The 61,931-nt window shown below is 32.7% G+C and overlaps 2 protein-coding genes across 2 annotated transcripts; one reads left to right on the top strand and one right to left on the bottom strand.

The window, feature by feature from the left end:
- Positions 1–3,733: 3,733 nt before the first annotated feature.
- Positions 3,734–46,615, top strand: LOC132730024 (phospholipase DDHD1-like). The gene is given in 16 exon segments (XM_060715868.1): positions 3,734–4,308; positions 9,214–9,375; positions 11,959–12,087; positions 13,160–13,298; positions 14,140–14,258; positions 26,159–26,265; positions 26,762–26,873; positions 27,494–27,537; positions 27,539–27,571; positions 36,072–36,139; positions 36,982–37,057; positions 41,208–41,357; positions 42,138–42,266; positions 43,155–43,275; positions 44,897–45,079; positions 46,028–46,615. Coding segments are annotated over 16 exon segments (2,178 nt in total). The 5' UTR covers positions 3,734–3,857; the 3' UTR covers positions 46,183–46,615.
- Positions 46,616–59,203: 12,588 nt separating this feature from the next.
- LOC132730026 (L-sorbose 1-dehydrogenase-like) lies at positions 59,204–60,997 on the bottom strand. The gene has a single exon (XM_060715871.1). The coding sequence runs from the start codon at positions 60,995–60,997 to the stop codon at positions 59,204–59,206; it is 1,794 nt and encodes a 597-aa protein (XP_060571854.1).
- Between the last annotated feature and the right edge of the window lie 934 nt (positions 60,998–61,931).

Raw genomic sequence — 61,931 nt, 5'->3', positions numbered from 1 at the left:
GCATCAAATTGTATAAAATACAGCAAAATAAACTCCTACATGTAAATTATTATAGAAGTTATATCACAATTCTGATATGGTTGAACTTAAAGTATATTTCCTATAGTTATTTCTTTAGTTTATGAATGACAGATGATATGTGCATATCAAATGGCAAATCAAAAAAAATGGCATATATTGAAGACGTATACTCTGAAATCAATAGATTTTTTACAATTACAAATGTACATGTATTAAAATTAAGTTTGATGTATGTAAAATCACTTAATTGACAAATTTTGGAGCAAGAACAAAAAAAGTTTTGATTCTTGCTCCATCATTCTTTAATTCTGGGAACTATAAATTTTTCTGAACAACAAAAATGCCCATGTTATATATGTTAGGACACTGAATAATAATTAGAAGTCGAAGGTCAGCATTTTATTTTAAAATATTCATAAGAACTTAATTTTAAAGTGAGAGAGCACAAATTTCTTAGTGCAGTCTGTACTGGAGCATAAAACTGGGAAAAAAATTCAATAACTAACAATTAATTTCATTGTCAAAGAAAAGCATTGATAATAACAATTGCTATGTTAACCTGAAACCCCATTATGCTTAACACTTGAAAACTGACTTTAAAATCCCTTGATGCATGACAGAGTTACCGACAAGACAAGATTTTCTAACTGCTCACCTTTGACCTCTAGTGTGTCCTTGACCTATCAGATTGGTCAAGTGCATGACACACCATCAAATTATGCAAGACATTTGTGCCAAATTGTTTGATTTGATTTGATCCCTTGATGCATGACAGAATTATGGGCCAGACAATATTATCTAACTGCTGTCTTTGACTTCTAAGCGTGACCTTGACCTGGGAGCTAGGTCTTGTGCATGAAACATTGTCTCTTCATGCAAATTTTTTGGAAACCACTTGATGAATGACAGAATTGTGGGACTGACAAGATTTTCTCACTTAGTATTGTCTTTTGATCTTAGGTGTGACCTTGACCTTAGAGCTAGGGGACTAGATCTTGTGCATGACACACCATCTCATCATAATTCACATTTGTGCCAAGCTATTTCACTACACATTTGGGCCAAGTTTTTTTCAAAATTCCTTTGATGCATGACAAGATTTTCTAACTGCCGACCTTTGACCTTTAGGTGTGACATTGACTTTTGAGCTAGGGGGTTTAGGTCTTGTGCATGACATACCATCTATTTGTGCTTTAAATTTGTGCCAAGTTATTTCAAATCCCTTGATGCATGACAGAATTATGAGCCAGACAAAGTTTTACACGTTCACAGACAAACAGGGGTAATACTATATGCCTCCTTGCCATTACCAAAATTATGAAAATACTTATTTGCAGAAGTAATTTCTTTCTTAGTAAAATTTTGAATTTAAAACAGACTTAAAATAGATTTTGTAACAATAACAGACAGATAAAAACATTACAGATGATTATAATGAACTGAATTTTCTGTTTCAAATAAATAAGGTTACAATGGTTTACTTCTTCTGTTACAACTGCATAGCAGTTAATACATATTTTCAGATCAGCATGTCTGTACTTTTGCTGTAGACACAAATTTCAAGGTTGAAAAACTTAAAATTATTAGACCATTCATTTTCAGATTCAAAAGAAACCTGCCAGGCCTACCATTTATCAATTTCAATAAAGATCCTCTAAAAAGTACTTGTAAATACACAATAGAAATTAAGAATAGTGTCTTCTTCTTGGAGCTTGGCAATGACAACTTACTTCACTATAAACTTAACTGACATTTAAAATAATATAGATTGTATATCAGTGATCTGCCTTCACTGTTGAGTCTCTGGCTCCTTTTCTGAATTCATTTCTATCAAGAACTGTCTTTGGGAGGGTTTTACTATATCTAGTATCTCCATCATCAACATTCTCCCCCTCTAACTCCCTTAATATTCTTTCATCTCTCTCTTCAGCAACTGTCATTGTTCTGCTAGGGGTAGTTTTGTCTGAAAGCACTGATTCTGCATTATAACCAATAAATCCAAGTACCATTGCTATTGGTAAAGTAGCTACTGGAGCATAACGCCTCGCTACAGCCAATACTACATTCCACATTGTCTCATGAGAAGTTAAAAGACAAAAATTATAAGCCTCTGTTCAAGTCTGTTCTTTCAAGTCTGTTCTGAAATAAAGAAACATAACTCTTACAATTAGGAAATCTAAAGATAAGCATTATTATAGAGACATAAATAGATAAAATAGTGGAATGACCTAAATTTTGTTTTATATTCAATTATAAGACATATTACAAAGCTGCAAGCATTTGAATGAGTTAACAAATTCAACAAGAAGACCATGATTTCTAAAACTTTTTTAAGGTCCATATTAATGATAATACATGCCAAATATCTATCAAAACTCTGGGCATTGTAGTTTAACAGAAAAAACTGTAAACGTGTTTTCCAAGATTTCTTTACGTAAACTGACTCCCAGGGCGGGGTCAATTTTGACCCCAGTGGTTTGACCACAAAGAAATGTTTCATGCAAAATATATAAGTTTCAGTCCCTGTAGTTTCTGAAAAGAAGATTTCTTTAATTTCTAAATAAGTCTTTGTAAACTATGTGGCATATGAATGGAGGAAGCATGTATGACCCCCTAAAGCATGACAAATTTTACTGTTCATCTACATCATACTGCTTTAAAATTGTTTACGATTACACTAAGCAGGTATAGATTTTATACATTGAATTGAATTGAGAGACAGCTTTGAGATACAAATGAATCCGGGAACCAGTCCCTAGCTCTTATTAAATAGACCCCTTGGTTCTTTTACATGCCCAGTGTATAGCACTGATCACAGGAGATTGACATTCTATCAATAATTGAAAAATATATGCAAATAATTAAAAAAATAACAGTAAATATACCCCTCTATACTATAAATTTATTTATAGTATAGAGGGGTATATTTGTCATTATTTTTAATTATTTGCAAAGAGAATGTCAATTTCCTGTGCACTGATACATGCGAGGATTACCTGGATTTTCTTACCAGTACACCTCTAGGCACATGGGAAACACTGAAAGTATCTCTTAAAAATCCAAAGGGTGTTAACCATGATCGAACCCAGGACCTCTGGAGTAATAGTTAGTAGTCTAACCATCTCAGCTATCGTGCCACCTGTTGGGGCATGATATTCTATGTAAATTGTCAATGTTAATTAGACCCCATGGCAAGGTAATTTTTGAGCCCAGAAACATGATTTTTATAACTTTTGTAGGGGTTTCCTTGGAAATACTACATGTTAAGTATCTAAGATTGACTTAGGGGCTGTGTTGACATGTAACCTCTGGAATACTTTCGAAAAGTTTTGAGGACGAATCCCAATGTCATTTCATCAGAATTTTAAGTATATAGATTTATCATGTTTTGATGAAAGTAAGATAGCCAATGAAATAAAAATAAATATTTAAGGTATAACAATTCAGCCTCACCCTTTTCTAAACAATTTCACAGTATTTCGTAAAAACTATCGCTGATCGGTGTGCAAAGTTACAAACGCTTGCAATCCAAAAACGCTTGGAAAATGCCTATGCGTATATTCGTAAAAAGATATGATTAAATTATGCATGAATAAAGACAAATATTACAAAAGTCTTTTCAAAAACGAAAACGAAAATTCAATCTCTCATATATTATAGGATACCTATTATATTTTCTTATATCTTTTAAAAAAGAATTTTCGAAACTCGTGCTACTGATATTGAAAGTAGGGGCAAAGTTCAAATCGATAAACAAACAGCTGTCAACGGTATTATTCAGTGTCATACTACGTGACAGCTCGTTTTGGTGATGATTACCAATTTATTTTTAAAAAATGAACTTTTCTGCACCTGGAGACGGTATTAATTCTGAATTTAGCGGAGGGGATATTACAGAAACACGTATGTACCCTTCACTGGAATCACTTGCAATATCCGATTCATTTGAAGAAATTGACAGTGACAGGGAATCGGTAGCAGATTCAATTGTTAGTCAGGGAACACCTCCAAGATCTAGAAAATACCTTTATCCAAAGAAAGAGTATGTAGACCACCTCCAACCTGAAGAAGTAAGATGGTTTTATAAAAAGGAGGGAGACAAGAGATGGACTCCATTTATTGGATATGACTCGTTGCGAATTGAATGTCGTTTTAGGGTACAACAACAAAATGGAACAGAAGATCTGACAGAATCTGAAGTGGCAGACCTTGATCTTATTTTAGTACGGGGAGGTCTTTATGAGGTTGATGTCCCAAAACGGTCATGCAGTCCTGTGTATTGGTCAGGTATGATATCAAATGTTATACAGTTTTATAAATGCTTTAAATTTTGTTGACAAGATGACTTATTTTTACACATTGTATACCTAAAACTGAAAGATACTGAAATATACTTATTTAATTCTCATGAATAAATATAAAAAGGAATAAATTACTCATTTAATATTTATTATTTACATAACAGAAATGACATGAACCAAATTCATGTTAGGTGTATTTTGTCACATTTATTTTGGCTGTTGAAAAATATTTTCTTACAGGATTCGATGTTCATAATAATGAATTAGTAACGATTCACCACACTAACGATCCGCTACATAACGATTCTCCACAGAGTAATAACGATTCGCCACAGTTAAATAACAAATCGCCACAGTATGATTATAACAATGATTTTTTTTAGTTTGACTGGTCCTAGTTCAATTAAATCAACAAACTTTTTTTTTTTTTAAATAATTTGACAATGACAATAATTTAATCATGTTTCTTAATACAAGTAATATGAAGTTAAGACTCCCATCGCGGATTTTCAATTTATCAAGTTAACATTTTTACAGAAAGTAATTTTTACAAGAAAGTAATTATATGTTGAAATATATTGAATTCATCATAAACCTATATGTCAATTTATTATTTTATATTTATGTATATATATGTCAAATATATTTTATTTTAAAAATGGGTATTGCAAAAACATGTGTTCATTACAAAAATTGATTTTCGATAATTGATTAAAGAACGCTTATCTAAAACATTTGTCACACCTTAGGATTGTTGTAGAAATATTTAATTGACACCGAAATAATCCTTAAAGGACTTAATAAGAAAACTATAGTCTGTCCCATTAAAAATGGAAATGAACTTTTGCCTGGTGTGAATTAAAAAAACGAGGTTGAATAAAAATTAAACTATTTTTGTAAACTAAAAAAAAGTCACCCTCGAGATTTTTCAGGATTTTTCTCTAAAGTATCTACTTTTCTTGTTAAAGCAAATTTTGATTTCTCTATGGTAAATCTCTGTTGTTTATTTTCCGTAGCCATTGCCGAAGTACTCTTCATTTGAAGATGAACGGGAGAAAGCACGTGTCATGTTTCCAAAATATACATGAGGTTGTCGGGGTCGTTTCATGATTATTTTACAAAGCATGATCTACAAGATGTAACAGTTTAGTTGCAATGCGTGATGGAAAACTTTAAAAAATAAATAATAAGCAACTTGTCGAGTCACATGAAGTAAATCTAGAAATTGCACTTACTTTTAAGCTGAATAGAATCCCTATGAAATTGAATTTCGAAATAGATCTTTATAAACGTCACGACAAATTCGCATTCTGAAGATTCCTTCATTAGGTACCACATTCTATCCAGTTCCGTAGATCCCATTTTTTACTTTGAAACTCCTGAATGGCATGACTCCTACACTTATGTAAGTTATGATGATCCAGAATATTTTAAACTGTTAATCCGTCTCATTATTAAAACATTGTTCAATTTGTGGAGTTATCTGGGTTAGCAAATGAATTATGTATATGAAACACATCATAATTTCAGTATGTTCCAAATCCATAATTCAAGAACGGCCCATCAATTTTACATGTCAACATCACAATGTTTATAACTCTGAAAATGGATTCCTGACGAAAAAAAAAACTTTTATTACGTCAACAACAATTTACGAAATATATGACGTTAACAAAAATGCCTCGCGCTTTTTATGGATGATTCCAGTTGCGGCATTTGACAGAGGGCGGTTAGGCATATGTAACCTCATACAGATAATTTTAAGCGTTGAGATAAATTTGTCTTGATGGCATTAAAAATATTTTTTGTATACCCAGATTTCGCAACTTAACTGTTAAATTACACTTCAATTCATTATTAATTATAAAACTTTTGATAACATTTAATTAATTTTAAACACGCTTAATAACATGAATCTATAACAGTACCATAATTATAAAATATATTATGTAACACTTTAAGTCTACCAAAAACACACTTATTGCAGCTTATTGAACGCTCCAATTCAAACTTATTCTTAATAATATCAAATCACTGCCGGTATTTCTTGACATTTTGTTAAATTGTGAGGCTGAAAGTTAAATTTGTATTTACAAGCTTAAAGTGTTCAGGCCTACGTTTAGTTGCTCAAACTAGAAAGCATGATATTATATTCTTACAATTTACATTTTTCCTCGCAAGCGAGTCTGTGTTCTCTCATTAGCGAGGGAGCTAGTTTAAGTAGACACTGTGGTTACAAGCAAACCAATGCTTAACATATAGTGACTCAGTTCCCCTTTCTATATATTCTTGTTAGATTTGCAGCATGATAATGTAGTATTCGTTGGCGATTTTCTTGTGAAAGTTGAAACCTACGAAAAGTTTTTTAGCGCACTTACATCGCACCCGAAATAAGAAGGGTAACATATTTTTGTATCCCATCGAACCTGATCAATTTAATTATTTTTGAATAGACGTGATATATACTAATGCACAGAATTCAGACAACTACAGAATTAGTGTAAACCTACGACGCGTTGCGGTATTCAAGTTACGCGCTTGATTGAAAAGCTATCTACTTAAATCACTTCATTGCTCCTTTTCTCTTAAAAATAATATAAAATACGACAGTATATCATGGTAATTATATAATCTTTGTGTTTTAGAATTTATAAAGCGAATACTGGTATTTTTACTTCAAAAGGTTTTTTATCATTTTAAATAATGGTTTGCTAGTAAAATTTGCCTTTTTGACACCAACTTTGTTTCTCATTTTTCTTATTAATGATAACATTTAGCTTTTGACCAGTAAGTAAATAAGAATAATCAATTTTTATAATTACCAAGTACATTTCACGCTAATTGTGAGATGAACCCTAAATGACGTCTATATGGGCGCCGCCATTTTGAAATGGACGTCACGTCAGGTTACAACGTAAGTCAACGGGAAAAAATATAATTTCAACATTGTGACCATATTACTGACGTTATGAAAAAAATGAAAAACATGCCTAGAGATATAGACGTTAGGGTTAACATGATATTAATTTAAATGATTTTACAATTATATTAAATAAAAAATGGAATATTCAAATTGGATGGGACAGACTATAGGCTAGTTTAACATGTATTTTGATTACACTGCAGTGATTTTTTTACAAACTCATCAGTGTGGGTCCTAGGACTCGCTGGGCTTTAAATCTATGAGTCCCAAAATTTAGCCTAATAATCCAAGTTACAAGGCTTAATATTGCTTTAGTGATATAAAAGGTATATTAACAATCGAATGAAAAAAAAAATGAATTTGATTTCTACATCAATTGCAATGCTTCTGATACTGAAATTATTCAAAACTGTCAAATAAATTTAATCAGTTTATTTCAATTAATATAGTTTGAGATTTATCAAAACTTCCTTTTCCTTAATATTTTTATGCTTATCTATAGTAAAGCACATTACTATTTCTTATCTGTAGAAGATTTGCAGAACTAGAATATGATTGACATAATTTGAACACAATTTTGTATTTATTACCAAATTCCTGTCAGACAGGACTCCCTACTCAGAAAAAGTATGCATCCAAAAGATGCACATTAATTGAAACTTTGCATCCACAGCAAATTCAATGAGTCCTGGACTCAGGATGCAGAGGTAAAAAAATCACTGCACTGAAACCAAAATATTATAGAAATGAATGGAAAATGAATCAATAATTTGAACTTAGTTTTCATTGTTCTGACATGCAATTATAATACATATATGATACATGCATTAAATCAATTTATAATTCCAGAATAAATACCAAACAGAAATGTTTTCCCATTCCTGTCAGATTTTCTTAATGAATTCATTGTTGATATTTTTTGTTTTGCGTTAAAAAAAAACAAGTGCTACATGCATGAATTCGTTTATCATGAGAAGTTTATATGTATCCTAGATAACTTAGTAATAACATTCTAATGTCGAAATACTTGTCAGTGATAAAACTGTAAAGAACTTCAAAGTTTGCATTTAAATAGTAAAATACGTATCTGTCATCTGTAAAGGTTGGTATTGTTTTTAAATTCCAAACACCTGAATATATTAATTGGTATACCCCATCTTGTACGATATGATATATCTTCTAGTTTATAATAATAACGAAGTTTAACTACAATGTGTAATGTAATTTTGGTAATAAAATATTTGTTTTCATGTGTTTTTATTTAAAAGAAAAAGCTGTTTTTAGTATATATCAACAGTTTGAAAACAGGTGTGAAAAAGTTTGTATTTGATTTTGAACACATAGCGAATCGTTACATTACTGTGGCGAATCGTTAATACTCTGTGGCGTATCATTATGAGGCGAATCGTTAGTGTGGCGAATCGTTACATTACCATAATAATTATGAATAGAAAATCATTATCCTTATTTGTTGTTGTCACTTCCATGATGTGGTTAAACAATAGTCTGGTCTCCCAGATCAGATAAAATTTGTTTAAAGAAGATCTGATTGTTTGGTCAGATTTTCCTGTGTGGGCATGTCCAGTGTCACCTAGATGCTATAGTCACCTAAATAGCATCAACTAGATTTTCGTCATATTCATTCAATGTAAGCTCTACATGATGTATAAAATCAACAATAATATAGTTGCCACCCCTATAGAAGGTAAACACATGTAATTTGTGAGAGCCTCTTGACAAGCCCTTATAATGAGTTATCCCATACCAGACAGACTACTACAACTTCTCCCTATTCCCATTAATCAATTTTCCATTTTAGCAGCATACATGTACCTCCTAATATTGTCAAATTTCCAACACTTAACCAGTTTAATATGGGTGTTAGCTATATACAGCATATTTCACCATCAGGCATGTATGCCAGATTGTTTGTACTTTTGTGAAATTTTGGTTTTATATTCTATTAAGATGACAAAAGTAAAATTATGAGAGGTACTTGGTTTTATGACAATACATGGCAACCAGTTGAAGATGGCTATGCATCTCAAATAGAGACAGAATACCTTGGAACATTTCTGGGTCACAGGCTGGTAGAAGAACCTGTCACAGATAAAAAGGGACCGAAACCAGGTTTGTAAGATTGAATATATTTTATAGATTCTAAATCAGTTCTTGTGCTTGCCAATATCTTTAAGGAAGTGTTCTGAATTAAGGCTAGGTCCTACCAGTTTAATAGTGGGGATACTTTAGAATTGTGTTCATGCTATTTTCTTTTATATATTTATGTTTAAACAATAAGATATCATAAAATAAAAGGACATGTGATAACAATCCAGCGGAGATCAAATATGATCACTGAGTTGAAAGGCAGACATGTTAATTACCAGGTGGCAGGTGAACCACTATCTGTGAATTGCATGTTTGCTGCTTTGTCTTCCTTATAAAATTGTTTTAGTTTTTGTTCAAGAAATTGTGATATATAGTAAAAGTTTTGATTTTTATGCCCCCATTTCGAAGAAAAGGGGGTATATTGCTTTGCACTTGTCGGTCCGTCGGTCCGTAGACCAAATGGTTTCCGAGTGATAACTAAAGAACCCTTAGGCCTAAGAACTTCAAACTTGGTATGGTGATTGGTCATGACCAGTAGATGACCCCTATTGATTTTGGGGTCAAGGGGTCAAAGGTCAAGGTCACATTGACCTTGTAAGCAAAAACGGTTTCCGATCAATAACTAAAGAACCTTAAGGCCTAGGAACATCAAACTTGGTATGGTGATTGGTCATGATCAGTAGATGACCACTATTGATTTTGGGGTCAAGGGGTCAAAGGTCAAGGTCACATTGACCTTGTAAGCAAAAACGGTTTCCGATCAATAACTAAAGAACCTTAAGGCCTAGGAACTTCAAATTTGGTATGGTGATTGGTCATGATCAGTAGATGACCCCTATTGATTTTGGGGTCAAGGGGTCAAAGATCAAGGTCACATTGACCTTGTAAGCTAAAACGGTTTCTGATCAATAACTAAAGAACCTTAAGGCCTATGAACTTCAAACTTGGTATGGTGATTGGTCATGATCAGTAGATGACCCCTATAGATTTTGGGGTCAAGGGGTCAAAGGTCAAGGTCACATTGACCTTGTAAGCAAAAACGGTTTCCGATCAATAACTAAAGAACTTTAAGGCCTAGGAACTTCAAACTTGGTATGGTGATTGGTCATGATCAGTAGATGACCCTATTGACTTTGGGGTCAAGGGGTCAAAGGTCAAGGTCACATTGACCTTGAAAGCAAAAACGGTTTCCGATCAATAACTAAAGAACTTTAAGGCCTAGGAACTTCAAACTTGGTATGGTGATTGATCATGATCAGTAGATGACCCCTATTGATTTTGGGGTCAAGGGGTCAAAGGTCAAGGTCACATTGACCACTTGGGTAAAAACGGTTTCTGATCAATAACTAAAGAACCTTAAGGCCTAGGAACTTCAAACTTGGTATGGTGATTGGTCATGATCAGTAGATGACCCCTATTGATTTTGGGGTCAAGGGGTCAAAGGTCAAGGTTACATTGACCTTGTAAGCAAAAACGGTTTCCGATCAATAACTAAAGAACTTAAAGGCCTAGGAACTTCAAACTTGGTATGGTGATTGGTCATGATCAGTAGATGACCCTATTGACTTTGGGGTCAAGGGGTCAAAGGTCAAGGTCACATTGACCTTGAAAGCAAAAACGGTTTCCGATCAATAACTAAAGAACTTTAAGGCCTAGGAACTTCAAACTTGATATGGTGATTGGTCATGATCAGTAGATGACCCCTATTGATTTTGGGGACAAGGGGTCAAAGGTCAAGGTCACATTGACCTCTTGGGTAAAAACGGTTTCTGATCAATAACGAAAGAACCCTAAGGCATAGGAACTTCAAACTTGGTATGGTGATTGGTCATGACCAGCAGATGACCTCTATTGATTTTGGGGTTAAGGGGTCAAAGGTCAAGGTCACATTGATCTTGTAGGTAAAAATTGTTTCCGATAAATAACTAAAGAACCCTTAGGCCTAGGAACTTCAAACTTGGTATGGTGATTGGTCATGACCAGCAGATGACCCCTATTGATTTTGGGGTTAAGGGGTCAAAGGGCAAGGTCACATTGACCTTGTAGGTAAAAATGCTTTCCAATAAATAACTTAAGAACCCTAAGGCCTAGGAACTTCGTACTTGGTAAAGTGATAGGTCATGACCAGCAGATGACCTATTGATTTTGGGGTCAAGGGGTCAAAGGTCAAGGTCACATTGACCTTGTAGGTAAAAACGGTTTCCGATCAATTAACTAAAAAAGCTTAGGCCTAGGAACTTCAAACTTTGTATGATAATTGGTCATGACCAGCAGATGACCCCTATTGAGTTTTGGGTCAAGGGGTCAAAGGTCAAGGTCACATTGACCTTGAAGGTAAAAACGGTTTCCGATCATTTAATTAAAAACGCTTAGGCCTAGGAACTTCAAACTTTGTATGATGATTGGTCGTGACCAGCAGATGACCCCTATTGAGTTTTGTGTCAAGGGGTCAAAGGTTAAGGTCATGACCAGTAGATACTTGATAACCCTTATTAATTGTTTGATCACTGGGTCAGAAGTCATGCATAATAACCTTATCACATGACTAATTGGCTGCTGATAGGGGGCATACATGTTTTACAAACATATCTTGTTCTTTTCTAGTCATCCTCAACATTCGGTTTACAGACTTCTATCTGGAGTGGAATTCCCCAGTAGATGTGTTCATGTTTAGTGACACAACATCCTCTAGATTTTTGAGAGCTGTTGGAAATAAAATAGGTGTTCAAAAATGTAAGTTGTTTTGTAGTAAATACTTTATTAAGAAAAATGCTTATACCTTATATTTTTACATTATGCATTGGTATGCTAGAAAAAGGGTAGAGGATGGTTGGAATAAAGTGATTAAGTAAAATTACACATTACAGTAAAAACCTGTGTTAAAGACCACATCTGAATAATGATCAACCTGTAAATAGAGACCCCTTGTTGACAATCGGATTGGACAATCGTTGATTACTATAAAAAAAACAACACCAAAGCAGCCTCTAAATAAAGTCCACTTGTCTATAAAGGCCATGTTTGGTATCATCCTTGGATTTCCTTTGTTCACAATTTGACTGTATTTATATTTTAAGATCAAAATTGAATGGCCATTATATGAATATACAGTGCAACCTCTGCAGAACAGCCCTGTGTAGAATAACTACCTCTTTACAACAACTGTTTCAAGTTTTCCCAAACTCAGACTTCACAAAAGATTTAACCATTCTAGAGCAAAACTTCTCAATAACAACCAAATTTTGAACTGAGATGATTTTGAAAAAAGTAAAACACATAGATATAAGATATACAAGTTAGATAATCAATTTTCAGCACAATATGTGAAAATTCTGGAACTTTCTAATTGTTTTCACAAAAGATTGTGTTTAACTTATAATAACTGGTTATATTTATGACTGCAGATACATGCAGTACAAGAATATATGTAAAGTATGTGGTTTATGTAGTTTATAATTATCTTTATAATTTTAACAGAAAATACAATTTTAGGAAAACTGATTCTGTTATATTTAGGAAATCATTTGTTTAGATACTGGAATATTTGCATTTATGATAATAAACACTGAACCTCTATTATTTTATCAAAGGTTTTCATGTCATCTGTTGGCTAAATGTTTTATGATATTGTTGTATATTTTTGGAAAGTGTTTTTGTACAGTCAAAGTAAATATACAAATAAGTTTTGTAGAATCAATCTGTATTGAATCTCTAGATTTATGTGTGCAACACTCAATAGTAACCATAAACATATGGCGTAAATATTATGTATATATTTGTATAAAGCTATCTTGCGTATTTTCAGCTGGTGCTAGGCTTCATAGAGGTTATTGTATGGAAGCTATGATGGACGATAAACCTACAGACATCACTCATCTTGTCTTTGTTGTACATGGCATTGGTCAGAAAATGGACACTGGCCATATTGTCAGATGCTGCCTCGAGTAAGTTTATGAAAAAAGAGAAGAAGAAAGATTTAATTGTAAATTGTAACATAGCATCAGTATATTTGTAAAATCTTCATTCAGTATTTTGTTATTTCTAACATGGTATCATTATATGCATTTTGAAAGTTGCATGCAATGTATTTAATTACACACTAGAATAGCTAAGAAATTTGATATTTTCTTTTTTTATTGAAAACTTGTTCATCATAGGATGTTAATTTTAAAGGGTTAAACCGTTTGTTTTATTTGTTTTATTTTAAAGATTTAAAACGTTTGTTTTCTTTATAATGTAGAGAATTTTTTTTATATAGGCTACATTAACTTTTTGTTTATTTTTTTCTTGCAAAACTTCTATACCGGTTGATTTGTCAAACTGACATTTGTGCAAAAAAAACCCAGTAAGATCATATATTTCACAAATTAATTTTTTTAAAGTGCTCAGTTATCTTGATTAAAGACATTATTTTACATGTCCCAATATTCAACTGATGATAAATATTATTTAGGTCAGTTTCTTGATAAAAGGGCAATGAGTTGTACCTTTTTCTGGTTTGAATTTTTTTTTATCTAATATATTTATAAATTGCTCTTCCACTTTAACCGTTTATAGATATTATCATTATTTGGGCAAATGCTTTTTATTTGAGAGAAAGTGTGTCAATGGCTGTTTCTCCCCTCTCCCCCAACAGCCCTTCATTTTTCACCTTTAAACTTGAGGCTTTTAATATCAGCTATTTTGATAACAGCTGATTTGCCTATACGGTATATCTGAGAACTAATATGGTAATTTATTCTTATAGATAACTAACTGCATGTCACATATTTTTGCACATTTCAGCATGAGAGATAAACTAGAGCATGTGAAGGCTAAAGCGTTCCCAAATTTTGAGAATCAAGAAAACCAGAGAGCAGAGTTTCTTCCAGTAGAATGGAGATCTTCATTGAGGTTAGATGGAGGTAGGTTAAGTTGGAATAAAGTAGGTTATTAAAGCAGCTGATTGACTCTTAATATGTGAATAACAAGTCCTCTCTCTTAAAAAAATTTGACTAGACAAGTTTTAGTTCAACATGAACCTTTAACTTTGTTAATGATTTCTCATAAAATTAACAGGGAAGTCTCTCAAAAATATCAAAAGTTAAAGTAACCAATCAGGCATAAAATCTGAATTTGATGGCCACTATTCTAATACTGCCACCAACAAAGTCACAGTTTTTATCTCCTCTGTTTCGAAGAAAAAGTCAAGCTTTTATGATCTCTGTTGTTGTTGTTGTTGTGATCCTCGTTGTTGTGCAAAACTTTAATATAGCCTGTTTCTTAAACAATGTTGAAGGTATAAACACAAAACTTAGAGATAATGATGTAGTTTTTAGACAAGGGGCAAAATTCCAAAACCTTATAAGTTTTTAACTTGGAATTTTGGTCAAAATTGCCTTATAAGTAAAATGATTTCTTAACTATGAATGGTTTAAGCATAAAATACTTGTTTATCATGTCAAGCAACAGTTCTAGACAAAGGGGCATTACTGGGATCCTACATAATTACCGGACAATCAGTTTACCGGACAAAAACTATTACTGCTGAATAGTGCTTTATTTTTTGCTTCGATTAAAAAATCATACAGTCTGAATTGTACACACACTTTCTTTTTCTAAGTAAAAAACAACAAAACCACTCTCAGGTAAATATTGTTGATTCAGTTCTTTATCTACTAACATGCCCTTTTGTTTACTAGTTATTTCATGACCTGGTCATGCGGGGGAATAATCTGTTCTGTACAGTCCCAAATAAAGAGACCCTTAATGGGTTTTTTTAAATAGGTTTTACTTTTAATTCTTTTCAAAGTTACCTAAAGAGACAATCGTAACATATCTTAATGATAAAAAGTAATTTTGAATTTAATCTTAACAGTATCTCGTTGTTGTTTTTTTACAAAGAAGTGTAAATGAAAAAAACATATAAGGAAACGGGTTACGCCCATGGGAGGAAACTCTACATGAAATGTTAATAAAATAGATTTTATGGCTTTTGTAACATGCTACATGATGACCAAATGGAAACTGTATGACAAAGAACAGAATTAATTTAAATATTAAAATGTTTCATACGCTTAAGGATCATGAAGAATCAATACGTTAATTGAGTTAATAGTGTTTATTTCAATTACACCATATATTGGCCTTTTCATAACAGGCATGGCTGCAGTGTCTATTTCTAGTGACATACTAGGATTTTCAAATATCTTAACCTTGCCATTCAATAGTCGTAGTTTCCTTGCTGATTATTTAAAGATTAATTTTAATTCACGACTTCAAAATTGTTTGAAACACAATGTCCGGTAAATTGAGTTGTTTGCGCGATATTTTTCCTCTTATAAAGGCCTACTTTAAAGACACATTTCTACAGTCAAATGTTTAATTTCATATTTGATAAAAGAATTTTACGTCCATTAAGAACCCAAAATTATTTGGGTGAAATTCCATTCTTTTTTATTATTTTAAATAAAAGTTACAGATAAAAAACTTCATATTTTGTCCGGTAATATGTAGGATCCCAGTATACTAAAAGCAATGCTTTTCAGAGTTATGCCCCTTTTTCACTGGGATTTTTTTGTCAAAATTGCCTACTAAGTAGAATGATTTCAAAACTATGAACTGTATCAACATGAAACTTGGTAAAAATGTTTTTCATGAAAATGTAAAGTAGGAAGACAAGGAACATTATTATGAAAAAAACACTTATTTCTAGTTATGCCCATCTTTAACTTTTTGTCATAATTGCTCAAAACTAACAACATGGAACTTGGAAAACTTGATTATCACTAGGAATAGTTGTTAGCAAATGGGCATTTTCATAAAAGCATAATTTTTATAAGTAATACCCCTTTTAGAATGTAAGAATTTTTATAATAAAAACTATTAACAGATGAGTGTTAACTTTGCAAGTGATGCTCTTGTTTATTTCAGCAGTAAGACAGTAGAATACCATATTGCATTCTTATACAAACTTTTGAAAAGTGGGTAGTAATTCATTCATATTAACAACATTATAACAATTTCAATCAAATGATATTTTTGCCAAAAGTATGTGGTATTAGCTTGTCTATTGGAATAAAACAGGGCTATTATATTAACTCTGATACCTGCTTAACACTGGGTTATGATTTTGTATGCAACTTTGTATTTAATTAATCACAGAAGCTATTCACTTGAAACTTCATGTCTCAGGGTTCTTAATTGTAGTTCATTGCCACTAACTCATAATTCTATCATGGATTTTCATTGACTTGAATCCCCTTGTGAATTTAGAAATACCTGTTGAAGGTTCTTTCTGCACAACCAAAGTTATCAACTGCAACTTATTACCATGCAATTTCCTTTATAAATAAGAAAAATATTTAGGTTTTTGTGTTGCCTTAAAAAGGCGACATATAGGGGTTACTTTTGTTAGCTGTGTCGGCTGTCGTCAATGTCTGCATCTGCGTCCCGTTAAGCTTGTCCGGACTAAAATCAATTACTATAAGTTGGATTAACTCCAATCTTAGTATGCATGCTTCTTATAATGACCTGAAGTGCAGTGCACAAGAATCGTTACTCTGCACTTCTTAATTTTTGAGTTATTGCCCTTAGTTAATTTTCATACTTTATTTTTGTCTGAGCCATTTCTCATAAAGTATAAAAGCTATGGACTTGAAACTTCATAGGATGATAGATCTCATTTAGAAGAAATGCAGTGCACAAGAATCGTTACTCTGCACTTCTTAATTTTTCAGTTATTGCCCTTTGTTAATTTTCATACTTTATTTTTGTCGGGCCATTTCTCATAAATTAAAAAGCTATGGACTTCAAACTTCATAGGATGATAGATCTTATTGATAAGAAGTGCTGTGCTCAAAAACTGGTACTCTGCATTCCTTATTAGCTGCACTATATGAAGTATATGGAGAGCTGTCGTACTCGCCCCGGTGTCGGCGTCGGCGTCCGCATTAAAGTTTTGGTGCAGTAAAATATTTTTCACTATTACTTTGTCATTTCTTAAGGTATCAACTTAAAACTTCAAATATATGTTCCTTATCATCAACCACATCTTATGTGACAAGGTCCATAACTCTAGCACCAATATTTTCAGATTTATCTCCCCTTGAACTTAGAATTTTCCTTAAAAAATACTATTTTTTACTGTTACTTTTTTATTAGCTCACCTGTCACAAAGTGACAGGGTGAGCTTTTGTGATCGCTTTTCGTCCGGTGTCCGTCCGTCATCCGTCGTCCGTCCGTAAACTTTTACTTTAAATGACATCTCCTCATAAACCACTAAGCCAATTTCATCCAAACTTCACAGGAATGTTCCTTTGGTGGTCACCTTTAAAAATTGTTCAAAGAATTTAATTTCATGCAGAACTCTGGTTGCCATGGCAACCAAAAGAAAAAACTTTAAATATCTTCTTTTAAAAAACCATAAGAGCTAGAGCTTAGATATTTGGCATGAAACATCTTCTAGTGAGTGTCTACCAAGTTTGTTCAAATAAAAGCCCTGGGGTCAAAATTGGCCCCGCCCCAGGGGGTCATTGATTTTCCCTATATGCATATAGTAAAAACTTAAAAAATCTTCTTTTAAAGAACCCAAAGAGCTAGAGCTAAGATATTTAGCATCAAACATGTTCTAATGGGTGTCTACCAAGTTTGTTCAAATAAAAGCCCTGGGGTCAAAATTGGCCCCGCCCTTGGGGGTCATTGATTTTCCCTATATGCATATAGTAAAAACTTAAAAAATCTTCTTTTAAAGAACTCAAAGAGCTATGGCTAAGATATTGAGCATCAAACATGTTCTAATAGGTGTCTACCAAGTTTGTTCAAATAAAAGCCCTGGGGTCAAAATTGGCCCCGCCCCAGGGGGTCATTGATTTTCCCTATATGCATATAGTAAAAACTTAGAAAATCTTCTTTTAAAGAACCAAAAGAGTTAGAGCTAAGATATTTAGCATGAAACATGTTCTAATAAGTGTCTACCAAGTTTGTTCAAATAAAAGCCCTGGGGTCAAAATTGGCCCCGCCCCGGGGGGGTCATTGATTTTCCCTATATGCATATAGTAAAAACTTAAAAAATCTTCTTTTAAAGAACTCAAAGAGCTATGGCTAAGATATTTAGCATCAAACATGTTCTAATAGGTGTCTACAAAGTTTGTTTAAATAAAAGCCCTGGGGTTAAAATTGGCCCCGCCCCGGGGGGTCATTGATTTTCCCTATATGCATATAGTAAAAACTTAAAAAATCTTCTTTTAAAGAACCAAAAGAGTTAGAGCTAAGATATTTAGCATATAACATGTTCTAATAAGTGTCTACCAAGTTTGTTCAAATAAAAAGCCCTGGGGTCAAAATTGGCCCCGCCCCGGGGGTCATTGATTTTCCCTATATGCATATAGTAAAAACTTAAAAAATCTTCTTTTAAAGAACTCAAAGAGCTATGGCTAAGATATTTAGCATCAAACATGTTCTAATAGGTGTCTACCAAGTTTGTTCAAATAAAAGCCCTGGTGTCAAAATTGGCACCGTCCCGGGGGTCATTGATTTTCCTTATATGTGTATAGCAAAAACTTAAAAAATCTTCTTTGAAAAAACCCAAATAGCTAGAGTTAAGATATTAAGCATGAAACATCTTTTAGTGAGTGTCTACAAATTTTGTTCAAATAAAAGCCCTGGGGTCCAAATTGGCCCCGCCCCGGGGGTCATTGATTTTCTTTATATGTGTATAGCAAAAACTTAAAATCTTCTTTGAAAAAACCCAAATAGCTAGAGTTTAGATATTAAGCATGAAACATCTTCTAGTTAGTGTCTACAAAGTTTGTTTAAATAAAAGCCCTGGGGTCAAAACTGGCCCGGCCCCAGGGGTGTCATTGTTTTTAACTATATGTGTATAGTAAAAACTTTAAAAAAATCTTCTTTTAAAAAGCCCAATGAGCTAGAGCTTAGATGTTTAGCATGAAACATCTTCTTATTGGTGTCTACCAAGTTTGTGCAAATAAAAGCCCTTGGGTTAAATTGGCCCTGCAACGTTGGGGGTTGGGGGGGGGGGCCTTTATACAGGTGAGCGACCTCAGGGCCATCATGGCCCTCTTGTTTCTTAAGGGATCACTCTCATACTTCAAATATATGTACCTTATTATCATCCCCATCTTATGTGACAAGGTTCATAACTCTAGCACTAATATTTTTAGATTTATCTCCGCTTGAACTTATAATATTCCTTAAAAAATATTATTTTTTACTGTAACTTATTTATTTTTAAAGGGATCAACTTCATATTTCAAATATATGTAACTTATCATCATCCATATCTTATGTGACAAGGTTCATAACTCTAGCACCAATATTGCAAGAATTATCTTCCCATAAACTTAGGGTTGTTTACTAGAAAAATGTTATTTTTTACTATAACCTTTTTAGTTTTAAAGGTATCTACCTCAAACTTCAAATACTTATTCCTTATCATCAATTACATTTTATGTGACAATGTTCATAACTCTTGAAGCAATTTTCACAGATTTATCTCTCTTTGAACTTAGGATTTTTTCTTTAAGAAATATTATAACTTCTTTACTTTTTAAGGTATCTACTTCAAACTTCAAATATATATTTCTTATGATAACACACATGTTGTGTGACAAGGTTTATAACTCTAGCGTGACTATTTATAGAATTATTTCCCTTGATCTTGGAATTTATGTTAACAAATGATATTTTTTACTATAACTTAATACAAAATTATACATAATATGATAATTGATTTTTCTTTCATAGTTTTGTCCTCCTCACTGCGTCCAGTATTTTATTAGTCGAGCTTGGCTGCCTCCTGTGACAGCTCTTGTTTTTAGCTCACCTGAGCATATGCTCAGGGTGAGCTATTAGGATCACTCTTCGTCCGTCGTCTGTTGTCCGTCGTACGTCGTCCGTTGTCCGTTCACATTTTTCAAACAACATCTCCTCTGAAACCATAAGGCAGATCATAATGAAACTTCACAGGGATGTTCCTTGTGTGAAGCCTTAACAAAGTTGTTCAAAGAATTCCATTCCATGCAGAACTCTGGTTGCCATGGCAACCAAAAGAAAAAACTTTAAACATCTTCTTCTAAAAAACCCAAAGAGCTAGAGCTTAGATATTTGGCATGAAACATCTTCTAGTCAGTGTCTACCAAGATTGTTCAAATAAAATCCCTGGGGTCAAAATTGGCCCCGCCCCAGGGGGTCATTGATTTTCCCTATATGCATATAGTAAAAACTTTAAAAAATCTTCTTGTAAAGAACCCAAAGAGCTAGAGCAAAGATATTAAGCATGGAACATGTTCTAATGGATGTCTACCAAGATTGTTCAAATAAAAGCCCTGGGGTCAAAATTGGCCCCGCCCCAGGGGGTCATTGATTTTCCCTATATGCATATAGTAAAAACTTAAAAAAAAATTTCTTCTAAAAAACCCAAAGAGCTAGAGCTTAGATATTTGGCATGAAACATGTTCTAATGGATGTCTACCAAGTTTGTTCAAATAAAAGCCCTGGGGTCAAAATTGGCCCCGCCCCAGGGGGTCATTGATTTTCCCTATATGCATATAGTAAAAACTTTAAAAAAATCTTCTTTTAAAGAACCCAAAGAGCTAGAGCTAAGATAAAGCATGAAACATCTTCTAATGGTTGTCTACCAAGATTGTTCAGATAAAAGCCCTGGGGTCAAAATTGGCCCCGCCCCAGGGGGTCATTGATTTTCCCTATATGCATATAGTAAAAACTTAAAAAAATTTCTTTTAAAAAACCCAAAGAGCTAGAGCTTAGATATTTGGCATGAAACATGTTCTAATAGATGTCTACCAAGTTTGTTCAAATAAAAGCCCTGGGGTCAAAATTGGCCCGCCCCAGGGGGTCATTGATTTTCCCTATATGCATATAGTAAAAACTTTAAAAAAATCTTCTTTTAAAGAACCCAAAGAGCTAGAGTTAAGATATTAAGCATGAAACATCTTCTAATGGTTGTCTACCAAGATTGTTCAGATAAAAGCCCTGGGGTCAAAATTGGCCCCGCCCAAGGGGGTCATTGATTTTCCCTATATGCATATAGTAAAAACTTAAAAAATCTTCTTCTAAAAAACCCAAAGAGCTAGAGCTTAGATGTTTGGCATGAAACATGTTCTAATTGATGTCTACCAAGTTTGTTCAAATAAAAGCCCTGGGGTTAAAATTGGCCCCGCCCCAGGGGGTCATTGATTTTCCCTATATGCATATTGTTAAAACTTAAAACAAAATTCTTTTAAAGAACCCAAAGAGCTATGGCTAAGATATTTAGCAAGAAACATTTTCTAATGGGTGTCTACCAAATTTGTTCAAATAAAAGCCCTAGGGTCAAAATTGGCCCCACCCCAGGGGGTCATTGATTTTCCCTATATGCATATAGTAAAAACTTAAAATATTCTTCTTTTAAAGAACCCAAAGAGCTAGAGCTAAGATATTAAGCATGAAACATCTTCTAATGAGTGTCTACCAAGATTGTTCAAATAAAAGCCCTGCGGTCAAAATTGGCCCGCCCCAGGGGGTCATTGATTTTCCCTATATGCATATTGTAAAAACTTAAAAAAATCTTCTTCTAAAAAACCCAAAGAGCTAGAGCTTAGATATTTGGCATGAAACATGTTCTAATGGATGTCTACCAAGTTTGTTCAAATAAAAGCCCTGGGGGTCAAAATTGGCCCCGCCCGGGCTGACTTTGATTTTTCTTATATGTGTATAGCAAAAACTTAAAAGTCTTCTTTGAAAAAACCTGAATAGCTACAGTTTAGATATTAAGCATGAAACATTTTCTAGTAAGTGTCTACAAAGATTGTTCAAATAAAAGCCCTTGGGTCAAAACTGACCCTTCCCCAGGTGTGTCATTGTTTTTAACTATATGTGTAAAGAAAAAAACTTGATCCGCTAGACCTTAGATGTTAAGCATGAAATATCTTCTAATGGGTGTCTACCAAGTTTGTTCAAATAAAAGCCCTGGGGTTTAAACTGGCCCCGCTCCGGGGGCCTATATACAGGTGAGCGACTTCAGGGCCATCATGGCCCTCTTGTTTGAGTTATTGCCCATTGTTAATTTTCATGTTTCATTTTTGTCCGGGCCATTTCTCCTAAACCATAAAAACTATGGACATGAAACTTCATAGGATGATAGATATCATTGAGATGAAGTGTACTACACAAAAACTGTTACTCTGTACTTCATGATTTTTGAGTTATTGCCCTTTGTTAATTTTCTAACTTTATATTTGTCCCAGCCATTTCACCTAAACCATGAAAGCTATTGACTTGAAACTTCATAGGATGATAGATCTCATTGAGAAGAAGTACAATGCACAAGAACCGGTACTCTGAACTGAATGATTTTAGAGTTATTGCCCTTTGTTAATTTTAATACTTTATTTTTGTCCGGGCCAATTTTCCTACACTTGTTATTGTCTTGAACTTTCATAAAATGAAAGATCTTATTGAGAAGAACTTGTATTCTGCACTTCATAATTTTTTGAATTATTGGCCTTTGTTAATTTTCTTACTTAACCCAATACGTTATATAAACGCCTTTTAACGCCTTTTTCACCCCCCCCTTTTTGTTGTCTTAAATGGTGAAAAAATGCCTTATTTAGGCCCCCAACACTTGTTATTGTTTGAGAAATGTTGTTAAAAAAAGTGACCTCTTTTTCGGCGCGGCCCCCCAACCAAAAGATACATCAGGGGGGTGCCAGAAGGGGGATGCGCCCCCTTCTGTTTGAGGGGATTGAAGGGGTCCCCCTCATCGCCAAGAAAATTTTGGACTTGTGAGAGGCTATAAATGACCCCAGATTGATCATAAGGTAACGTGTAACCAAAGCTGAAAAGCATTTGACTCTATCTCAATCCATTGAGAAGTTGCAGCACTTTGAAATCAATTTTGATGGAAAAAATCAACGCAAAATAGTGATTTTTGGCAATTTTGAGATGTCCCCTTGTTGCCAGGGTAACAGAGAATTTAAGCCTGAGCATGCTGTTGCAAGGGCAATGGTCCAGTCAACATTTGTGCCAAGTTTGATTAGTGTTGAAGCATTTTTTATAGTATTATAGCAATTTGAACTTGTAACGGGAGACTTTTCAATGAAAACAGCCATTTTTCACAAAATGCTCATGAAGTAATGGGTTAATAGGCTTGTCCAGAGCATGACTTGATCACTATAAGTTTCATGGAATCCAATTTACAGGGGCGTACCTTGGCTTATCATGAGTGTACGTCGAGTGCCGGTTTTTTGGCGGAAGGATCGCCAGAGACTTAATTATATATCAAAAATAGCTATGAGCTTTAACTAAGGATTTTGGAAATATTTAAGCTAATTGTACTACTGTTGTCATTATCTATAGTTATGAAAATAACATCAAGTATATATATTGAATGTAAGAGAAATAGCACGAAGTCTAACGTGTACACTTTTACACTTTTAGAAAAACAAAACATAGCCAGGTGTCTCTTGTAAAAAAGATGGGTTTTATTTCCTTTTGTAACAATTAAGTTTAGTTTTTTTCTTTGTTATTTTTCTTTTGTATCACCATAACTTAACGTGAGATATAATCAAGGAAAATATGCTTTAAGATGATCTGTATGACTTTAATACAAACTCAACAGCTTAAATGTTTAGTGTAACGAAAGGTTATCATATTCACAGCTAAAATGTAGTATCGCATGATCATTTAGCTTCCTTAAAATATTTTTAATGCGTATTATGTCAATGTTGTAGACAATAAATATTGTCTTTAACATTTCTGTTCTCAACTCTAGTCTTTCAATTTCCATTCGAAATATTTAAGTTATTTCATTAAGTAGTTAAATGTATGTATTTACAAAATATATCACTACAGAAAATTGTTTCTACTGTATTATTTTATTGAGTAAAAAATGCACACTTCTGAAAACAATGATGTATATATATGAAAATTGTTTCAACTGTATTATTTTATTGAGATTGAGTAAAACAATTGCACACTTCTGAAAAAAAAAAATGTTTCTACTGTATTATTTTATTGAGTAAAAAAATTGCACACTTCTGAAAACAATGATGTATATATATATATAATTTTCTGTAGTGATATATTTTATAAATACTGGTATTCTTTTTTACAGTCAATAAACAAAAGTTGAATTTGGTTTGTGACGATGGGTGTTGGCAATAGTTAACTGCAAAGATCTGAATCACAGTGTCAAAACTATTCTACATAATTTGAAATGAATATAAGTTAAATGAATATTACTAACTTAAAAATAATATACTGATTTATAGTTACAAGGTAAAATATAAAAGACATTCCATACAGCTCACTGAGACTCCCTTCCAATCGTGACGAAACGTCAAATTGCAAACAAGATTTTTATTTTGCATATAGATCTATATATAAAAAAATAAAATGTTTACTTTTCAATGATTTGATTCTTCTGAAAAAGGTGATTGTAATATATTGGCCAATTTCTTATCCTTATTTGGATTTTGACGAGGTTTATTAGCATTATAACGCTTAACTCAAGCTGAAAAAAAAGAGAAAATTCCAAAGAAATTGTTCATATCATATTTTTACTCCCTTTTTTCATAATTGAAGTTTTGAATGTGCATAAAAAGGTAAGGCATATTCGAATAAGGTAACATCCTAAGCATACCTGTAGAATCAGTTAGCAGCTACGAATACAAATATGTTGATTGAGCTACGCCCAAATTAATGATTTCATTTTTGAAATTATATTTTTTTCGAAACTTTTTATTTTTATACGCCCTTGCGTATATGCGTATCGGTAGGTACGCCACTGAATTAAGTTTATTAGCTTTTTCCATTGACCTGAAGTGCAATGCTTAAGAATCCATCACAGAGTACTCCATTTGATCTGCAGTGTAAAACTTTTCCATGGTATTTTTATTTTTGATGATATAACAGTTTTATTAATCCTGATGTAAGCTATATTGTCCACAAGGCGACACATCCGACTTGCGGAGTTCTACTTTCATGTTTGTTAAATTTCCACAACCACTGATATTTTTATTACACACTTGTCTTAGGGTCATAATTGTAAGTCAATGACTAAGATCCATAACTCTCACATTATTTCTTTTTATTCAATTATTCCCCTTTATAAATTAAGATAATTCCCATATTGCTCTTGTTTGTCATTATGTACAAAGAATTGTCAAGCATGCTGTGTGTGAAAGCTTTTGTTTTTGATTAGTCTCTGTTTGGAGCATTTTGTGTTGCCTCTACGGAGTAGTGGCGACATATAGGGATCACTTCTCCGTCGTCTGTCTGTCTGTCCATCTGTCCGTCCGTCACAAAACTTGTCCGGACTACTCCTCATAAACTACTTGTGCAATTTCATCCAAACTTTACAGGAATGATCAGTACCAAGTTTAGTGTACCAAGTTTAGTTGTGCATATTGTCAGAATTTTCCGGTTCAATGATTTTGTCAGAGTTATGGCCCTTTACAGGATTGATCTGTAGCTCCAGTCCTTGCGCATATTGCACGGGTTTTCCGGTTGAATGATTTTTGGCCGAGTTATGGCCCTTTGATAAAAAGGTGTTTTTTCCTGTGTCTTGCCAGATACACAAAAGCTTGTCCGGACTACTCCTCATAAACTACTGGTGCAATTTTATCCAAACTTTACAGGAATTATTAGTACCAAGTCTAGTTGTGCACTGTCCGTCTGTCTGTCCGTCTGTCACAAAACTTGTCCCAACATGAAATTGGCCATCATGAGGCGACACATGTGATCACTGATCGCTCTTGTTACAATACATGTAAAAATACACCTGGTAAGATATTGTTTTTTACAGACACAGTTGAATCTTTGACACCTCAGCGTATGAGGGGAGTACGTGTTATGCTCAATGCAAGTGCTCTGGATGTATTGTATTACACTAGTCCATTATACAGGTCAGAGGTAAGTCTCGCCAAATATTTTATAATTTATCTTTATTCTTCAATAAACTATGTTTTCTTTAATTACAATTGACAAAGCATTGTGTCTGACATCATAAACAATATGTTTGCTGTATATTTATTGAAGACTGCATTATTGTTTGAGAAGGAAAAAACTGCTTTATGTTGTTGTCTTTTACTTTAATATATGAATGTGATGTTGTTTTTTTTACAAACTTTTAAGAGATATGAAAAGGAAATGAACATTTTCTAAATATTTCCTTGAGCAGAATTTAATTTCAAGTCATAATGTACATTATGTTAATGTATCCAGCAGCTTTCTTCTTCTTGCACAAAATAACAATGGTTATAGCCTTCATTTTATTATCTAAACTAAGTCACTTGACACATATCTTTAGGTCTTCATGGTCATACTTTTCATTGTTTAATCCATAAATTACTTACTTTAGTTAGTCTTCTTGGTATAAAACCTGTTTAATGACAATTACTATATTTAGATAACACACAGTTTAGAAAATGAGTTGAACAGATTGTATGATATGTTTTGTGAGAGACATCCTTACTTTGAACCCAATGGTGGAAAAGTCTCGGTTGTTGCTCATTCTCTTGGTATGTATATAAATGACACATTTATAAAGAATTTTTTCATTTGATTTGATTGTCAATGATGATTATTAAGTTTTTGTTTGAAATGCTGTTGAAGCTTTGATATGTTTATATAAGCTGTTGGTAAACTCTGTATTATTATGTATGTTAATTATATATCACATAGAAATACCACGCAATCCCTCTTGTAACTGAAAGAGAAAAAGATTTTTTAACCATTTTGATTTGATTGCCTTAAAATTCTATTAATCCTCATTATCATTTAAGATAATAAAAAGAAAGGATATGTTTTCACATGTTTACTGTTTACATATTTATTCATATTTCATTGAGAAAAAGCTGTTAGCTCATTTCCTCCACTCTCAGGTCTGCTTTCTGAGGAAACATGGTCATCACCATAAGTAGTGTTAAAACCTCATGACCATGATTAGGATTTTAACCTTGAATGTTACCCAAACCACATGTCCATTAATAGAGTTCTTACTTCATGACCTCATATCCACAATTCATAGGTTTAGAGAGAGACACCATAACACTTAGGCTTTCACTTTACTTATGATGAGATATTTTAAGGACACATTCTGTGTAAATAAGTTTTAGATTGATGTTTCCTGTATTATCAGGCTGTGTTATCACCTATGACATCATAACGGGCTGAAACCCAATCACATTTTTATGATCAATTTGTCTCATCAGTCATCGTAAGTAAAATTTTAATTTTTTTTCAATTTTTCCATCATGCTAATACTTTTTGAATTGAATAGCAACTTTACAACAGATACTAGTTATATACAGTAGATCTTAGATATGAAGAAAAGCTATTTTGCATAGTTGATGGGTTTTCTTCTTAACTTACCAGTACAGATATAAAATACACATAATGGAATAACTTTTTATGGATAACTTTTTATTGCAATGATATATTGAATAATCATTATGTTACAGGTTTACCATCTTATATGATTTGCTTTGTGTGATAACATGAAACTGTTTTTGGATAAGTTATACTTCTAAAAGCAAAATGTACATAAGAAATGCAAAGCAAACTTTAACAATTTATAAAATGAACAGGATGCAAATTAGTGTTCATTATATTTTTATTTTGGGTAGTGTTTCTGTTTTTAGCAAAGAGTTTTTGTGATATCATCGATGTCCGTCATCAGTCCTGTGTTGCACTTCATCTTTTGTTATCCACAAGTTCTTTAACCAACCTCTAGTCCTAATACCTAAACCACTTGGTTGATTTTGACATAACTTTACAGGAATGATCTTTAAAAAAACTGATGAATGAGCATGAACAATATGGTCTAGAGCTTAGATATTTGGCATGTAGCTCCACTTTTTAAAGAAATTTTTGTTCCTTCTATTTATTGCATTAATAGAGTTCTGAATTCATGACAGTGAATATAATAAAGATAATTTATTTATTCCAGAAAGAGGTAAAAATGGTAACTACAATATACATTAAAAAGCATGTTTGAATTTCTTTACAAAAATTTGTATTGCATATTAAGAGTCCAATAATATTTTTTGTCCCTATTGACATCCTTTAAATTACAAACAATAACTAGGTAACTATCATAGTAAAATTGATAAATTAAATTTGAAGAAGTTTGCCAGTCTTTAGAGTTGAATTTCATAAAAGGAAGCTGTCATCAATGTCATGAGAATGAGCTGTCATCGCTGTCATGAGAGAAAGATTTTTACTGTCATGAGAAATAAAAGTATTACTGTCATGAGAGAAAAGTTGTGTTTTTATACCCTTGAAATGAAGTTTTGGGGGTGTATATAGGAGTCACCCAGTGGTTGGTCGGTCGGTCGGACAGTCTGTCCAGACGTCCGTTGCATTTTCCTTGTCCGGAGCATAACTTGAAGACTAATGGTTGGAATTCAATACAACTTCATACAATGGTCAAGCACATTGGGAGGAAGTGCAGTGCACAAGAACCATAACTCTTTCTTCACTAATTACAGAGTCATTGCCCTTTGTTACTTTTCCTTGTCTGGAGCATAACTTGAAAACTACTAGTTGGAATTCAATACAACTTCATACAATCGTCAAGCACATTAAGAGGAAGTGCAGTGCACAAGAACCATAACTCTGTCTAGAGTAATTATTGAGTTACTGCCCTTTGTTACTTTTCCATTGCTTTTTCCTTGTCCAAAGCATAATTTGAAAAGTACTATTTGGAATTCAATACAATTTCATACAATGGTCAAGTATATTGAGAGGAAGCCCAGTTCACAGAAACCATAACTCTTTCTTGACTCATTTAAGAGTTTTTGCCCTTTGTTACTTTTTAATGTCCAGTGCATAACTTGAAAATTAATGTTTGGAATTCAATGAAACTTCATACAACGGTCAAGGGCTGTGAGATGAAGTGCAATGCAGAAGAAGCATAACTCTATTTTGGCTAATTACAGTTATTGCCCTTTGTTACTTTTTTGTCCAGTGCATAACTTGAAAACTAATAGTTGGAATTCAATACAACTTCATACAATGGTCAAGCGAAATGAGAGAAAGTGCAGTGTACAATAACCATAACTCCATCTTCAGTATTTGTAGAGTTATTGCCCTTTGTTCCTTTTCCTTGTCTGGTGCATAACTTAAAATTAATGTTTAGAATTCAATGCAACTTCATACAATGGTCAAGCACAATGAGAGGAAGTGCAGTGCTCAAGAAGCGTAACTCTTTCTGGATTAAATGTAATTCAATAAAACTTCATCAATGGTCAACCATATTGTAAGGAAATGCAACATACAAAAACCACAACTATCTTTAATTGCCCACAACCATAACTCTATTTCAATTCTTTTACAAGGTATTCTGTTAATTGTAACTTCCTCATTTCCGAAGCAGTCTTGCGGGGGTATTAATCACATTTAGTGATAGTTCTAGTTTTCATGAGAATAAATCATTCACTGTCATGAGCAAAAGGTTGACATTAATAAGAATGAGCTGTCAACACTGTCATGAGCAAAAGATTTTACTTTCATGAGAATTAAATGTATCACTGTCATGAGAAAAAGGTTATTTTTCTCATAAGAATGAGCTGTGTTCAATGTCATGAATGAAAGTTGTTTTGTTACATGAGAATAAAAATATTCACTGTCATGAATGAAAGATTGACATTAATGAGAATGAGCTGTCATCACTGTCATAGAGATAGATTTTACTTTCCTGAAAAACAAGATATGTTTGTAAAACATGTATGCCCCCTATCGGCAGCCAATTAGTCATGTGATCAGGTTATTATGCATGACTTCTGACCCAGTGAACAAAAAATTAATAAGGGTTATCTACTGGTCATGACTAGTCACAAGGTAATAATTATTGTGACCCCATAGGTTGTGTGCAGCAATTTAAGTTATTACAAATAATATAATTGTATAAATTTTATGAATCATGTAGGCCTCATTAATGACAGCCAAGTTGTTACATTACATAAGACCTTTTAGTTTAATATAAAAATATATCAACCAAGGCAATTTGAGTTATTGTTCAGAAACCGTCTTTAAGTACAAGGTCAATATGACACTGATCCCTTGACCCCAAAATCAATAGGGGTCATCTACTGGTCATGACCAATCATCATACCAAGTTTGAAGTTCCTAGGCCTAAGTGTTCTTTAGTTATTAATCGTAAACTGTTTTCACTTACAAGGTCAATGTGACCTTGACCTTTGACCCCTTGACCCCAAAATCAATAGGGTTCATCTATTGGTCATGAACAATCATCATACCAAATATGTAGTTCCTAGGCCTAAGCATCCTTTTGGTATTGAGTGGAAACCGTTTTTAACTTCAAGTCAATGTGACCTTAACCTCTTGACCCAAAAATCAATAGGGGTCATCTGCTGGTCATGACCAATCATCATACCAAGTTTGAAGTTCCTAGGCCTAAGCCTTCTTTAGTTATTGATCGGAAACCGTTTTCAACTACAAGGTCAATGTGACCTTGACCCCTTGACCCCAAAATCGATAGGGGTCATCTGCTGGTCATGACCAATTATCATACCAAGTTTGAAGTTCCTAGGCCTAAGTGTTCTTTAGTTATTGATCGGAAACTGTTTTCACTTACAAGGACATTGACCTTTGACCCCTTGACCCCAAAATCATTAGGGGTCATCTGCTGGTCATGACCAATCATCATACCAAGTTTGAAGTTCCTAGGCCTAAGCGTTCTTTAGTTATTGATCGGAAATCCTTTTTACTTACAAGGTCAATGTGACCTTCATCTTTGTGACCTGTCATCTGCTGTGACCTTGACCTTTGACACCAAAATCAATAGGGGTTATCTGCTGGTAATGACCGATCACCATACCAAGTTTAAAGTTCCTAGGCCTAAGCGTTCTTTAGTTATTGATCGGAAACCGTTTTTACTTACAAGGTCAATGTGACCTTGACCTTTGACCCAAAAATCAATAGGGGTCATCTGCTGGTCATGAGCGATCACCATACCAAGTTTGAAGTTCCTAGGCCTAAGCTTCCTTTAGTTATTGACCGGAAACTGTTTTTACTTACAAGGTCAATGTGACCTTGACCTTTGACCCCTTGACCCAAAAATCAATAGGGGTCATCTGCTGGTCATGACTGATCACCAAACCAAGTTTGAAGTTCCTAGGCCTAAGTGTTCTTTAGTTATTGAACGGAAACCGTTTTTACTAACAATGTCAATGTGACCTTGACCTTTGACTCCTTGACCCCAATATCAAAAGGGGTCATCTACTGGTCATGACGGATCACCATACCAAGTTTGAAGTTTCTAGGCCTAAGCGTTCTTTAGTTATTGATCGGAAACCGTTTTTACTTACAAGGTCAATATGACCTTGACCTTTGACCCCTTGACCCCAAAATCAATAGGGGCATACAAAGTTTGAAGTTCCTAGGCCTAAGGGTTCTTTAGTTATCACTCGGAAACCATTTCGTCTACGGACCGACAGACAGACAAATGCAAAGCAATATACCCCACCCCCTCTTCTTTGAAGTGGGGGAATAATAAAAGTATCACTGTCATGAGAGAAAAGTTGTTATTTTTTTCATGAGAATAAGTCCTTCACTGTCATGAGTGAAAGAGTTTTTTTGTATGACAATAAGAAGTATTCACTGTCATGAGAGAAAGGTTGGCATTAATAAGAATGAGCTGTCTTCACTGTCATGTGTAAAAGTTTTTTCTTGCATGAGAGTAAAAAGGTATTCATTGTCATGAGAGAAAGGTTGAAATTAATAAGAATGAGCTGTCTTCACTGTCATGTGTGAAAGGATTTACTTTCATGAGACTTAAAAGTATCACTGTCATGAGAGAAAGGCTATTTTATTTTATTTTATTGTCATGAGCACAGGCACGAGAATCGGACCTGGGAAGAAAATATGACCACATTGATAAAAAAACTCTATGTTTATCTTAAATATGTCAAGAACCAAAAAAAAAAAGAAAAAAAAAGTGGAACATGAGCTCCCTTAAAAATATACTATAAGTTAAGAGTATATCAGAGTTTATAAAATTATTCACTTTTTTTTTGGTATCTGATTTTTGTTTGGTTTTTGGGTTTTGAGATATAATATATTTTTTTATAAATGTGGTCATATTTTCTTCCCAAGTCAGATACCCGTGCCTGTGGTCATGAGGGAAAGGTTTTTCTTTAGGAGAATAAAAAGTATTCACTGTCATGAGCGAAAGTTTTTTTTTGTATGACAATAAGAAGTATTCACTGTTATGAGAGAAAGGTTGACATATATGAGGATAAGCAGTAAACATTGTAATGAGGGAAAATATTTGGTAATGAACTAGACTATGTAAAAACAAGAATATACCTGAAAATAAAGCAAATTCTTTTCTGTATTCAAGAGTAACCATTGACTGTCATGAGAGATTGTTCATGGAATCATACCTTACTTATGAGGTAAATTTGTAAGTATTGCAGATGTCATGAAATGCACTAAATATCCTGCTTAACTTTCATGAGGGTTTGGTCTATGTATCACAGTGCTGTCATGGGATCACAATTGCGCTCTTTATCACTATTGAATGTTTCGACAGTTCTAGGTATGCATAATTATGGCCTGAATGATAAGCTAGCTGTAGATACTTTACTGTCATGAGAGAAAACAAAGTTTCAATGAATTATAGTTAGATAAAAATGTTATGGTTTTACACAACACTGAGCTGTTTGCCTGAAAATACATGTATAATGATGGAAGTCCAGGGAGTGGCTTTACAAATAAACTAGTACACCAACCTTCTTTATTGTCATTACAGGAAACGTGAAGTGTCATACTTAAATACATCTATATAAGATATTTTAGTTACTGTAATTGATTATCATGAGGTATAGAACATATATGTTGCAGCTTAGGATATTATTGTTATATCCGTCAGTGTAAAAACAAACTTATATGTTATCATAATGTCATGATAAAACAATTAATATTTTTGTAAATCTGACTTAAGTTCAGATCTACTTTTTTCTTCCATGTAGATCTGATGATGACCATATATGTTTCACCTTCTTTATAATTCGGATTACCCAAGAAAGCTTGTGGGATGTGGGTCAACCCTTTTGCCAAATATGTCATGTCATTGTATTGTAACTGTTATCATGTATGTTTATGTCTGTTTTGGCAATAAAATATGTTTAAATCAACCCGAGAAAGCTTCATTTAGCCATGCAACCAAACTGGTTTTTACAGATAGGCATTAGAAGAAGTATCAAAATACTGTTATTCATGGAAGTTAAACAAATTGTTGATTTTGTTAGAAAGTAATATTTAACAAATTAACTTGAAAAAATATAGATAATTTTTAATGGGCAAGATTGTTTTTCAGTTTACCTGTGGGCTAAATGGACAGCATCATGTTTGTTCTCGAAATTTTGAAAATTACCTACTCAGTATTGGTTTTCCAAGGGTTAAATTAGAAACTGCATCGCTTTCAAAATAATGAAAGCTCTACAATGATTGGTTGTTTGAAAGACCACAAGAAGGTGACTGTCTATGGGTGAATGTTAGATCCTAATGCATAGCATATTTTAGGAGCTGATTTTAATTAGATTGTATTTTTTGTAAGTTTGTAAGAGAGTGTGATTGGATATGGAGTGGTTATTCAGGCATATGTAACTAATGAATTACAATGGTGACTACAAAAACTTAATGTATCAACTTTATATGACCATCCTTGGTTAATAAATAACACAATAATTGGGCTATTATTGGGCTTTCAAATGTTTTGTGTGGTTTGTTTCATTGACTTTCTATTTTTTGTGGTTATCATTAGTTTATATTAAAAAAAAACATTATGTTGATATTTGGAAATATGATGATTCCACAATCTCATTAAAGTCAAGTCTCAAATATTGCCATGCTTTAAAGTAAAAGAAAATCTTAACTTAAAACAGTCAGATTGAATGATATCAGTATAATATTTAAATATTCTCACATCACAAACACCACATACGATTGAATCAAATACTGACTACTGTAACATATAAAAGATTCACTTCTGTTGTGTGTGGTCTTTGTGGCATAGTGGTTATTATGATTTCTTGTCTGTCATCACAGTTTGTTCGATTCCTGTTAGGGACTTTGGGTTATTTTAAATGAAGAAACTATCCAGCACAGTAACATTAGGTCAAAATGTGCGCCTGAGATCTTCCTCCCCTGGTAAACCTAAAAAGTAACTATAACTATGATCTGTACAGTGTCAGTGTTACTTAAAACTCAACAAAATTTTCAGTGAATAAATACTGATACATTATCATTTTTAGCTCAACTATTCGCAGAAAAATGGAGCTAATGCAGTCACCCATTTGTTGGCGTTGACATCCCTGTGTTTAAGTTTTTGTGTGTAAGCAAGTATATTGATAAGTACTTAAGGGAATGAATTGAAACTTCACACACTAAAATTACTAATCAGTCTTTCGGATGAGACTTTAAATCGAGGTCCCGTGTATGGGTGCTTAAACACTTGGCACGCTAAAGAACCAGGAGAAGCTTCTGGAATTTGGGGCATCTTTCTGTATCTGTAATTGCACTATCCTCCAAAATCTAAAATGACTAATACTCTTCTGGAGGACTCGCCATATGGGCAACCGGTGGCGAGTATAAATAAACGCAAATACACACACACTTCACACACTTGTTCTCTGCTGATTATCTTACATGATTGGCAAAAAGTCCCATAACTCTGTTTGCTTTTTTGCATAATTATGCCTCTTTTTCAAACTTAGAAATTTTAGGTTAAGTTTTTTTGTTTGTAAGCAAGTATCTCCATAACTACTGAAGGAATTGGATTGAAACTTCACACACTTGTTCTCTGTGATTATCTACAATGATTAGCATAAGTCCCATAACTTTGATTTGCTTTTTTGCATAATTATGCCCCTTTTTCGACTTAGAAATTCTTGGTTAAGTTTTTGTGTGTAAGCAAGTATCTCCATAACTACTGAAGGGATTGGATTGAAACTTCAGACACTTGTTCTCTGTAATAATCTTACATGATTGGCACAAGTCCCGTAACTCTGTTTGCTTTTTTGCATAACTATGCCCCTTTTTTGACTTAAAAATTCTTGGTAAAGTTTTTGCTTGTAAGCTAGTATCTCCATAACTACTGAAGGGTTTGTGCCTTTTTTATGCATTCATAATAATAAAGCAGTGATTTACTCGATAAAACATCTTAATAACAAGTCTTTGTACCTTTTCGGACAATTTTATGTATTCATATAGGTAAGCATTATTATACTCTATGAAACACCCTTGTGACAACTTTTTCAAATAGTCGAGTGTCGCTGTCCTCCGACAGTTCTTGTTGATTATGCTTTTCCAAACCTCAGAATGATTAATACCACTGTCTCTTTGTTTTGATTTTTTATTCCTGGTAATAGTGTTGCATCTGCCATTCTGTCTTACTACAATTGATTATGTCACTTGCTTTTGTTAATTAACTCTTAAACTGGTGGAACCAAAACTGGTAAATATTTGCCACCAGGAAAGACTGCTTGGTCAGCCAGCATACTAGCAGTCTAAATAGGCTCTATAATGTTGGCTAACCTTCTTAAAATCTTAATATCCCAAAATATGATATCAGACATTTCTACAGCTCTACTGAAAGGTGGAGAAATAAGAAATTTAGGAGGTTATAGTACCATCATGGTAGTAATATATATACTTGTAGATTAGAATGAGAGTATATGTTATAATTACAGGAGGATGAGAGAGAACAAGCTGGCTCATCATCAGAGATGCTTAATGACCTTGATAAAGCTAAGAAAAGGTTTGTTAATTAATTCACATCTATAATAAAATGTATCGAAATTTATCTGATTTGTATGATGGGGCATACCCCTTGAGTATAAATCAGATTACCGAGTGTTTTGATATTCTTTCTCTTTTGTATCAAAGGCATATAATAAGAAAAACACATTCCCTGTTGTCACAATATGAAACCTCAGAAAAGGTAACCTGAATATGACTTTTCTATCATTATCTCTGTCCCTGTCATCACATTAAGTAAACCCCAGAAAAAAAATATGGCAATCAATGAGCATGCTCTAAGACAGACAGTGAGTGTGGGTAACTAATACCTACACTCCAGTTAACACACTGTATAGGATTTAACTCTGACACATTTTAATGGTAAAGTTTCCAAACTATGATACAAGTATTGGATAGAGCACAATTTTAAGGATAGTGTTCTTTTGATCCCTTTCTGTGGTTTATTTTGATACTGCTGTTAATAGGGAAAATCTTGCTGTAGTTAAAGAAGAATCTGAAAACGGAACTGTTAAAAAATATAGATACATACATTTTTAAATTGTTATTCTTTTTTAAAACATTAAGGTGTACATTGCAATTGTTTCATTGACTTACACTACAATAATGATTTCATACATATGCTGAAATATTGGGCTGGAATTAGACAAATAGACTAAAAAGTGAAACTGTCATTGTAGAGGTAACTTGGTTGTAAAAGTATTTATACATTGTGTACCTGTATAATATTATGTAATTACAAGAAAATATAAACAACAATAATAAGTATTTTTGCCTTATCATGTTTAAATGTTTCTTTTTATTCTGAGAAATCATAAATGACGGTAATATCTACTATTGCAGAGTTACAGAACTTGAGAAACTACTCTCAGATATTCATGATAAACAGCATTCAAGTGCCTCTCCCCTCAAATTCAAGGTTTGTTTCTTTCAAGATAAAGTTCTTTTAGTGTGTTCCTGGTTGAAAGCTTGCTGATTTTCTTTTATATTCATAGTGTTATTTTTATTACAAAATCAGTATAGATTCAGCTATATTGATATGTTAAAAAAGCGTAACATGTTTTAATATGCAGTTGTGAAAAAAAGAAAAGTATAAGTTAAGATAAAAGTGGTCATAATTATTGTTGTGCCATCTGGCAGTTAGCTTAATTTATTTATAATGACAGTTCAGTGTGTGCGGGTGCATAAGAGCTTGTCTACTGTTGTCCTCATTGTAACTTTACCATAGATCAATCAGAAACTTAGCTCATATGTTCTCAGGTGCCCATTTGTGCCACCAGTAAAGCTGGAAAGTCGCCATAAGACCTGTACTGTGTTGGTGTAACAAAAAAACAATATAAAAAAGCTGCAATGTTAGATAATGCCAAGGGCTCAAAGTTCTGAAATGATTGGCTTTTGCTTGTCTTGACTTTTGATTAAGGGATTCATAAATTACTTGGCACAAATGTCAAGTTTAATGAGATGATGTGTGCCCTTTAAGTACAAGAATAATATGTTAACTGTCAAGGTCACACTTTCGGGTCCACCAGTAAAGCTGGAACGTCGCGATATGACCTATACTGTGTCGATGTGACGTAAAACCCAAAAAAACAAAACAAACACACTTTCGGGTTAATGCTAAGTATTGTTATCAAAAAGTTTTAGTATAAAACATATACATAATAATTTATCTTATGGAAGGTTTTAAGGACGTTTTCGGGAGTTTTCATAATAGACATATAGGCAAAATTAAAACTATTCAATAGAATTTCTATAAACTTGGCATGTTGTTAGAATATGATAACAGAAACATTTTAAGCAGAAAAAAAATTGGGGTCACCATTCTTGTTTTTGAGTTATCTGCCCCTGAATCAGACTTTTCTACTTATTTGAGGTCATTTCAAGGGCAGATAACTTATACATACTTAAATGAATTCTTGTTTTTACTTCTGGATTATGCTTTTCTTTTCATTGTTGAGTACAATACATAATAACATGCAATTCCTTACATCGTTTCTGTTAATTTTTTTTAATGAAAATAAAGGTACTTTAAATTCTTAAAAAATAGGCCATTTTTTAAGAAAAAATGCACAGGTAAAATGAAGAAGTAGGAATAAAAACTACCCACTCTAAATTTTTTCTTGAAATTTTGCATATCAACTAAAACGAAGGTATGCTTCATGAAAATTAGGGAAAAAAAATGTATTGTTTCCATTCATTGTAAATTATCTGCACTTGAATTTAAAAAAAAAAGTCCAATTCAAGGGCAGATAACTCAAAAACGAGTGCGGTGACCCCAATTTTTTTTTCCGCTTAAAATGTTTCTGTTATCATATTCTAACAACATGCCAAGTTTAAAGAAATTCTATTGAATAGTTTTAATTTTGCCTATATGTCTATACGAAAACTCCCGAAAACATCTTTAAAATAACATAGCAAAATGTTCATCATGATGAGACAGTGTGTCATGCACATGAACAATTATGTGAAACTCAAAGGTCAAGGTCTAACTTAAGATTAAATTTCAAATATTGGTCTATAACAGATTGTCCAGACATTTACTCTTTTATTTGATGGATTATTTTGAAATATATTGTGTAAGGTGAGACAATGTTTTGTTATGGGTGTAACAGTTAGATCAACGTCACACACAGTTTTTGAGGTAATAAAGTCAAATATTGGTCTAAAACAATTTGTCAAGGTTTTAGAAGGTCATGGCCAAATTTAAGGTTAAATTTCAAATATTTGCTAAAACAGATTGTCCAGACTCCAAATTGTAGATAAGTGAGACAGTATGTTATGTGTGTAAAACCAAGATCAAGGTTAGTCCCCTTTGAGGTTATAATGTCAACTATTGGTCAAAACAATTTGTCCTCTGACATTTCATTTTGGATTTTGAAATAATTTATCAGAAATAGAAACCATAATGAAATGTCACAGCATGTTTAAGGACCATGACTATAGCTTAAAAGTCAAGGTAACAAAGGGAACTTCAGATAAATGGGGTTTTAAAACCAGTTTGTCAAACTTTTGACAAATGGGTTTAAGGCAAATGAATGGTGACGATGAGTAAAGGGGAAATTCACCAATTTTTTTTTTTGGGGGCCCTTGTGGAAAACTGGCCCAGGTGTGACATGGGGTTGTTTTTTGGGGGTATCTAAAATTATTTCAAAATAAGCACCCAAGTAATGAATTTTATTTTGGTAAATGTTGAAAAATTTTCAGTTTAAAACCCACCCTAGGTATTAGATTGGAATGTGGTGTTTAAGCATGCAGTGGATAAAAGTTTGTATCTTATTAGAAGCTAGATGTGATGTATAATATATAAATATCTGGAAGCTAGGTAGAATGGCTTAAGAGCCACATAGGTCAAGATAATTACATATATAATAGGGAAGGCAACATGTACCAATTTCAGTATTTGAGTAATTGGTCATCACCTGATTCAGTTGCTTGGATCATTTCTTACGTCTTTAAAAGTGTATACTATAACCATAATATATTTATATGTCTGCAATTTATGTCAAAGCTGTCACGAAATAAGGAGACAATAATTTATTTTATTTTATTATAATCACATTACGATGGAAAATGAAGTGATTCTTTTATTCTACTGGCTACTCAAGTATCAATTTTGCTAACCAATATTCAAACGTTTGATCAAATACTCAAAAACTGGTCACTTATTGCCATCCCTAACACATAATTGTACTTTATTTTAATTAGAGCATTAAAAGTAAAAGTAATTGAATGGAAGTTTTTGTGTAAACAATCTCATGCTTGTAGAAATAGCTTTATAATGCTGATTTATTGTGCTAAAATGTATGAGTGTACCCAAATATTTTGACAAAATAAATCATTTGAGTGATGTAATGTCTGCAGAGATGGTTTATGGGTTAGCATAAAGACTGTGTATAATGATTATTAGAATATTTGTTGGGATATTCTATATCAAGGTATAATCTTCATTACTTTAAATAATTTAATATAACGAACTTCTGTTCAGTATCTTTAATGTAGAGATATTGCCCAACAATATCTAGACAAACAAAACTACTGAAAAAAAAACACCAAGCGTCACAGGCACCAAACAAGAACAGTGCAGAAAAATGGGGGAGGAAAAAGAGTATAAAGAGCAGTGTATGGGAGGGGTGTGAACTAATAATTTCAAACAACAACACAAAGTAGGTCAACCTAGAATGTTTTAATGGGAACCTTAAAACGTGTAGGGATAGAAATGAAAAGGGAGGGACATGCCAGATATAGTACTGGCAACCAGAAATTATGTTATGATTGTCAGCATCAAGTTCATATTAGAAATAATTTATACTCATTAGCTTAGTAAGACAAGATTGTTTGTGTAGCTTATATACAAGGAAGTCTATATTGCTTATATAGATAATTATCATACAGATTATAACCCAGTATAAGATTAAAAACATATGTAGTGCTTTTGTAGCAAGATTTGTTATTGATATGAAAGAAAAGTACTTTGGAAACTTTGTTTGGACAAAATGTAATATTTCCACGGCTTTTCTTTTATATTATGCTTCTAAGTGTTTGTATATTATTAGAGATACATTGAATCCCAAGTATAAGAGCTTATTATAATAGCTAAGAGTTTAGCCTACACAGTTTCAATAATTAACCATGTGTTTGTTTGCAGTAATATATGTCTAGTTTTAAGCTTGGGAGAAAAACAATCAGGCATTACTAGTACATACTAATATGTTTTTTATTTGAAATTATGAAAACAGATGCAGATTGAGAATGATGTAGATGTAGAACTTAATTAAGATTGAAGGAGGAAGGCCTGATATTTAATATTTTTGTTTTTCTTTAAGTACTTGTTTACTTTAGACATACAGTCAAAACTGTGTTAAAGACCATCTGTTTTTAAAGAGCTTCTTGTAAAAAAGTCACTTTTGGCCAAACCTTCATTGAATTAATAGATTAGAGTTACCTCTAAATAAAGACCGTTTGTCTATAAAGGCCATGTTCAGTCTCTATCTTAGACAACCTTTTTTTGCAGGTTTGACTGTGTTGTGTTCCAGTTGATATTTTATAAATATTTTTGCCTGATTTTCTAGGTGGAGAATCTGTTTTGTTTGGGCTCCCCACTAGGTGTTTTTCTTGCATTAAGAGGCCTTCGCCCTCAAGGTAAGGGGACCCTGGATCATCTGATACCTAAAGGTGCTTGTAAAAGACTTTTTAATGTCTACCATCCTGCTGATCCTGTGGTAAGAACACTTATTTCACTGTTTGTTGTATAAGATAATCTGAATGCATAGATCCCTGACCTGTCTAATTCTAATTATCAGATTAGTGGACACAATAAGAATTTCACCACAACCTATTTGTTAACAAAAGAGCACATATCAAAGTTTGTGGTTGAATCTATTGTTATTCAAATAAAACTTCAGAATAAGGATCTATCAATTTTACTTGTTTTCGATAAACTAATACTTTATTGTTATTGATTAAATTAACCTTTAATTTCAATATTAGTTTATAGAATAATTTTTATTGTTACAATTTGCTCAAACAATAAGCTTATTTTTATTTTTTGTCTTTGCAGTTAAACACTATTTCACTAATTGTTTATGAAAGAAATTATAAAATAATTCCTATTACAGTACTTCTCTAATAATATCAATAATGACAATGTTAAGGAGATAATTTCTTTTTAAGTAGATGTAAGACCTGTTATTACCTTAATTCCTTGCTGAGTTTTTATGACAGACTTTTCTGCTTTTAATTTGGAACTGTCACAAATAAAAAAATTCATGTGAATACTAAAATTTACTAGGCCATATATCGTGCCTGATCGGATTCCACAACATTTGGTCTTCTCTCACTTTGTACTGTTTGGAAAGGTGTGTCAAAACTACCTTATAATAAATTTACATGTACAAGAACTTTATACTCAGTAATACCTGATATTAGATTTCTGTAATAAATATCTGATTCTAATTAGTAAAATATTGTAGTGCTAAAAATGTTATAATGTTTCATTACAGGCCTACAGATTAGAACCTCTCATACTTAAGCATTATGCCACTGTGAAACCACTAGTCATCCATAGATATGATTCTCCAAACAAAATTCAGTATACCAAGATGGAATGTACTGCATTTGCTGCCTTCCAAGTATTGCTTTACATCAGTTTATATTAATTCTTATAGTACTGCAAGTTTGTAATATCACTTTTCATTGATTAATTGTGATGTTTATAATTATAATCTTTATATATGATACAATCTATATACATGGCTGCAGTCAATTTCTAAAGTAATTTTTTTCTCTATTAAAGGAAGTTTGCAGCATTTAAAATTGTCCATAAATATTCTTGACAGGTTATTTGGTCATATGTAAATGGTCACTAACATTACAGCCCTTGTCTTATGGCTTGGGTCATATATACAAGCAACCATTTATATAGAGCCATATAACTTTTCAAAAATCTTTATAACTGATAAAATATTTTAAAAGGACTGTTCACCATATTTAGGGAAACTTTATATATGTACTGACTGAATAGATTATGATCCGACGACATTGATGACAAGGATTTGCCAGCCTGATATTGGTCTGCACTAGTTGCATTTGGCAGATTCTGTGGAGAAATACATATATTTTTTAAATGATTTATGCAAACTGCACATTGAATTATATCAATGCATGTCATGAACCATGCTGTCAGGTAATATTTACATCTTAGAATGAATGAACTAATTCACCCAATCATGCTTTCACAACTTTTATAACTGCATGGTTTAGTTTATACAAATTTATTTTAGTTCGATTGTGTTGGAAGCTATAAGCTTATTGAAACACATGTTTTGATTAATGCCCAAACTATTAATATATTGTAAAACAAAACAAAATCATTGTAACATGTAAATATAATTATGTAGTAAAATCCTATACTAAATACTGTCACATTGTAATAAAATCTCTCTGTCTCTTGATGTTGTGAATGGAAATAAATCTTCTATATATATTTCAGGATTTGATTGATATGTGATTTATTTCAGGGATCAACAGAAGTAATAGATGAGAAATGTGACGTGTCAGATAAGGAAAGTGTTGATAGTGCTACTTCCTCTACTTCCAAAGATGGATCTCCAGTCAAAGCAAAACTATCAATGACCAAAGGTAGGAGAAAATTTACAGTTAACAGCTAACATTTACATACTTACAAATTCTTGTACTATTATATTCTAAAGATAAAATATATATAAAGATAATGATGAGAAATGCAAAACTTATAGAAAAATCTTTATAGAAAAATTATTATTCATTATAGCAAACTTCTCTAGTTAAATGTCAGATATTAGAATGCATGGTTCTAGGGAAGTGTCAAAACTCTAGTTCGAGGGAAATGTCGAAACTATAGTTCTAGGAAAATGTCAAACTCTAGTTCTAGGGAAGTTTCAGAGCTCTAGTTCTAGGAAAATGTCAAAACTCTAGTTCTAGGGAAGTTTCAGAGCTCTAGTTCTAGGAAAATGTCAAAACTCTAATTCTAGGGAATTGAGTCTCTGCCAAGGTTAGACCTCTGCATGTGCAAAAGATAGAGTTCATAACTGATTTTCTTTTGTGTAACAGGTCAATCTAAAAAATATAGACCTGCCACAAATAATAGAGGAGGTGTGTAAACTTAATTCCTGACTTAAGACTCAAGTTATTGTAATAAATTACCAGTTACACAGTATAAATTTTTTTTTCAAATCCAGCTATTTGCAATTGTTAACTTCAGTCAAAAATGTATTATTAAGTGGCATTAGAAAATAATTTACACCTTGTCATTTTATTGGTGTGATATATATATATATATATAGTAATCAAGTTGATACTTTATGTATAATAAATTCATTTACTAACATGTGTGAAACATAAATAGTAGACAGTTACTGTACTTTCTTGCATACATTATGTTTTCCCATTATTATGTTTCTTTATTTTCTTTAGATTCTATTTCTTGGTGAAGGAAATATATTTTATTATGTATTTTACTATTTTCTGCATAGAGAGTTCTGATAGGGTACTGGAAGAATGTCTTTGCAGGGACATTATTTTTGCTTTCTCAGCAAATACCGCAAAAGTACTTACTTACATGTGTACATGTAACTCGATCATCAGAATACTTGTATATCAAGTTATACAATCCAATTAAACCATATAATGGCTTAATTGAAATTATACATAACTTAATGGCTTACTAAAAAATAAAAAAAATAAAATCATTATTGAATATCTGTAATTCAGTAAGAATACTTGTATTATGTTTTAAAAAAAATTATGTTAACAATAAATTCTGATTTTTTTATGGTATGAGTAATACCATTTTTTACATAATAATTAAGTACAAAATATACTGTAATGTATGACAAAGTATATTTACAGATACATGTTCCTATATGCTAGGCTACCAGGGAAATATTCTTTTCTTTTCTTTAGTAATAACTAACATGTTTATCTTTTGTGGCAATAAATGCTTAAACTGTATGTTCATATTGGTGACAGACTTTCTTTCTTCTCGTTTTCTTAATTTATTAACCATAGCATTTTAACTGATTACTTGAATAATGTGGGACCTTCCTGTATCATATAGGTAATTGTGGTATTTAAAGTAAATCCAAGAATTGAGGGGAAATAAAATACTTATGGTATCAATTATATATGATATTCTAATGAATTACATGGTACAGTGAATTAAATGATTGATAAAGTAAGAAGAACGCTTTACCATACTATTGTTTTCTCCCTTTTACCGTAGTGAATAATACAGTTGGTGGTTGGTTTAGTACAATAACAAAGAGCATGAGCATGGATAATGATAGCATGACTGCTGAGCTCAAAATGTTAAACAAACTCGAGAAGGAGGCTGAAATCTTGCAAAAGTCATCTATGTCTAAATGTACACAGCAGACGTCATCAATGGAGGATATCGATCATACAGGTCAAACAAGTGCAAATATTTTTTCTCTCCATACATATGTATTTGTTGTATTTATTCTAATATTTGTTTAGGTGGTGTACATGGCTAATATGGTAATTATTGTTAATGCATTTGTCTGTCTTTTATTCTGTAAGTGTTCATGATCAGTTTGGGTACCAAAAATGAATATATCTATCTGCACTTTGAAGTTGGTGGTTCTACTTCATTGTTAAAGCTGATTGTTGCATAATTATCAAGGTTTAAGGGTCACAATGGTCACTTAAGCTTTATCTGTTGATATGTATTCTCAAACTGTTTTGCTGTAGTTCATTTTGAGTTCCTTATGAATCTCTTATAAAGCAAGTTACTTAGTAAAGGATATTATTAAAATAGACCTCAGATTTTGAAACTGTAGGCCCTTTCTGTTAATATTCAAAATTTGTGTTAAATAACATGTCACAAATAATTATATAATTAATAAGATGGTTGATTCATATTTAGAAATGGGGCTTGTTAATTCTGGTAACAGGTTTTATTAAGCTGTCACAAGCTAGGACAATGCTTAATCTAGCAATGGTCTCACATTGTAACATCTTGTCTTATTTTCTGTGAGTGGTCAAAGCTTTCTCTCTCTCATACTAATATAGACATTTCACTAAAAATTACAAATATTAATATCATAATTATACCATACTAGCATAATCACTAAAGTTTGCTTTGTATTGGCAGTTTAAACAGAATTTGTTGATATTTTTATTTCATTGCATGATAAAATGGCTGTAATTACTTCTTAGGGCTGAAATTTGGATTTTGCATCAGGATGCTTTTATAATTTTTAATTTGAGGGATTAAGTCGTTATGCTGCTTTATAATTGAGTAAATTATTAATTTGACTTATCATTTTTGCTAACAGAACATGTATAAATTGTGGGGAATAACATGCCTTAACATTTTATTTTGTATATACAGATCTCGAGTACAGACTTGACTACCAACTACGAGACAGTGGAGGTCTGACAAGTGGTTATATCTCCATGGTTACATCTCATACAGCATACTGGTCTAATAAAGACATCGCTTGTTTTATTCTTACACATCTACATCCAAGATTACAGGAAACATAGTTGTATCACACATGTACATACAGTGAAAACATCATAATTTGAGCCGCGTCATGACAAAACCAACATAATGGGTTTGCGACCAGCATGGATCCAGACCAGCCTGCGCCTTCGCACAGTCTGATCAGGATCCATGCTGTTTGCTTACCAACTCTATAACAAGTAGAGAAACCGATAGCGAACAGCATGGATCCTGATCAGACTGCGCAGATGCGCAGGCTGGTCTGGATCCATGCTGGTCCCAAACCCATTATGTTGGTTTTGTCGTGACACAGCTCATTTACTGGCAGATATTTTGTGGTTAAGGCAAATAAATGTGGCTGACTACATTGTAATGGAGACGGTAACATCTTACTTAGGCTGTTTTATAGATATCATATGTTATGCAATAGTAATGATTTTAAACTGGAACAAATAAATTACAACTTTTACTTTATCATAGATAAATTGACTAGTCTCTTAAACATATTTAGTCAACATTAAGTTTTTAAGCTTACAAGATGTCAGATTTTTGTCACTCCAGTTTGTCCTCTTGTCCTCGCAAACTGAAATAATAACATTTCTATAGTGACCTTCTTTCCTTTAGTATTTAAAGAATAATATGAAATGTATGGATACAAAGTCTGCCTAAAATTATTATGATTTCACTGTAAAATACAAACTGTTTAGAATTGTTACAGAGAAACTTCTTATTAGAGCTGTTATCTAAGGTTGTGGAATTTTTATTGTTATTCTCTAAAAAATAGCCATAGAATATAAACATAGGTTAGGTACTAAATTATATATTGAATACTGCTTGAAGCCAATCTATATAGTCAATCATTTTACAATCGATCATTTTACAACAAATTTCAGATTTTTTCTTATGAATATTTATGGCTTTGAAAATAAACAATATATCTATAATTGAGTAATTGGCCACGTTCCAGTTCATTTGAAGAAGAAAAACAACAAAAACAAAACATTCAATATTCATTTTAGAGGTTGAAACTGTTCAAATTTTAGATTGATGACTAACTGATGAATGTTTTATAAATTTATCAAACTGCTGTCCATATAAGCTTGCTTCTCTAATCAGTTAAGCTTAAGTTTTCTCATCATTTGAAGTATTTATATAAGTGTGCCAAACATAAGCTTCCTCTATATTATTGTTCTGTTCTGTAATGTGTTCTTTTATTAATTTGTAGCTTTGTAACTGCGAGCATTAATAGTGATTCGCTTATGCCAATATAATATCGTCAGACAAGTCGTCACATCTGTGCAGTCTGACTACTTTGTGTATTATAACCCCTCACAATTTTTGTAATGTTAGTTTCCCCTAGGCTATTGGGAGTTATTCTTACTGTTAATTCAAGTGTACCATGTGGCTAAAAATTTTGTACTACCAACTAATACACTTAAGTTTGAAAAGCAAGCAATAGATGATGTATAAATATGCATGGTATAAAATTCGATTTTTATGCGATTTTTGGCCGATTTGAGTGAAAAGCATTGCAACACTTTTCATTTTCTTGAACCAATTTTCACAATAAAATTGATTATTTCTGGAAAACGGAGTGAGCTAACAATCTTTAATTGTGTACACAAGTTATACAGGTCTAGACTTACATCTAGTTATACAAAAATCTTGAAAAAATATTTTCTGTTCCTTTATGTCAAAAAAAAAACTCAGTGGAGTCCCTTTAATTTGTAAAGTAAGTTTAAAAATAAGTAGCTAAAGGTTAAGGTAACAACAAATTTGTTGTTTATATTTAGGTACTGCAATGTTTGTAAAACTATTTTGTTTGTTTACTTATGCCACTAAAGGTGCTTGAACATATATAGATACATGTTGTTAATTGTACTGCCATGCAATGTTATAGCTCAAGGTGATCTTTGTTATGCATTTGACTCTTTCCTTACTAAATATCTTAAATGGACTTGTCCATCTTTCAGTTTGGACAAAACCATTCATCATTTTTAAGGGAAATTTTAAAATAACTACTGGCTGTGTCAGCTTATCTTATAGTCTGTACTGGTTGCACGGGTAGATTCATTTGCAGCCAGAAGGTAAGTTAAAATATTTCACAGGTCAGTCAGGTTTTTTTTTTTTTGAAAAATTATGGAACATGTTTTTACACACTCATAAAATGTATACTTATAATGATAGAATTGGCTATGCGACTACACAATTTGGTGCTTACATTTCTGAATATTGTCACTTAATTGCATTTTAAGGATTTTTTGTAATTTCTGCAAAGAATCCAGAAATGAAATTTTGCTTACCAGGTTTAAAAGGAACATTATGCTTATTTTTCATTGTCAATTGAGCTGAACTGCCCAAAAATCTGAAGATTGACTGTTTTTGATGATAATTAATCAAAAGTTGATAATGGAAAATGTCTAGCTTAAAATTAAATATGCCTAAAATGATAAAGACTTTCATGTTTTCATTAAAAAAAACCCAAAAAGATAACCAGAATTATTTCCAGTGAGTATTTTGGATAATTTAACTATATTATTTTTTAAATTTAAATTTTTTGCCTCATCTTTATTTTTGAAAAATTTTTATATGTCTTATATTTTGATTTTTGAGTTAAATTGAAGGGTAAAATGTTCACTATCTGTATGGTTATCCAGCTTTAAAACTAGTCTGCTGTATCAATGTTATCAGTGTTAGACATTAAGTATGAGTATTTAAGTAGTTCTAGAAGCTTGACAATCATCTCACATTCCAGTGCAAATTGTGTTGTTATGCCAAAATTCAGTTCCGGTACATTGTACTCTATAAGTTTTATCCTTAGACTTTTTTACAACAAATTGAAATATGTTTACCATTATTTTATACCTACATGTTGTTGCAGTGTTTTTGATGTTGTAGGACGTGATATTCTGTAATTTAAATGGTGCAATTTTATTTTTGAATATAATTCCCTGTTTTTATCTATTTGACATAGACATCCTTGTGTAATTTGACGTTTAAGTAATTTTATGTGTGTCATATTGAAAACATATAAAACATGCATGTATGTATAAACGATTTCTGTACATTTATCCATTAAATAATTTTTATGGAATTGCCCCTTTAAAAAAAGATCTTGAACTTGAACGTATGTTACATGAATATTTTATGGGTTATTTCTTGGTCACAGATAGAATAGCCTCTTTAAATTTTTATTGCAATGTATAGTCTTAGAATCAGGCCAGTCAAGACATCCATGTGTAGTTTGACCTGACTATATGTATTGCAAAGATTTAAATATTTTTATCTCAAAAATTTCAAAATTCATAAAAGACAGACCAAAAATTAAAAAAAAAACCAACAGATTATGAAAACTTAGAATGTCAAGCGGGTTCTTCACTTCAGTTGATAGATTTATATTAATATAACATGTAAAACAAAGAAATAATGAATTAATTCCCTGTGGCTATATTGTCTTTGAAATGGGTAACACTTGTATTTTAAGTGAATAACACTGGTACATATTTAACATTCTATTAATATATAAATATACATTCCAGTTACTCTCTGCAACAAGTAACATGTCTCATATGCTTCTTGCTAAACATTCCAGTACATGTAGCAGTTTTATAAGAAAGATAAATACTTGAACTCTGTTTAAGTCATTGTTTAAACAAAGATTAAGTTGAACAAGATTTTCTTGAAATCTTTTATAAATTTCTGACTTATAAATCTTGTATTTATAATTGCTAAGGGGAGACTTCTACTGTATTCATAAGTTCCAAAGAACATATTTTTGTATGTGACATATTGATAGAAAAAATATTAGTAATTTTGATATTGGCTATCCTACCAAAAACAAAATTGATTTTGTATTCTGAATTGACAGGGGAATGATTTTATAGTCAGTTGGTTATATAATAAATACCTTCATCATGTATTGTCATAAACATCTTAAAATACATATGATAAGTAATTTTCTTGTCTCAGAGTGCTTGAGTTATAATAAGGACTGTTAGTCATATCTGCTTATATTTTACCCCCGCACAACAAAGTTGTAAGGGGGGTATACTGGAATCAGCTTGTCCGTCCGTCCGGCTGTCCGTCCGGCCGTCCGTCCGTCGGTTTTTTCTTGTCCGCCCAATAACTTAAGATTCCTTTGACCCTTAGTCTTCATATTTGGCATGGAGCTTAGTCATGATTAGTAGATGGCCCCTATTGATTTTGAGGTCACTAGGTCAAAGGTCAAGGTCACAGGGGCCTTGACTTCAAAAAAGCTTGTACGCCCCAATAACTTAAGAATTCCTTTGACGCTTAGTCTTCATATTTGGCATGGAGGTTAGTCATGATTAGTAGATGACCCCTATTGATTTTGAGGTCACTAGGTCAAAGGTCAAGGTCACAGGGGCCTTGACTTCAAAAAAGCTTGTCCGCCCAATAACTTAAGATTCCTTTGACCCTTAGTCTTCATATTTGGCATGGAGGTTAGTCATGATTAGTAGATGACCCCTATTGATTTTGAGGTCACTAGGTCAAAGGTCAAGGTCACAGGGGCCTTGACTTCAAAAAGCTTGTCCGCCCAATAACTTAAGATTCCTTTGACCCTTAGTCTTCATATTTGACATGGAGGTTAGTCATGATTAGTAGATGACCCTATTGATTTTGAGGTCACCAGGTCAAAGGTCAAGGTCACAGGGGCCTTGACTGCAAAAAGCTTGTCTGCCCAATAACTTAAGATTCCTTTGACCTACAGTCGTCATATTTGGCATGGAGGTTAGTCATGATTAGTAGATGACCCCTATTGATTTTGAGGTCACCAGGTCAAAGGTCAAGGTCACAGGGACTTTGACTTCAAAAACTTTGTCTGCCCAATAACATTAGATTCCTTTGACCCACAGTCTTCATATTTGACATGGATGTTGATCATGATTAGTAGATGACCCCTTTTGATTTTGAGGTCACTGGATCAAAGGTCAAGGTCATAGGGACTTTGACTTCAAAAAGTTTGTCCACCCATTTACTTAAGATTCCTTTGACCCACAGTCTTCATATTTGGTATGGATGTTGATCATGACTATAAGGTGACCCCTATTGATTTTGAGGTCACTGGGTCAAAGGTCAAGGTCACAGGGACCTTGACAAAAAAAGCTTTTCTTCTCAATTGCTAAAGAATGTCCTGTCCGCAATGTATTGATTTTGACATTTTCACATTTGAAGCATGTAGAATACATAACTTAGCAATGCACTGGCTTAGTAACCTCAGATTTGGCAGGGAGGTTGTCATTGAGCTCTAAATGGCCACTGTTGATTCTGACAAAGTGGTATGCGGGGGTATTCACGCCATGATAGTGGCAGTTCTAGTTTACAATTATTGCAAAATGTGTATGTATTTTTTCTACTTTAATGCAGAAGTTTTTTCCTCAGTTAATATGTTCTATAGAATACTTACATTACATGAAGATGTAAAAGAAATTTACATGTATCTTGTGTTCAGTATATTTTTTTGGTCAGTTTAAAAATATCAGGTTTATTTACTTTGTTTGAAGTCTGAATTTTGTTAAGGTTTGAGACTTTATTTTACTGTTTGGTTCTACCTTTTCAGAGATATTACAAAACCCTCAATTACAAACTACTGAATTATTTTGTAAGATTGTGATTAATCTTGGTATAATAAACATAGGCAAAGTAGTAAAATCAGGTTTTCATTATATAACAGTAAGTGTTCTTGTTTTTACACTGTTTTCTTATGATTGAAAATATGGTGAATGTAACCTTTATGCAAGTTTGAAATTTCATTATGATAACAATAAGAAAATGAACAAATACTCATCTTCAGAATAAAAATGGCTAACTACTAGTCTGATACTATATTTTATTATATTGTTGTGCATGTCTCTAAGTTTACATCTTTGTGCAATAAATGCCGAGAATCTCATACTAGGGTATCATCAAAGATTGAACGTTTCAGTATTGTTAGAGCTGTAATACTTGTTATAAAGTTATATAAAATTGTCTTGTTGATATATATGTTTGTGTTTTCAAATTTTGTGTTTACAATTCCAAATTTTGTGTTTATGTTTCCAAATTTTATAAACAACTTATACATATATTTTCTTTACTAGTTAAAGCTGACACCTTTAATATACTTAGTATGAATATAAGCATCTATTCTGGTGTAATAGATTAACATGATTTTCAGTTTATGGTGGCAGTACTTTGCTTTTACATAAAGAGAGGAGTGGAAATATTAAAAAAAAAAGAAAATAGATAGAATTCTAGTACTAAAATCATGTGATATTGGTCATTTTGTAAGTAAGTTAGATTTTTTTCATGGGAAAAATAAACAAAAATAACCATAGAAGAACAAACATAAAAGACTCAGAGAAAAATTTATATGTTAGTTATTTTATTGAGATACTAGCATTTGTTACATTAAATATTAATCAGAAATGTTTGGATTGCTACAAGTACATAATTCATGTGTTCACAAATATTGATAATTAAACTTATGCTTTATTTTGGCCTAAACAGACAGTGATACAGCCAATAAATGTAATTTACATAAGTTATAACCATTAATTCAAACAAGGCAATCATTGTTCATGCACCAGCTTCTGTAAAATTGGCAATATATTTTGTAAGATTGTAAGATAATTGACAACTAATTTGTCTAAAATTGGAAATCACTTGTTTCTAATTGGCAAACTAAGGCAATTTCAGCATTATTTTCAGAGTTGAATAGATATAATACAGTATTTGTGTTTTATTGATGTTTTTTCATGGTATGCACTTGTTTAAAAGACTGCACTCAATATTGTATTTATTATTCAAACACATCAATACATGTTTAAGTTTTAATGTTGTTCCTTGAGGAATAAGTGTTTTGCTGGTTTATTTGTTCTTCAATTTCTATTATAGTGTTCTATAATTGTTCGATTTATTAATTTGCTCATGTGTATTAAAATAGCCAATTTTATTTGATATTTTGTTAACAACATAACTGCTTACTAAATCTAAAGCCTAATGATTGTTCTATACGCCTAAAAAGTTTCTGTTTATTTGAGATATTGAAATGTTACTTGTTTATATCCATTGCAATAAAAATGACAAATGATTAACTTTGAATAATATATGAGCCGCGTCATGACAAAACCAACATGAAAAACCATAATGGGTTTGCGACCAGCATGGATCCAGACCAGCCTGTGCATCCATGCAGTCTGATCAGGATCCATGCTGTTCGCTTACAAACTCTATAACAAGTAGAGAAACCGATAGCAAACAGCATGGATGCGCAGGCTGGTCTTGATCCATGCTGGTCGCAAACGCATTATGTTGGTTTTGTCATGACGCAGCTCAATTATATTCTTTTTGAAAAGTATGGAAAAGTTTGTTTGCATTGGTAACACTTAGCATACAATTTGTAGTTCTGATGAAATTTCAAATCATATTTTTCTGAATTATTTATGCTTTATGAAAGTCAGATTGTGGTTATATGATTATGATAAAACACAGATTCATATGCTATCTTAGCAGAAATATGTTAAATGTATACAATACTTTCTCTATAACATCTGGTTATTATAAAGAGACTGCACACCGTTAAACTTGACTTGCAAATGAAACGTGATAAAACATAATAAACATGATTGTATGTTTAAAGGGTACTTTTGTAATGTTATACTTTAATTATTTGAATGTAGTTTTACAGGTATACATTTTCGTATAAACTGCACAACCTATAGGATAATCTATGTGCATTTTCTTTATTTTTCTATATGCTTATACCTAGTTAGGTGCGCTAATTATGTCTCCCCCACCTCGGGGGGAGACATATTGTTTTTGCCCTGTCCGTCCGTCCGTCAGTCCGTCCGTCCGTCAGTCCGTCAGTCCGTCCGTCCGTCAGTCCGTCCGTCCGTCCATTCTTCGTTTCCGGACGATAACTAGAGTTCCTTTTGACCTACAGCCCTCAAACTTCATAGGATGATTGGTCTTATAGAGCTGATGATCCCTATTGTTTTTGGGGTCAGTAGGTCAAAGGTCAAGGTCACAGTGACCGTTGGTCAATTTCTCGTTTCCGGATGATAACTAGAGTTCCTTTTGACCTACAGCCCTCAAACTTCATAGGATGATTGGTCTTATAGAGCAGATGATCCCTATTGTTTTTGGGGTCAGTAGGTCAAAGGTCAAGGTCACAGTGACCGTTGGTCAATTTCTCGTTTCCGGATGATAACTAGAGTTCCTTTTGACCTACAGTCCTCAAACTTCATAGGATGATTGGTCTTATAGAGCTGATGATCCCTATTGTTTTTTGGGTCAGTAGGTCAAAGGTCAAGGTCACACTGACCGTTGGTCAATTTCTCGTTTCCGGATGATAACTAGAGTTCCTTTAGACCTACAGACCTCAAACTTCATAGGATGATTGGGCTTATTGAGCAGATGATCCCTATTGTTTTTGGGTCAGTAGTTCAAAGGTCAAGGTCACAGTGACCGTTGGTCAATTTCTCGTTTCCGGATGATAACTAGAGTTCCTTTTGACCTACAGCCCTCAAACTTCATAGGATGATTGGTCTTATAGAGCAGATGATCCCTATTGTTTTTGGGGTCAGTAGGTCAAAGGTCAAGGTCACAGTGACCGTTGGTCAATTTCTCGTTTCCGGATGATAACTAGAGTTCCTTTTGACCTACAGCCCTCAAACTTCATAGGATGATTGGTCTTATAGAGCAGATGTTCCCTATTGTTTTTGGGGTCAGTAGGTCAAAGGTCAAGGTCACAGTGCAGTGGGGGAGACATGCGCTTTTTTACAAAAGCATCCTCTAGTTTAAGCAATGTTTGGGCATAAAAAAGGTTTAATGATTTTGTTTAATTAAAATATTCTGGCCTTGCAATGTTTATTATCTGTGATAAATTGTATTACTTTAGCTTTTTTATATTTCATACAGTTTATGTTGTTTTTTGTATTAATACAACTTGTGTTGTTGAGAAACAATGTATTTATATGGGTATTAGCTTTTGTTTCTATATTAAACTTATAAACATGTATAATAGGCAAAAAGGTATTGGGAAATGAAAGTTTGAAATAGCAATTATTTTCTGTTAGTAATGTTACTATCAAAAGAAAAAAGCTTTAATATAATACACTTTGTTTTGTTTTTATTTGAAGAAACCAAGCTAATTTTTATAAAATATTACACTTGGCGTATGGCTTTTAACAGAATATTGTAGCATGGTAGTTTGTAAAACTGTTGCTTCAATAATACCAAGAAGTACCTTTTAAGAAGATACTTGTTCGTGGTAATACACTCAGAGGCACTTATAACCCGACACTGACATTTTTCTGTATAAATGCGTTATTTGTGAATGGATTTTGTTCAAATTTGGACTTTACAAATTTCAACATATCATACTTACTACTTCATGTAATTGGAATTATATTTACAATTCATCGATAAGAAAATAGAAAAAAAAGCAAAACAAATAGGCTACTGTAAAATGAAAAGTCACAAGATGACTGTAAAAATGGTAACACAATGAAAAAGTCTCTGAATCCCATTAAATCTGTATGTTTACCAGTTCTAACACTTTGTATGTCCTCCCAATTGGCTATAACAAAGTTTAAACACCTCTGCCTCACAGTTCTCTATTTCTAAATAAGGACTTGCTCGTGTTCCAGCAAATTGCGAGGAGCTTTTGGCCGCTTTTTCACAGGCCTGTTCAATTCAACCGACAATTGTGATGTTTAGATCTGGTGACTTGGAATGCAGGACTTGCTGGAACTCGAGGAAGCCCTTATTCCGGAATGGAGAAATATTCCCCAAGCCTTCACTGCGTCATAACCATGAGACAGGTGTTTACACTTTGTTATAGTCAGGGGATGACACAGAAAGTATTAGAACTGGTAATTATACAGAATCAGTTGGGTTTAGAGACTTCATTGTGTTACGATATCTACAGTCAATTTGATTTTTTCATTTTTCAGTTACATATTTGTTTTGTTATTTTCTCTATTTTCTTGTTAATGAATTGGAAGTAAAAGTCTAGATAAATAAGTATGATATGTTAAATTTTGTATGTTCAAAAACTGAACAAAATCTGTTCACAAATAACCAAGTTATACCGAAAAATGTAAGTGTCGGGTTATAAGTACCTCTGAGTGTACTAGCCAATTTCTGAGTGTTACCCTAATGTTGTATGTTTGAAAAAGTCTTGAATGGGTCTCTTACCTAATATAAAGAGTATCTTTGATTACTCAAACAAATTCACATTAGGGCCTTTCTTGAGTTGTTCTTGTTAATCTGAAGACAGGAGTTAGTGATAGAATATAGCAAGTATATTTAAGCAGTACATTTTCCTGTTCACACCCAAAATAATACAACACGAATTTTATATCCCTTATATTTACCGAAGTCGATGTGAATATTTAACTGGTAAACTGATCATAGCTGCAAGCTGTTTTGACATAATATGCATTTTAACTACAATAACTTATTTCAACGTATTATATGTCAGATTGTAAATCATATTTTGATGATTAAGGGATCATTTGACAGCATACTGCATATCATATTAAAAACTACCATTGTATAAATGCTATATTTATATGCAAACTTCCTGATTGCATATCAAAAAGAATACCCGTTCAAACTCGGGTCGTTTGATTATTCAAGAGTGTTCCCCTTTTCTCTCCAATATGTTTAGATAATTGACTTGAATCTGTATAATGTCAGTGCACTTAAATTATAGGTATACCATGCGCGGATACGAAAAACAGATACCAACGATCAAGTCAGTTAAAAATTTATATGAAACAAGAGGTCCATTATCGCTTAAGATCGCTCACCTGAGATTAAATGCTAGAAATGCACTACTTAAAAATCATTTTTATATTACACTGAATGTCGTTATAAGCAACAATTTTATTAAAAAGATTTTCTGAAAGGAAAAAAAGTATAAAGATTGATGAAAGACCGATGTGCAGACAATCATAAATATTTTTTCCTTGCAACTTCTCCTTTATTTCTCAACGGATTTTAACTTATTGGGTCTGTCAGGACAACTTATGTTTAAAATTTAAATGTGTCTTCCTATATGAGCCTACATTAAATAAACGAACCCTTGGTCGGGACAAATACTGATCCCAGAGGCATTATTTTTATTACTTTTGTAGAAGTCCACAATATCCAAATATCTAATCTTTGAGCATTGTAACTTAACATTGCTTTCCTATTAAAGTCTGTTAATAAAAAAGAGCGGTTTATAAATATATAAATTTGTTCTACTTCCACGGACAACGTACGGTATGCTGGTAGTTGTTGACAAGTATTTTTCCAATATATCAAGTAAAAGTCCACATAAAATAAGTAAATTCATAGATATAAAAGTTAACAGTACATTATTTATACATTTATATACTTTTTGTTATGGTTGTAGAAACCGAAAGTACAAATTGCCTACCAGTAATATTTGTACATCAGTGGGCATATTTAAATTAAAAATGGTTTTAGACATATGTTCAATCATAATTGTACTGATCGAAACAGACTTGATTTTCCTTTGGATGTCAAATATATGTTGGTTTGCGAAGTGCGTGTAAAAAAGTTGATTATAAATATAAATAAACTATACTGAGATAAACAATGCATCACTAGAAAATTTATTTCATTACAAATCTAGTGATATACTACACATGCATTTAACAAATCATGAAAATAATATAAATAACATTCGTTTTACATTATCAAAAGATTACACTCTCTGTTGCTGTTAACATTTGAAAACACGTTGTAGAACTACTTTCAATCCGTATTAACTCCGAGGTTATTATGAATAATAGCCGAGGACGTTCCGATTGCGTCAAGTCTATCTGTAAAGGACGGTTTGTTTGCATGGCTAAAATAGCTTACTCACAATTAAGGCGAAACAAATACGGTGGTTCTCAGATACATGCAAGGAATAACTTAAGTAGATCTGAGCTTTAGTCAGATTGTATGTAGTTATACTGCATTGAATTAACATATATACAAGTTTTAAGTACAAATACAGTCTCAATTCAAAATAAATTAATCATATACTCGACCCCTTAAATGTCCTCAACAATAATTATGATCTCGACAGTCAAAAATATTAAATAAGCTATAAGGTATTACATTTTATTAGTAAAAGGAGATATAATAAACAAATACATACACAGTAATCTCCCTTCGATTGAAATAAACATATATAAAGCTTTTAAATAAGTCAGTGTAACGCCTGAGAAAGCTATAACCTGCGTTCTGCACTGCACATCGTTATCATTCATTACATCGGTTCAAAGGATACAGACCGGACACGAAATCTTGAATGACTAAATGTAACCCTGAATGAGAAACCCTAAACTTGCGCTCTGTACATTGTCTCATTATGTTGCATGTTTTTATTTCATTTTGTTACAAAGATACAGAGCGGACATGAAATTGATAACAGACAGACGGACAGGTGCATCACATAATGCGGATTTTTTTACTTTATAATATCGACTTAAACAGTTATATTAAGTAAGTCAGTGTCCGGTTGTACCTGTTTAAATCATTTATTGCTTTTTATATTAGCGTCATCCATGCTTCAAAGAAGCGCTGGCAACACATTTGTTAAGAGTAATAAGATTTAAATAATTCTTATTTATGCATGAATTCTATTATCAAAATTTAAAACCTTAATTAAGAAATACAGTATTTCATGTCAACAAACATGTTATAACCACAAATTCAAACGCACGCACGCTAACACTCTAGTCATCATTAATCATTAATAAACAGTGATTGGCGGTACTAAACAATTAATTAGAAAATGATATATGATAATATGATAACAATGAATAAATTTTATACTATTTGCTTCACATTTCAACGCTACATTTTAGAACGAATACTGATACGAATAATTTATACATATTTTAAGTTGTCAGTTCATACATATGAAAAAACTCATAAGAAAACATATGTTTTGTTTACAAATTTCAACACATTTCACATAAATGTAAGCAACGTAAAAACGTAACGTACGGATTAACACGTTATGTTATCACAAAATAAACATGAACTTCATTATGCTTTAAGTCTTTCTATTTTTATCATATCAGCAAATTTTTCCGCGACTGCAATAACAGCTGCGTTTGTGTTGGCAGATGGAACTGCTGGAAGTACAGAGGCGTCGCAAACACGTAGATTTTTGATTCCTTGAACTTTCAAATCTAAGTCTACAACTCTAGTAGGATCTCCTTTCGTTCCCATCTTACATGTACTTGTTGAGTGATAGAAACTGACCGAAATATGACGGAGCATACATCGCCAGAAATCATCTGATCTAAATTCATGCTGAGAACAAAATGACGCCTTATTCATACCTAAGTCAGCTTTAATGCTTTTCATCGCTTCTGTTGACAACATTTCTTCAATTATACGAATTCCAGCTAGGAGAGCATTCTCATCTCGCCTGTCTTTTAGATGGTTTGTATCTAATATAGGACTGTCAAACGGATCAGTACTTTGTAATCGTACACTTCCGATGCCCTTTGGATGCACTAATGTTAACATGATATTAAATCCGGGTGTATTAACGTACGGGTAAATTAACTCACTTGCAACTGTTTCATTGTAACCAAGAAACTTGTTATCGCCGAAAGTAGTAGGTACTAAAAAGGCCATGAAGTCAGGCCGCTCTTTTCCAATCCTTGCCTTGTCAATATGAAGAAACGCGACACTGTCAGCTAGTGAAGTTAAAGGTCCTGTTCCAAACAATGTGTACTCAAGAAGAGCCCATATACTCTGTGCTTTTTGTTTATCCAAATGTACAGATTGGTTTATTCTAGAGGAAATTGCTATGCTTATATGGTCATCAAGCTTCTTTCCAACAGGTAAATCCTTTATTAATGGGATACCAACATTTTTTAAGTGATCTTTTGGTCCTACACCTGACAACATTAACAGTTTTGGCGAATTAAATGTGCCACCTGACAAAATAATGTCTCTCTTTGCCTTGACAAGTCGTTTTATTCCATTTTTTATAAAATAAACTCCTGTTGCAACACTGTTTTCAATTTTCATTTTTGTAACAAAACTATTTGTAGAAATATCAAGGTTTTCCTTTCTGCCAAATTTACCAAGGTATTCTAAACCGGTACTACTTCGAACTCCATTTCTTACTGTATTTTGGACACGGCTAACCCCAGTTTGGATTTTGCCATTATAATCCGTCTCTTTATAACCTAATGCTTTAAATGCCCTCATAAAATAATCAGTAAGAGGCGTAGATTCTGATTCTGTAACAGCAATTGGGCCACCCTTTCCATGGTAATCTGATGTTTCTAAATGCTCAATTTGAATATCCTCAGCTTTCTTGAAATATGGAAGTAAATCATTGAATCCCCATCCCTTGCAACCATATTTCTTTTCCCAATCATCGAAGTCGAAAGGACTGCCTCTGGAATACATGCACGCATTGATCAGACTTGACCCTCCAATACCTTTTCCTCTGTTGAGCACAGCTGTTTCATCTTTTAGCCCTAGAAACGCCCCTTCCTCCTTTTCGCTTTTATAGAGCCAGGCAAGATCTGAATGAAGATATTCAAAAGCTAAAACCGGTATGTGAACATTAGGGTCATAATCGAAATGTTCTCCGGCTTCAAGAAGAAGAACGCTATATTTGGAATCCTCTGACAATCTGGCCGCTAGAACGGAACCGGCCGATCCAGCACCCACAATTACATAGTCATATTCATCCTTTAATGTTTCAGTTATTAAAGTTTCTCCAAGGCTAGGTCTATTTCTATATCTTAACACCACTTGATACCCAATTGCTAATACAAATACAACAAATGCAGTAAACTTTGTAAATTCCATATCAACATTTGTCAGTTATTTTAAAACGAAAATGTTGTTCAAAAACTATAACGCTCTCCTGTAACTTATATACCCTTCAAAATATTAACTTATTACATCTACGGCACTGTTATTCATTCAGGTATGACTTAAATAAAGCCTTTACAGGTATGTTCATAAAGGTTGTAACTTGATATACCTTTTACGAATCGTTGCGCTCATATAATTTGTCGTTGTATTGAAATTTCAAATCATTTTATCTGAATTATTCATGGTTTAATAAACTCGGATTGTGGTTATATGATTATGATAAAAGCACAGATGCATAAACTATCTAAGCAGAAAATATTTAATGTAAAGAATACTTTTTCTATAACATCTGGTTATTTAAAAAAAACTGAAGACAACTTGACTTCATTGACTTTAATGAAACCTAATAAAGTAATATAACGTTATAAACATAGGGAATTTTTGTAATGTTATACTTTAATTATTTGAGTAAAAATATTTATATAAACGGGACTTTGTGCATTTTTCTTACTTTTCGATATGCTTATACTTTGTAAGGTGGTTTAATGAACTGATGTTTGAAGTGATGGGATAAAAAAGGTTTAAAGATTTTTAGCTCACCTGAGCTAGCATCATCAAAATTTTGTCAGGATGTTTGTCTAGGTAATTGCTCAGATGAGTTCAAACATAGGTCATCTCGGACGAAAAACTTGGTTTAAAACTTTGTTTTGAGGATTTCTAGGTCAAGTTCGAATACGGGTCACCTAGGGTCAAAAACAAGGTCATATCGCCCAAACATAGAAAAATGTTGTTACCATTCTAGTGGTCACATTTGTGACTTTTATTGTCACCAAACTTTGTCAGGATGCTTGTCTATGTAATTGCTCGGATGAGTTCGAACGTGGGTCATCTCATATGAAAATCTAGGTCACAGGAGCTAGAAATA

The sequence above is a fragment of the Ruditapes philippinarum genome, unplaced genomic scaffold (assembly GCF_026571515.1).
Source record: "Ruditapes philippinarum isolate M1 unplaced genomic scaffold, ASM2657151v2 ctg155_1_1_1_1, whole genome shotgun sequence".
In the NCBI taxonomy this organism is placed as follows: domain Eukaryota; kingdom Metazoa; phylum Mollusca; class Bivalvia; order Venerida; family Veneridae; genus Ruditapes; species Ruditapes philippinarum.
This window is presented reverse-complemented; position numbering and strand designations above follow the sequence as displayed.

Bases quoted from the DNA above. Each gene is read 5' to 3' on its own strand.
- LOC132730026 (XM_060715871.1), bottom strand. From the start codon at position 60,997: ATGGAATTTACAAAGTTTACTGCATTTGTTGTATTTGTATTAGCAATT.